This window comes from Gadus macrocephalus, chromosome 15 (genome assembly GCF_031168955.1).
Source record: "Gadus macrocephalus chromosome 15, ASM3116895v1".
Lineage (NCBI taxonomy): Eukaryota > Metazoa > Chordata > Actinopteri > Gadiformes > Gadidae > Gadus > Gadus macrocephalus.
Genome location: NC_082396.1, coordinates 16,324,271 through 16,396,359, shown reverse-complemented (window position 1 = coordinate 16,396,359; position 72,089 = coordinate 16,324,271). Strand labels below are relative to the sequence as shown.

General features: G+C 43.2%; 2 protein-coding genes and 1 long non-coding RNA gene across 6 annotated transcripts in view; all 3 read right to left on the bottom strand.

Moving 5' to 3' along the window:
- The window catches only part of ehbp1 (EH domain binding protein 1), a 143,946-nt gene extending 132,343 nt beyond the window's left edge, over positions 1-11,603 (bottom strand). The window contains 2 exon segments of the mRNA XM_060073935.1: positions 10,239-10,666; positions 11,184-11,603. Coding sequence (XP_059929918.1) covers positions 10,239-10,342 — 104 coding nt within the window. The 5' untranslated portion in view covers positions 10,343-10,666; positions 11,184-11,603.
- A 29,288-nt stretch (positions 11,604-40,891) lies between these two features.
- Positions 40,892-62,654, bottom strand: b3gnt2b (UDP-GlcNAc:betaGal beta-1,3-N-acetylglucosaminyltransferase 2b). 4 transcript variants are annotated; one of them, XM_060073997.1, is made up of 4 exons: positions 62,346-62,654; positions 49,219-49,370; positions 48,687-48,844; positions 40,892-45,026 (listed from the first exon to the last, which is right to left on the bottom strand). In XM_060073997.1, exon 4 carries the CDS (start codon positions 45,015-45,017, stop codon positions 43,824-43,826), a length of 1,194 nt encoding a protein of 397 aa, XP_059929980.1. In that variant the 5' UTR covers positions 45,018-45,026; positions 48,687-48,844; positions 49,219-49,370; positions 62,346-62,654; the 3' UTR covers positions 40,892-43,823. The 4 variants fall into 4 exon arrangements, with proteins under 4 accessions (XP_059929980.1, XP_059929979.1, XP_059929978.1 ...); XM_060073996.1 differs by lacking the exon at positions 48,687-48,844 and adding an exon at positions 54,926-55,021 and having other exon boundaries at positions 62,346-62,652; XM_060073995.1 differs by lacking the exon at positions 48,687-48,844 and having other exon boundaries at positions 62,346-62,652.
- LOC132473745 (uncharacterized) lies at positions 46,901-47,471 on the bottom strand. The gene is made up of 2 exons (XR_009529466.1): positions 47,312-47,471; positions 46,901-47,244 (listed from the first exon to the last, which is right to left on the bottom strand). It is a non-coding gene; the product is annotated as an uncharacterized LOC132473745 (long non-coding RNA).
- Positions 62,655-72,089: the final 9,435 nt, after the last annotated feature.

The following is a 72,089-nucleotide window of genomic DNA, read 5'->3' as shown; positions in this document are numbered from 1 at the left end:
GATTGCGATGTCAAATTGAATTAGATTAATCATGCAGCCCTAAATAGAATGCAGAAACAAAGACTGAGGGAGAGAGTAAACAGAGACAGATAGGGTGGATTGAGTATTGCTCTTACAGGGCTTCATTGGGACTAGGGATCGACCGATATATCGGTCGGCCGATATTATCGGCTGATATTCGCGGTTTTTACATGTATCGTATGGCCGATACGCGGCTGATTTTCGCCAATATTTTTTTATGCAATTTTTTTTTAATTATTTTTTTACTTGTTCTAACTCACCTGTTTTTAATATTTGTTAAATATTGTTCATCTACTTGTTCTTACTTGTTCTACCTCACCTGTTTTTACTATTTGTTAAATATTGTTTTTTATATTGAAGTTCAATAAATGTTCCTTTTTTTAAATTGAGACTTGTAACATTTGTTATCAGTGTTATTTTTATGATTGAGGGAGCAAAAGCAGTATCGGCTCTAAATATCGGCTCTAAATATCGGTATCGGCGTATCGGCGTATCGGCGTAGGCTGATGAAAAAATATCGGTATCATATCGGCCCTAAAAAATCCGTATCGGTCGATCCCTAAATGGGACTGTAGCCTGCGGCCATCAGACACATGTTAAGTAAACATTATCCATGTCCCTGTCCACTCTGCCAACCATCCAAACACAACTTTACAGACAGCCCTACAAACACGACTTCCATCTTACATGCACTATCAGATGCATCCTTCTGACTGAGTAGTAAACATACATTCCGGGAAACATTATCCAGGGTGCCAAAGCCACACACACACACACACACACACACACACACACACACACACACACACACACACACACACACACACACACACACACACACACACACACACACACACACACACACACACACACACACACACACACACACACACACACACACACACACACACACACACACGGCAGTAACTTCCAGATTTGGCCACAGCCTTAAGTTGTTCCAAAAACTCCAATCAGTGTTCCCCTCATGCCCTCTTTGTCTTGCCGAATCTGGTTGGAACTAAATTAATTTCTTGTAATCTTTTAACAAAGTTATTCACTTTATTGCCAATAAAACTTGTATAAAAGCTTAGTTTGCTTCCTTGGTCCCACCATTATTTTTTTACTTGGGCAGACTGGGTTGTTCCTTCTTCGTCATGAACTGAAGCTCTTTTCCACCCGCTGATTTTTTATTTCAAAACTTTGACTGGGATGGAGGCCAGACTGATATTGAGAATTTACATGAGATCAAGACTGTTTCATGACGCTAGCTTATCCGAGGAAGGTTAACAAAACACCCGGTGAGAGACTTGAATCATAACGCTGCACTGCTTGGTAACTGGGGAGTAACCAATTATCAATTTGGTGAGTCTCCCATTAAAATCGTGCTAACTATTTACATCCATTACGAAGCGAATATGCTGCATTTTTCAATAAGAATTGCGGTAATGAAATAGACTGGTTCAACCCTGAACCACATACATCCAGGAAGAGTTAGGGATGGGGATCGAAACCTGGTTCTATCAAGGACCCGGTTCCACTTCTTCAAAACCCGAAAATCATTAACGTTTGGGCTTATCGATACCACTATCGAGTCACGTCGTTCATTTATTATTATTTTTGCCCCGTAGGTCCTGTAAGGTAATGTTGTGTCCCTCGAGTTGCGTCACAGCATTTAACTGCACTGCAGCGTGTCCACCAATGTTTTAGAATGGAATTGTAAGCAACCAAGTATTACAAGTAAAACAAGTGAAGTCTGGCAGTTAACCTTGCTCGCGAGGATGGCTGAACAGGCGAAAAGGGCGAAAATAATTTATTGTAAAGGGGGGGAACACAACCTCAATGGCCAAACACATTAGCATTGTGCATCAAATAAAGGCCAAATGCAGTACCTTCGACTGTCTCCGAGTTGAAAAGACTCCTCCTTATCCTGTCGCACCACAGACGGGCCCGCCTTAATCATCCACTCAAAGCGAGCGGTAATCGCACAAAAATAGTAATCCAATTGTGAAATCTGTGTTGTAATCGGCAGCATACAAGCTAGTTATCTTAAAAAATAAATAAAGTTTCAGATGTGCTGCGTGATGATGTGTTGAGGTTGGCTCAGTAAAACGACTGTTAGGTTATGCTGCGTTCAAATGTAACAAAGAAACGGTAAATTGAGTTTTTGGTGAGAAACATGAGTAATACTGTAATACTCGTGTTTCTGTACAACTAATACAGGCGTATACTGCTCTAATCATTTTAGTATATATAATTAAAACTACTGGTGTCAATATTTATTAAGAATTACATATTTAATTTAAAATACAATTATTTATTTCCTAAAGATTTTCCTCATCGCTAAAAAACACGTCGTCTTTCCACCAATTAATAGAAAAGCATCAATAGTGGTATCGATAAAGACTCAGAACGTTAAAGGTGACATATTATGGTGTTTTCCTAACGAGTAAACATAGTGTTTGAGTTCCAGAAAACATGTTTTTTAAGCTGTTTGCTGGAAATAGCTTTTTCGTCTACCGCTATACCCCTCTGTTTCAGTCCCTTCAGAATGCGCCGTTTCTGGTGTCTAGCGTTGATTCAAATAAGCTGCTGCCCATTGACCAATGAGCTGTCAGACTGAACCACAGCATGGAGGAGAAGGGATTGTTGCAGTTTGCTGACTCCTGGAGCTCTATATCTATATAATATAACATAATAATAATATTATATACGGCCCGAGTATTTATATAATCCATCTAATATCACGGCCAAAAGCTATGTGCGCCTCTGATGATATTATGAATAATAAAGACTGTGTCTGACGTCTCTGGTACTTCCACAAGTAAAAACTCGTAGTGGGGGATATCTCGGCCGTGGTTGAGAAGAATTGGGGGGAAGGAACTTTGGCATTGATTTTCTGAAGTCCATGAACCGTGACATGGTGAAGAAAAGGATTGTACTCCGGGAGCTGAGCTGCCAGACTGCCTCCGAGCTCCCCGCTCCGGAGCTGCCGGCCGGCCACAGTCCGGCAGCTCCGGAGGTGTACTCCGGGAGCAGAACTGGCGCCGAAGCTAGGTGGCAGCTCCAGCGGACTAGCAGCTCCGGCGGACAAGCAGCTCCGGCGGACGAGCAGCTCCTGCTAGGGTAGCTCGGCGGCACTCTGGCAGCTCAGCTCCGGGAATACAATCCCTTTCTACTCCATATCTCCAAAAAAAAAAAATAATAATAAATAAATGCGGTGTCGCGCGTGCGCAGATGATGCCCCATCATAACGGACAATCTGACAGCATTAAGTTATATCATCATTAGCATGGCACCACCAAAAATTGTATTGTAAATAAAATTAGTTTATTGTTAATAACGTGTTTATTGAATCATTATCAACTTGTGATGGCTAAGCAAGTGTTTTATATGGAAATAACCAACAAATAGTCTAGCATCCCGTGAAAAATGTATAACAAATCACACTATCAGCTCTTACCACCGGGCCTAAAAAAAAATTCTAGGGGAAACACTGAAGGCCAACTGCAGAGTAGCCTACGAAAAGAATATTCTGCAATAATATGAATGCTAAAGATATTAAAACACAATTGATTAGGCCTAGGCCGACATATGCTATATCAGTCCTAATCCTCAAAGCACTGTGCGTACATTATTTCACTGCATTTTCCCCCGACATAATTCCATATTACAAAAATCTAAAATAGCTTGTGTGACAACTACATTTATCTTAATGTGCTGGTTTCTGAAACACACTTTGCACAGCAAAGAGAGCCGACTATCTGATTCCGCATAAGGTTTCATTGATTGGCGCACTCTAGTCTAGAATCTTTGGTGTAAACATTAAAAATGCAACGTTCCATTCATTCTTTATCATTCAAACGCAGAATGACAGAAGACATAGGCCTACTAGATTAATCATGCTGAGACCAGTGGGTGTTGGGTCATTTCTGCAGGCGATTGTTTGCATTGAGCACCGTAGGCACTTCGGTGAGGCTTGATGAAGTTCACTATTTTTGGACCGTGTCTAGACAGTAACGAACATCCCTGACCATAGTTAATCGTGTTTGTAGTCCACACTTAGACGTGAACTCATTATTGCGTGGGTGTCTTCATTCATAAAAGAAAATGAACATTCGAGAGCATGCAAATTATTCTAAATAAGTCTAGACTCCGTGCGCAGCCCCACCTTCTCCAGTGAACCAAGAAAGCCTGCGCCGTGACAAACGGGGGATTTTACCCACTCGCTTTTACACAGGAAACTTGAGATAAGACAGTGAAATCACGGGCCTGCCGCCAAGCTGTGACCGAACCGGCTTGGCAGTGTAAAAAGGCCTATACATTATCCTGCCCAACAATATGGGCAGGATCTAGACCAAGCTCTCCTAATCGGGTCAGCAATAGCTGTGTGTCAATGCCCAGCCACAAACACATCCAATAATATGGTTGTTCAGACGAGCCCACTGAATCACCGAAAAACAAGGAAATAGCCTAGGCTAGAAATGAATTCCTATTAAGTAGTTATAGTGCAGTTAGCAGAATACACGCATGATGACAATTTTGTGCAGACCACGATAATGACGTTGTAGCCTGCACGTTCAAGAGAGAGAAAGCAAACAATAAAAATACGTAGAATTTAAAAGAAAATAAATGTTAAGAACTACCCAAGTGTTGACTAGGGATCGACCGATATTATCGGCCGATATTCGCGGTTTTTACGTGTATCGTATCGGCCGATACGCGGCTGATTTTCGCCGATTTTTTTTTTTTTATACTTGTTCTACCTCACCTGTTTTTAATATTTGTTAAATATTGTTCATCTACTTGTTCTTACTTGTTCTACTTCACCTGTTTTTACTATTTGTTAAATATTGTTTTTTATATTGAAGTTCAATAAATGTTCCTTTAAAAAAAATAATAATGATAAATAAAAAAAAATCGTCTCAAGAAAATCGGTATCGGCGTATCGGCTAAGGCTGAGGAAAAAATATCGGTATCGTATCGGCCCTAAAAAAAAATCGGTATCGGTCGATCCCTAGTGTTGACTGATTTGTGCCAAGGTGTTTACCTAAAATGTGTTTTCAAAGTGATCCCTAAATGCCTGTCCACTCGGTTCCACACAGCCAAATTCCTTGTCATGTTGATCGCCATCATCATCATCATCATCATCATCGTCTGGCTGTGGAATGTTCCTCCGCTTGCAGAGGTTGTGTAGAATGGCACATACAGTGATTACTGTGCTTGCCCTCTCTGGGGTGAGGCGTATTTCGCCGTGGAGGACATGAAACCGACGTTTCATCTGCCCAATTCCCCTCTCTCCACAGCATTTCGTGTATGTTTGTGTGCTCTAGCATATATGGAAGAAATCAGTAAACAATAATAAATATGGATTCAACAAATAAACAACCTGCGTGTTGATGGAATGCACTTTCTTCATATTGACGAACACGTCCTCGTCTTTTGATGGCGCAATTATTTTTATGTGCGTCCCGTCAATAGCACCGACCACACCGGGCATACCTGCAATTGCCATGAAGTTGGCTTTGATCCTGTGTAATTGTTGAATGTCCAAAGGAAAGTTTATGGCACGGCTGACTGATGGTTGCGATAATTTTAAATCGCCGGCATTGCAAAGTTGCATTTCCCCTGTTGCTAAATAACGTAGTGGGGCCAAACATTTTATTTCGGGACTAATCGGATTATTCATGTTAGTCGGGGATGTTATTGCATCGCGCATTAACTCCACAACAAGTTGAATACCCTAACATTACTAGGGCTGGGATAAACGATTATTTTTTAAACGATTAATCTAGCGATTATTTTTTCGATGCATCGATTCATCTAACGATTCATTTTTTCAGTCCGATTCGATTCGATTCTCGATTATCTCCCCATTAATTGACTAATAGCAATTTATACATGTTGATTTACATATCTGAATGAAAAAAATATGAATTCCATAACATTTCAATACATGTTTATTGCCTCTAAATTCCAAAATAAAAGTGCAAATTAATGCATTCTTAGAATTCTACGGTGCTCGGTCATCTGCAGCTGCTACCGGGTGGCGCCTCTTCAGGTGCTGGTTAATTGCCATGGTGCTAGAATGGAAAGTCATCTCCATTTTGCAAAGACGACATATCACGGAATCGTTTCCTTTCACATTAAAGAATTCCCATACTTTAGAGGAACGAGTGAGTGGCGCCTTGCACTTATGAAAGTCTGAGGAGCCGCTCGCGTTGCTACTACGCTCCGGCGCCGCCCATCCTTTTTTTTTTTTTTTTTTTTTTTTTTTTTAAATCGACGCGCATTTTTCACGTCGACGTCATCGATTACGTCGACGCGTCGTCCCAGCCCTAGCGCACACGCACGGCTACGCAACCTGAGCTGGATGACGTATAGTCCATGCGACGACCACGGACATAATAAAGGCAACGAGCCTTCTTTCCCCATTAAACGGTAAACATATATCCAAATAAGCAACAGACTCAGCAAAGTGCGAACTGTGTTCTGTTTGTTGTTGTCCATTGTTGTTAGAACTCTGACTGGCGGCAGACTTTATTATGGTCCATGCAGCGGACGCTTGGTGATAACGTGTTACTTACGACGTGATGACGTATGTACAAGAGCCTACCGTGGCCAGGCCACAGTTGCGACGCCCAACGGCCACGGCCAGATGGCCTAGTGTGAGTGCAGGCCAGAGAACAATGGGGCCATTTGAGCACGGTTAGGTGTGAAAACGGCCAACGGCCACTGCCAGATGGCCTAGCGTGAGTGCACCCTAACTTTCGATGAACAGGGTGCAGTCATAAAAAAAAATGTAGGGGCCTTTATCCAGTGCTTGATTCTGCGACAAAATATGTGCCTGATTGAATACACAGCTACATTTTAGATAAATACAAATAAAGCTAATATAACATAACATCCATTTGCTCAGACGACAGTTGGCAGACAATTGCAAGATCTCAAGTCCAAGGTCAAATCACTTGCTCCTAAAGCAAACACCAATTACCTTATACTAGGGATGGGCGTGAGGAATCGATTACTCGAGTACTCCTCGTAACAAATGAACTCGGTTGGTGGACAGGCAAACTCGAGTTTGCATATACACACACAAACAAAGTTTTCTGAAGCAAATGTATTCAATTTTCTGTGCGGCGCCACTAACGCATGCCGTGGGCACAAAGCAAATGAAATATATCAAATTTCTGTGTGGTGCGTTCCGTGCCGTGTGCAGGCAGTAGGCACTCCAGAATTCAAAAAGTTAAGAGATGGCGGTTAAAGCAAAGCGCAGCGAAGAATTGAAATACTTTAAAGAAATAGGAGATCATAAAGAAATGTAAAATATTCCAAGCGAAATCGAGCTACCAGAGTACAACAAGTACTATGCGGCAACTATGCTCCTGAAACACAACGGTGAGTTCGGGAAAGCAGACCCGCAGCAACCAAGTGTGTCGGCAATTTTCACCGCCGCAAGACGCAGCTGTAATCCCGGCCGTGTAGATCACAACGCTGAGTATTTCTATAGTCCATTTGCTGCCGTTTTATTTGCAGCTTTAAATTATTTGCAATGGTTAGGCTATTTGTTTTTTTTGTTTTTTTTTTAAACAGTTACAGGCCTTGGTTCGACGTGATTTAAATTGTGAGACGCATATTTATTTTTGTAAGGAAAATGTGTTTTGAACGTTTGCAAAAATAAATAATGAATACTCTGATAACTCTGACTGTTTTGATGGAGAATAAGCATTACATGTTTGGTTGGTAATATTGCCGTTCATCATCAGGCCTATTCCTGCTGCAGATGCGTTGCATTCTAAAAATAGATTAGATTAAACGAGTACTCGATTGATCCTCGAGGAATTCCTTCGATCACTCGTGTTTGGAATTTACTACTCGTGCCCATCCCTACCTTATACACAATGCCTCATTGGGCAGGATATGGGAAAAGCATTTTGTGAGTTTTGGGGTTAAATGGTGAGATTTAGAGTTAAATGTTGAGCCTTTTCTCTTTGATAAGCGTGCGTGCCCTCACTGTTAGCAATGGCACTCGCATCGTGGACCTTATGGATTTTCGGGTTTTGAGAAATTTGGAAGAACTGGGTTTGGAGAACCGGGTCCCGATCCCCTTCCCTACATAAAATAGCTATCTTTTTGTGGTAGCTAGCAACCGACTGGCGAAGAGTCAGTATATCTCTGTTGTCGAGTAGCTGATGTCCAGTATGGTGAACGGAAGGAGCGCTCGAGACAGGCAGTTGCTGGCCTTCCTTCGCCGACCGCCTTGTGCCCTTCTGGTTACTAGGGGTGGGAATCTCTTGGCACCTCACGATTCGATTCCAATTATGAGGTCAACGATTCGATTCTAAAGTGATTATCGATGCACACATTTTTTCTATGTACATTTCCATGCGTGATTGACAAAAAATATATATCTACGTCATCTGACTTTGCTACTCAGAGGTTGCTAATCATTTCCTACTTTTGTGATGATCATTAAAGACATCAACAGATGAATTATCTTACCTAATATTTTATCAGAGAGAAAGCTTTTGTCACAAATTTTACTTTCTACGAACAATGCAAAAATCAATGCAGTTTGCATTACAACACAATATGGAAGTATGTAAAAAAAAATAGGTTTCAGTTTTATTTTATTTCTAATCTTTCTTTTCTATGTCATTAAAGAAAAAGCTGTTCTTGAATTAGAAGGAGTTCTTGTGTCTGGCTGTGAGTTTGCATGCATGCTATGCGTAGGCTGAATCGCAATCGTGTCAAGAAAAATCAGATTGGCCAATACACACTGAAGATAAGTAAAATTACTAAAATGATCCCTCTCTGGCGAACAGAATGTTGCAGCAGGCGAACAAATACATTTTTTTTTATTATTATTATTATTAATTAATCCGCATCGAGACGGAATCGTTCTAGAGAGAATCGCGATGCATCGAAGTATCAATTATTTTTCCAACCCCTACTAGTTACGCGACACTGTTGAGGCGCACGCCATCATTGCCACATATATCATATTAACTCGCTAGTGTGGTGGATATTCTGCCAAGATTTACTCTCCAAGCGGAATATATACCACACCCACACCTTATAATGGATGTTCAAAGAAATGCAAATAAAAAGGCCATTGGACAGATACACATGTTTTGACCATGTTGTCCTTTCTGTCCCTTTACTTGGTCTCAACTCAAGTATTTCAGTTTATTGTACAGCATATTGAGAATCCCCTGAAAAAAAATTATGATCTAAAAATAATATTAAATACTAGGTGAGGGCACAATCAACTTTCCACCCAATGATAATTGTTTGATCTGCTATCGATATAGATCAAAAGCTCCAGTAAGTGTAATGACATATGGTCTCACAAAATATCTAACCAATACATTTTCTGCATGAGGTATAAACCTACATTATATAACATGTCTGGCTAGCCAGTGTCAGTTTCAATTTCAGAGTATTTAATAAGTGACTTTATATTAGTATTTTGTCAGTCTATACCCATAACCCTGGGAAACAAACAAGGGAGAGGAGGTCCGACTGCTAGAAAAGATCATGCTAGGTACAATAAGCTTAGGTCAAACGAGTCATTGGCTCAGGGAAGTGTAGTACATTTGTATCATTCCATTCCCCAATATCTGCCCCAGGTTGAGGCCATGTAGGTCTGTGTTAAACATGCCTCTGGCCACCCCCTGAAAAGGCATGTCTCGGGGCAAAGTCTTCATTCCACATTCCACTACCTTGTTTATTTTTTTTTTTACAAATGTAAACAACTCATTTGGATCTAATCCACTGAAGGTGTGGTCTTCAAAAGAAACATATCGCTGCAGCTGAATACATCATAGTAAAAGTGTGCATAGCCTGATGATTAAGCATTCAGAAAGAACGCCCATAAAATACAACAACTTAAAAAGAGGTGCAACGTTTTTGTAAAGAATCTCAGTTCTACAACTCGGGATTTCTACATACTTAAAATAAATACATTAACTTGAGTACAAATTCCATAAAGATGCTGAAATGCAGCTATTTCCCCATCCCATCGACCCCTCCCAACAAGCAGACATGCCCGCACACCACGGTGTGTCAGTGTGTGAAATTATGACCCGCCGGAACAAGAGACAGCGACCAGCTCAGCATTCCAGCACAAGAAACCGAGTCAGGCGTTTATGTTTTAACAGCGTTTTTCGTTGAAAAATAAAAAAATTGATAGTGTGTAATAAGTATTGCAAACTCACCATTTCTTAGTACATTCCACCATGAGCTCCTGATACGATGCCACGAACTGGAATTTGGACGCATGCTTCCCAACACGCTGCAGTCTCTTCCAAACCGAAGCCATGTTTCTTGAAGTCCTCGTTTGTTTACCTATGTCGACCTGGCTTGTTCTTCTTGTTACACTAATTCACTTTAATGATAATGTTACACGTGTGCCATTCTAAATCCTCGGACAAATTTCCCTTAAGCACACTGAATAACACTAACACAAGCACAGGGGTTGGTTTAACCAGTCTGAACATTCCAGATGTGTTTCAACCGAGTCTGTAGCGTTGGTGGAGTTCTTGACGAACTGAACACATCATTTTAATGCGAAAATCCTTCCGTAGGTCCACGGGGCGAGATGGTTAATCCTCTGCACATAGAATCCACCGTTATGCCGATCTCCCTGAAAAAGTCGTGATCGCAATAACATGGTCAATAAAGATCTATGCCATCTTTCCAACGATACATGTCAACCTAAGTACAGCCTGTTATTACTACAGACACAGTAACGCTACATATAAGCAAATCATAAACATATGGGGAATGAGCCACACTTCAATAGATGGTGGTGCCCACACGGCGGGGGTCTGTACGCCGCAGTGGCCCGTCTGCTAGCTACTAACGTTACTGGACTCCCAGTCCTGGACTATATTCCATCATGATGACAAAAAGAGGAAGCAGAGTTTGCAATACATGCCATGCAGGGTAGTGTACATGCCATTGGGTGAGACATGTTTAAAGTGCTTGGTTAAAGTGAGACCAGAACGTGAATAAGTAATGACGGAACATTCCCAAGATGTTTTTGTTCCAAGGACTAGCCCGAGGATGGGGTAACGCCGTGCTCCGCTAGCCGGGATCAGGCTGCACTCCAGAGGGTCCACATGACATGGTATAGGCACTGCGCATATCGTGATACTTACATTACTTTGGTACCAAACACATTGTCCCACAGCTAACCTTTTCAGCTCGCGTTAATAGGAACAAAGTACCAGAGTGGTGGAAACAACCCAGCAGACAAGCCTCCCTAGCTCGCTTGCTAGCTAATTATCGCCTCCTCTGCAGCAGAGCAGTACCGTTAGCACGTTAGCTAGAAGGGGCTAGCTATCATAACATGGGAAAAGCGGAATTAACCGCTCCCCACTTATATCACATATATAAGCACCGGCCCGGTTAAAGCCATCTCGAAGATTTAAACACGAATGTGAGGCGACATGGATTCAAGCTCGCCTACAGAAAACTAAAGTTTAAGTATTCCGACTGTAGGCGTAAATTCCAACAGCCAACTAGTGTGATGAACACACCGCTACCTCCATCGTTTACTGCCTCGTAGCCAACTGGAAACCAAAGACAAGCCCCCCGGGGCAATCCAATTGGTGTGCTGGCTGTTCCATTTGCGGATTGCTTTCTTATTGGCCAGGCCTCTCTCGGTCATTGTCATCCTATTCGTCAAACCGAACATGCATCAAAGACATTTAATCCCATGAAGAAAAAAACGGAATTTTACCGTATAATCTCAGTTATGGATACTCGAATCTAGCTGCTGGACTACCGTCCTCATGAACACCTCCCCTAGAAATGTGATTTGTGTTGTGACTCATTTATTTTATGTAACCCATTACCCAATAAGTACTTAATTGAAATCACAAAATATCGAATAAGAAAGCAAAGTCGTCAAAATATATATTGCCTCAATATAAATGATTAATATGCGCATAGGGCTACATTCTGCAGTAGCAAACACAGAAATATTATCCTATTTAAAGCTTTTGGGTTTATGTTTCCATTTCTTATAACTTAAATTCCGCTCCTTTCCCCAATGCTTATAAAGGAAGACTTCATGCACTCTAGTGATGAAGTCAATGATTATTTTCCTTGATTCAGTTCGCGTCGGTCAGTTCGCCAAGAAGAGTCGCTCAGAATCGTTCGTTCGTTCGTTCGTTCAGTCGAGTTTCTGGTAGCGGTGAATCGAATCATGGAATGCACGGTTCTCAGCTGAGTCAGTCAGCTCCTCCCTCGTTCTCATTCTCAAACGATCGTGGAAGTCGGTCATCAGTCAATATTACAACTTTAGCCAAACGCAGCCGAATGGGGGGGGGGGGGGGCAGTGTGCGAATTAAGGGGGAGCAGGGGGAGCTATAGCTCCCCTAGTGGTGACATGAGCTCCCCTGGAAACATGGTTTGTGAAATTTTGGGGGGGCTCTAAAATATTTATATGATATCCAAATAAATGCTATTTTGGGCATGTCTTTCTAAAAGGTGTAAAATAAGTGAAATAAAATTATATTTTGAGTTTATGATTCATGAAAACAACGTAGCCTAATGCTCGTCATTATTGCCGCTCGAAGCGTGGGGGCGCTGTCTGCAGCCCCACTACCCAATCACACAAGCTTGTTTAGTTAACTTGCTTAAAAGACTGTCACCTGTGCGCCATTGTTGCTGACATGTCTAAAAAAAGAAAGCAACTCACCTTGGGCGATTTCTATAAAAAGACGCCCAAACAAACTGAAAAAGAGGACCAGCCGTCTGTAGCTGGTGGTAGCACATCGGACGTTGGGACTACTACAAAGCCGAGAGAAGAGGCAGCTAACGTTAGTTCTAATATTAACTTGACCACTAACGTTAACGTTACTGTGGCCCACAGTAACGTTAACGTTAAGTAACGAATTAACTTAATAAGTGACCGCCGCCGCCGTCGCCCCCCCCCCCAGCTCCCCCGGAGACCGTGGTATAATTCGCACACTGGGGGGGGGGGGGGGGGGGGGGTGTAGTTGATAATTGGATGTTTAACATATCAGCAAGATAAAAGACTTGATTTGGCAATTATGGTGGGGGACCCGGTTGGAGAACGAACCATGAAAGAACGAGACAGATTGACAAGACATTCAAATGTTTGATTAATCTGGCATGACATAGAAACTACAAAGGCCATTTCACTGATATTGAATCGTATTATCGTACGCTCGCTAACTAAGCCTCTTCCCCCTTCACCACTCACAGTCAGTGAACGAACAGCGAGTCAGCGACTAGTGGGTCTGGGACAGTGGTTGAAGTGGAAAAAAATAAGTGCCAGTGCTCCCTTATTCACATATAAGCGACGTGTGCAAATCAGTTAAAAATTCATTGTAAAATTCAGAGTTAAAAAAAAAAAGGTAAGGTAATGCTGAGCTTCAAAAACGATTTAATCAAAGGGACAACCATTTCAATTATTGGAGTACACCCGCTTTAGTTCACATATGGCACCATAGGCTCTGTGGTTAAACTTCAGGTTCTGGAGCTGCTGTTTCATCCGCATCTTACCTTGCCTTTGCAGGGAGAGGCTGAAAGGGACAATAAGTTAGCTGTGAATTTGGTAATGAATTCAGTGAGGTAATCTATAAATGGTAAATGAATAAACCATAACTTGTCAACAATTGTACTTTAGTGTAACACGTCAGCAGAGTTGACAAATACTCACAGCCAAAGACATAAGTAAACAAAAAATGTAGTTCTAACAGAAATATTGAATGACAATCTTGATTAAAAAAAGAAAAAAGATTGTGCAGAGACTAAATATTATAAGACAATTAACCTAATTAAAAAAAAAAAAAATGAGATGAGATTACTTTACTAGTTACAGCATTTGAAAAGTAACTTCACTACTTATTACTTTACTTTCCCGGTTCTTAATTTACTGTGTAGATAAATGGACAAACATCATAACTCTATCATCACCTTGCTATGATAGGCTAACGTGCCGAGGCAAGCATCCTATGCCACACGATTATACATTTTAAAAGGTTTGTGTGGCATCGGATAGGATTTCCCCTTGTTAATTTGGTTTGTGTAGAACCAGTTGCTATGGAAACGTGACGTCACACTTTAGTATATCGCCGGAGCTTGGCTGACTCCGACCGCTACGCTAGCTGGCGCTATAGCCCTTTCAACAAGTGGTAGTAGAGCCACCGGCTATTTACCCAACTCTGCAAACGCACTTAAACAGAGTAGAGTACCGGCAGCCTGTGACAAGTGCCGGTACGCTAAAGGGTAAAATTTAGAAGGGCCGGTACTGCGTATCGGTGAGTACCGGCCCACTTTGAGCACTGGTCTGGGAGGAGTCGAGTCTTAGAACGAACAAGAGAGAAGAATCACTTCGGTTCGTCCTTGTTAAAAATTCGTTCATTCAAACTGATTCGGTCGCGAACGATCCATCACTAATGCACTCCCATGGCTGTAAATGCTTACCGACAAGTACTATTGCATTCTTAATTAGATTTGTAAATTGGTTCTAAGTTTGTTTCGTTTCATAGAGTACCGATTCAGAGCTGATTCATCAAAAAAGCATGTAGGGCCTTCTAGTCGACGACGCTGACAGAGCATGTAGAGCCTTCTAGTCGACGACACTAAAAAAACATGTAGAGCCTTCTAGTCTACGACAATAACAGAGCATGTAGAGCCTTCTGGTCTACGACAATAACAGAGCATGTAGAGCCTTCTAGTCGACAACACCAAGCATGTAGAGGCTTCTAGTCTATGACAATAACCAAGCATGTAGAGCCTTCTAGTCTACGACAATAACCGAGCATGTAGAGCCTTCTAGTCGACAACACCAACAGAGCATGTACAGCCTTCTAGTCAACAACATTAACAGACTACATAGAGCCTTCTAGTCTACGACAATAGTAGACCATGTAGAGCCTTCTAGTCTACGACACTAACAGAGCATGTAAAGCCTTCTAGTCTACGACAATATGGGATGTAAAGACTACTTGAAAAGACTTGCAAACAAAGCTCGGCCCCTCAGATGTGAGCTGAGTCACTTCTCTCAACATAGCATGAATGGCCGTACGCATTACCAGAACTGGAAAGGTGTGCAAGAAATTGATTTGCCACTCTCAATGTCGGGATTAGGGTTAGGGCCTTAAAATCGAATATGGGTGCATTTTTGTGTGATCTATTTGCAAAAAGTTATATTCCTTTTGTTTCCTCATGTTCCGGAGACCAAATACTCATAAAGGCACATTTAACTACACAATGAGGCATCATCTGTGGATGAAAAGCAGAAGAATAATGTTTCACGCTGTTGTTTTAACTGCCCAAAATGCTTATTGACAATTATCAACAAAGTGTATTGTGCAATGTCCCTTTAAATCCAGACCTAAGCCTTCTTGGCTGATTGCTATCATGTTTTCCTTTTTCTTTGAGCTGTCTTCCTGTGTCTCTCCCCGAGGAAACATGAGCTCCATGCTTCTCCCTCTTAGATAAGCATCTTTTATTGTAAGCTGGGGCGTGCTGATTCATGGCACTGCCGCAGGGAGTGAAATCTTGTAGTAGATTTATTTGATGGACAGCTTCCTATGATCTCTCCTGCTATTGGTCACTGTTACAGAACCATTTTGTGATGGGTATATTTCCCATGGATGGATGGATGGATGTAAACATTTATTTTTATTCAGACTACTATCTTTTTTATGTGGGATGTGGCTGCTTGTTCTAGATATGAATGTCCCATACAAATCATTACCATTCAAGGCCATCGTAACTGCAAGTTAGAATGGCAGGCCCTGGTACATGACAAAAATGACTCCAAAATTACTTATTTACCGGTTCTCTAGTTTTACTTAAGTTAACTATTTGTCATTCTCAAATGCTGTTTCCTTGGAATTTACGTATATTTAAAGAAGGTCTCCATCCATTAGACTTTAGATATCTATGAACCCCACCTGAGCAACGGTCTGGGTCCTTTGGCTATAAAGAGGCCTGGAAGAGAGAGTTGACAGGGAGAACACCATCCGCACTGAGCTCCTTTACCAAGCTGGAAACTTCCTTCTGCCTTTTTCCATGGCTTGTTCATTTGAGACTGGTTGGCTGGCTGTATGATTAAGCCATTAAAGGTTGGGTATGGAAATACTATTTTTGGGCCATTTTTGCAAAATTACCTGAAATCCTTGTGCGTCCATGTACTTGGAATGGGTGGAGTCAGAGTCAGCGTTGAAGGAGAGGGGGTAGGACCATTCGAGTTGTGTGTTTTCAAAATCTGCTGGCGTTTCACAAATCCCATACCCAACCTTTAAGGGTTCAATGCTGGCAATCATTAATCTGTAGAAGCTCAAGAAGCACAGCTCTGGCTGAAGGAAGCGGATACTGGAGTCAATACGCCTTTGATTATCATTGTTAGCCTTTGAATTTAGATCAGGAGTGGTTCTAAAGATGGAGAACCCATGATCTACTGCCTCTGATGTAACTCCAAATGAAGACTCCAGTGTCCCCGTCCATGTCAACTTTGTAAAGACAAGACTTTATATACCAAATGAAATACAACGTTAAAAGAGTATTCTGATAGGGTCATGCATGTCGCCTCTGACACATTTCTTAGTCAACCAGAATATTACAGTGCATTCAAATTTGTGTATTGACAAAAGTGGGACTAGATGAAAATTATAAGATAAATCCATTCAAATAAGCTCTGAACTTGACATAGTCTGACTATGTTATGTTTGTTATTTCATTTTCTATTCGCCACCTGTCCACCAGATGTCCGTAGACTTTTCCCTCACTTCACAGATCCTGCCAGGCCCATCTGCATCCCCTCAGTCCCCTAAACTGAGCTTCCCTGTCAATTTTACCACCTGCACCTTCTGCATCCCCCATTAGTCTATCCCAGTTTATACCAGCATACTTGCTTTGTTCCTTTGTCGTCTCATTATATTTGTCATGTCCCTCTATCATTGTTATTCCCTTGGATTAGGCTTTTTCTTTTTCCTTTGGTTGCATTTCCTGGGTTCTTATCTGCATTTGGATCCTCTCCGTGTGGGTCCCTGCTGCGTGCCTGCACTGGTCGGGACTGAAGTTAACACATACTAGCAATATAGAAATGGAATAAGATGAGAAAGATCAAAATTCACCAATTGAATTATAACGTAGAAGGATATATACCTAGTAGCTAGCGCTTCATTAGTAGCTATCCTACCTACCTTCATAACCTCTAGCTTTTCACTGAAGCTCAAGGGAATGAATAAGAAACATATTCCTGTCAATTCTGACAGAAAAAAATAAAACTCAAACTAAGGCTAAAACCAAGAGAAACACACATCAAGAACCGTGAATTAATATAAATGAAATAATAATGATGGATTAATCACTAACAATTATATATCTCAACAGATTAAATGAAATACAAAACAGAGAATGTACAACATAGGCTAAATTATCAAACAATTGTGTTGGTGTATGTATGTGTGTGTGCGTTTGTCAGCATCTTTCCCTCCTGCTCATAGCTTGCAGGTGTAATAACAGACAGGTCCGCCGCCGTCCAGGTGAGAGGGAGGGACTCTCACGCCATGGCAGCTTTGGAACATTCCAGAAACCAGGTAACTTACAAAAATTGTTTGTTCTCTCAACCAGGCAGTACATTACAGCCTCCCACTGAAGTCCAGTAGCTCCTTATGTCAATATAATGAAGGGTGAAGGATAGTGAGTCCAGCGTTTCTGTTGGTTGAGTTATCTTTCTGTTGTTGGCCGACAAACTAATCGCAATGCATTGCGGTCCATCTTTACAGAGAAACGGCCGGAGATGTAATTTTGAGCTCATTCCGTCTCTGTCCTTTTCCTCTGTATGTTGTCTTTAGAGATGATAGACTATGACAGAAACCCCAAATTTATTTGCTTGTGTGTCTTAGCTTGTATATGTGTGCATGCATGTTATGACACAATGTCTTCTCTCATGTATGTTGTTTTGTCTTTTTGTGTTTGCGTACATGTGTGTGTGTGTGTGTGTGTGTGTGTGTGTGTGTGTGTGTGTGTGTGTGTGTGTGTGTGTGTGTGTTGTGGTAACCCCCTCCCCCAAGGTGCCAGGCTCCACGTACGAATCACACGAAAGCGATGGGTTAAGCCGAACTTGGCATTTATTTAACTCAAGTCAAAGAATGCGTTCTCGCTCTAGGGTCTCCGTGAGCCTCTAGTCCTCGGGTGGGTTACGTAATCCCGACGTGTCCCTGCTCCCGCTCCGTGGTCCCTTTTAAGCCGGTTCCGGGTCTTCCTCCTCCCAGCCGCCAGGTGTCCCCCATTTCGTTGATTGGGGGGAAAGACTCAGCTCCCTGTCGCTGGCTGGTTGGTGGCGGCGGTATGCCCCGTTCACCACTGTTCCTCGGACCCACCCGGGCCGAGGTTTCAGGGGCGGGATGCCACACTCCTCCACCGCTTGCTCAGGCCTCTGGTTTCCGGGGAACCCCCCCAGGCAGGCATCCCGGCGTGACAGGGCGTCGGCGTGCTCCCTGCCCGGTCGATGGTCCACCTTGAACCGGAAGTTCTGGAGGGCCAGGAACCACCGCGTCACCCGGGCGTTGGTGTCCTTGGCCCCAGCCATCCATTTCAGGGGGCCGTGGTCGGTGACCAAGGTGGACTCCCTCCCTAGGAGATAGTACCCGAGTTTTTCGAGGCTCCATTTGATGGCCAGGGCTTCCTTCTCCACGGTTGAACATTTTCGCTCGTTGGGAAGCTTCCTGCTGATGAAGGTTATGGGGTATTCCTCTCCGGCCCGGATCTGGGACAAGACCCCCCCCCCGAGTCCCACCTCCGAGGCGTCCGTGTGAACTGTCATGGGAAGAGTGAAATCAGGGGTTATCAGTACCGGCTCTGAACAAAGGGCCTTGCGGAGCGTCCCGAAAGCCCGGTTAGCTCCCTCAGACCAGGTGATTCGGTCCGGCAGGGCCTTTCGGGTCAGGTCATTCATGGGGCTGGCCAGCGTGGCGAACCCGGGTATGAACCGCTGGTAGTACCCTACCAGTCCCAAGAACGCCTTCACCTGTTTCTTGGTGCAGGGTTGAGGCCAGTCCCGTATGGAGGCTACCTTACTGACCTGTGGCCGCACGGTTCCCCTCCCTACCTGGTACCCCAGGTACGTCGTCTCCTCCCGCCCGAGACGACATTTGGCCGGGTTGGCGGTGAGGCCCGCATTTTGCAGCTCCCCCAGCACGGCACTTAGCTGGCTGACGTGGACATCCCAGCTCGGGCTGTAGATGATAATATCATCAATGTAGGCTGCCGCGTAGGCCTGGTGGGGCCTCAGGAGCTGGTCCATCATCCGTTGGAAGGTGGCCGGGGCGCCATGTACTCCGAAGGGGGGGACGGTGTACTGATACAGCCCCCCGGGGGTGGAGAAAGCTGTCTTCTCTCGGGCCGCTCGGGTCAACGGCACCTGCCAGTACCCACTGGTCAGGTCCAGGGTCGAGAGGTACCGCGCCGGCCCCAGGCGTTCTATCAGTTCGTCGACGCGGGGCATGGGGTACGCGTCAAACTCAGACGCCTCGTTCAGCCTCCTGAAGTCGTTGCAGAAACGATAGGTCCCGTCTGGTTTGGGCACGAGGACCACCGGGCTGCACCATGCGCTGCACGACTCCTCGATCACCCCGAGCTGCAGCATCCGGCGTACCTCGGTCTGTATGGCCTCCCTCCGGGCCTCCGGGATCCTGTAGGGTGGGACTCTCACCCTCACGGCGTCGTCCGGATGTCGTGGTGGGTGACCGTGGTCAGGGACGCGGGAAGTCAGTCCGAGTGGGGGGTGCTGAGAGAGAGTCTATATAATGACGTCATAATAAATGCTGCGCAACATCCAATGTTTACAGAGACGAGATGACGGGTGACGTCACATTTAGGGCTCCGCTCTGATAAACACTTACTGGTGTGTAAAAATACTAACTCTGCCAACTAGCCACTGTTATTCGAAAACGTTAGCAAGTAAACAATGTGGAAATTAGAGTCAACTCGGCTGATACTGTGCTGAATTGCACACACTAACAACATGCCGACAAGCTGTTGCGGTCCGGGATTATACACAGCGTTATAACAAGGATTCAGGAGGTTATTTCTAAAGGTTTACAAAGGAAAGTGACAGTAAACGAAAGCCTTCATTTTCATACAGACTTACGAGTTGTCTGATATGAGGAAGGTGACGATTTCTCCGTCAAGTGAACCGTCCGTCCGTCTTTGCTCTTTATTTGCCAACCAGATTACGTGCGGGATTCCAGAATTAAAACGATAACATTCAACGTGTCTATTAATATGGCCAGCAACATTTTACACCAGTTTTAGAATGTTTTGCACTACAACAGATGTTGAACACCAACATGCTTATGTATAATCAGCATAGTAGGCCTACCATATTGAGCTATTGACAGGTCACATACGGAAGGCAGGGAATTGGATGTCCGGCTTGTGTTTTGATCGCGAAGTTTTGCCTTCTTGGTGCCAAAAAATCGGAAAATACTTATTTTCCGCACTTGTAACAAGCTTGACTTTTCGAATTTTCCCGTCGCGCACACAGCATTGTTCTGGGTTGTGCGTCACTACGTCAGACTACACAGACAATGTCCTAAATAAAATGAAATGCTAATATGATAAATATAACAAAAAGGGTGGCTGTCAATAATTTCATGATAATCATGTTGTATGATAAAATTCTACTAAAAAAAAAAAAAAAATATTGATTCGTTCAGAAAACGTTCTCACTTGCAGTTACAGCCAGGGACCGCCAGGGGGGTGCTGCAGCACCCTAAGCACCCCCACTTTCCGCGTCCCTGACCGTGGTCCTCCCTGGCAGGTCGGAGAACACGTCCCGGTGCTGCATGACAACCTTGTTGAGGCCGTTCTTCTGGGCCGGGCTGAGGTCCTCCCCAACCGGGACCTCCGGGATCTCCCGCCGGGCCGCCAGCGCCAGGGGAGCGGGGTCGGTGGGTTTCTGCTCCCCCCCTCCACTGCTTCAAGATATTGACGTGGTAGAGTTGGGTCGGCTTTCGCCTCCCTGGTTGACGGACTCGGTAATTTACTTCCCCCACGCGTTCCACCACCTCGTAGGGTCCCTGCCACTTGGCCAGGAACCGGCACTCAGCCGTGGGAACCAGGACCAGGACCAGGTCTCCCGGCTGAAAGGTCCGCAGCTGGGCTCCTCGATTGTAGACCCTCGCCTGGGCCTGCTGCGCTCGCTGGAGGTGTCCCCGAACGATGGGCCACACCAGGGCCATGTGGTCTCTCACCTGCTCCACGGTGGTGCGGTGGGGGGACGGCTGGCTCTCCAAGGCCTCCTTCGCTATGTCCAGGATCCTGCGGGGCCATCGTCCATACAGCAACTCGAAAGGGGAGAATCCGGTGGACGCCTGGGGAACCTCCCGTACTGCAAACAGCACGTGAGGTAACAGCTGGTCCCAGTTCTTCCCGTCCACGTGCATGGCCTTCTTGAGCATTTGTTTCAGCGTTTTATTGAAGAGCTCGACCAGGCCATCCGTCTGGGGGTGGTAGACCGAGTTCCGGAGCTGCTTCACCTGCAAGAGTCTGAGTACCTCTTCCATCACCCGTGACATGAAACACGATCCCTGATCTGTGAGCACCTCCTTAAATATCCCCACCCGGCTAAAGAGAAGCATTAGCTCACGGGCGACCGCCTTGGCGGTGGCGGCGCGCAGGGGAAGAGCCTCGGGGTACCGGGTGGCGTAATCTACCAGCACCAAAATATAGCGGTGTCCCCGGCTGGTCTTGGGAAGGGGCTCCACAATGTCCATTGCTATGCAGTCGAAGGGGGTGTCTATAATCGGCATGGGAATGAGGGGGTTTCGGGCTGTGGTCCGGGGGGCTACCCGCTGGCACTCGGGGCACCCCTGACAGTGGCGCTCAACATCCCTCTTAACCCCCGGCCAATAGAACCTCGCGAGGACCCGTTCCCGGGTTTTGTCCATGCCCAGATGGGCCCCCAGGAGGTGGGTGTGGGCCATGAAGAGCACCTTGCTGACGTAGGGGCGGGGCACCACTAACTGCTCTCTCACTCCCCCCTCTCCTGTCGCTACTCGGTATAGTAGACCCCCCCTGGTGCTGAAGTGTGGGTGTGGTAGCTGACTCACAGAGTCTCGGGTCTGCCCGTCGTGGACCAGGACGTGGCTCAAGGCGTGTTTTAGGGCCTCGTCCTGGAGCTGGGCGGTAGCGAACTGGCCGGGAACTCGTAAGAAGTCCGAGAACTCGTGAGGGGGGAACTCTCCGGTCCCTCCGGGGACCGACTCACTCCGGACGGGTCCTCTCCCCGGGTGAAACGGGGACCCTGGTGGGGAAGGTCCGTTTCCCTCTGACTCCGCCGTCAGCTCTCCCGGGGACGATGGGAGCCGGGTTGCCCCGTAGGCCTGCCGAGCATCCCTCGCCCCTCTGCGGGGCGGGCCTCTCCTGTTCCGGATTTCCCGCGCCGGGTCCCACAGCGGGTGGAAAATTGGGCAGTCCCTCCCGATTAACAGCAGCACCGGTAGGTGGGGTACGTTCCCCGCCCGGGTCGTGAACACCCCGTGTGGCGTCCAGACGACCACATGGCAGGTCTCATACGTCCAGGTATCCCCGTGTACGCAGGCCACCTCCATGGGTTCCCCCGCCTTCCCACCCGCCAAGTCGGGGCGAAGGAGGGTAACCACGCTGCCGGTGTCCAGAAGGGCCTGCGTGTCTCTGGTCATCACCCGCGCCGGGATGGTCGGACTTCCGGACGTCCCCTGCGCCCAACAGGTCGCCAGCATACAGGTTCGGCCCGCCCCCTGGTCCGCGTAGGCCGATGGCATCGACACGTCCCGGTCTCCCGGGCAGTAGCGAGCGATGTGGCCGGGCTGGCCGCACTCGTAGCAGCGCCTCTCGACTCTCCGGCAATCCGCTCGGCGGGTTGAGGGCGGGAGCCAGGGCCCCGGTCGCGTGTCCCCTTGGGTCTCGGCGGGTCTCGGCGGGTCTCGACGCGTCGGGGGGTGGAGATGGGTCTGGCGCTCAGGTGCTGGGCCACCTGCCAGTTCTCGAGCTGTCGTACCAGATCATCCACGGTGTCGGGATGGTAGTCGGCCAGCATGCGTCGGGCGTCCGGCGGGAGCCGCCGAAGGGTGTTGTCGATGATTACCCTGTCGATAGGGCTGGGTCCCTCTCTCGACGCCAGCCACCGTTTCACCAGCCGGCTGTGTTGGGCGATCTGCGTCCGTACAGCTCCCCGAACATCGAACCGCCAGTCATGGACGCGTTGTGCGCGCGCCGCGAGGTTGTGTCCATAATAAGCCAGTATCGGCTGTTTGAGGTCCGGGTACTGTCGGGCGGCCTCCGCCGGCAGGTCCTGGCTCGCCTGCGGTGCCCAGTGAGGAACGGCGCTACAATATGCGCCCACTGCTCCTCCGGCCAGCTTTCCCTCTGGGTGGTCCGTTCGAAGACCTCGAGGTACGCCTCCACGTCGTCGTCAGGTCCCAGCTTGGTGAGCCGGCTGGTTGGGGCGGAGGTCGGCGCGGCGCGGACGGTGTGCTGGGTGAGCCGCAGCACGGCCTCGCGGAGCAGGGCGATGCTCTTGGAGGTCTCCTGCTGCTGTTGCTGGGCGGCCGACGCCGCGGTTCCGTCCGGATTCTGCATGGCGTGATGGTGGCGTAGTGGGATCCCTCAGAGTGCCTGCATTCTCCACCAAATGTGGTAACCCCCTCCCCCAAGGTGCCAGGTTCCACGTATGAATCACACGAAAGCGATGGTTTAGGCCGAACTTGGCATTTATTTAACTCAAGTCACAGAATGCGTTCTCGCTCTAGGGTCTCCGTGAGCCTCTAGTCCTCGGGTGGGTTGCGTAATCCCGACGTGTCCCTGCTCCCGCTCCGTGGTCCCTTTTAAGCCGGTTCCGGGTCTTCCTCCTCCCAGCCGCCAGGTGTCCCCCATCTCGCTGATTGGGGGGAAAGACAGGGTGCTCCCTGTCGCCGGCTGGTGGGTGGCGGCGGTATACCCCGTTCACCACTGTTCCTCGGACCCACCCGGGCCGAGGTTTCAGGGGCGGGATGCCACAATGTGTGTGTGCATGGGTGTGTGCGTATGAACTTACGTGTGAGCCTGCCTCCAAAAAACTACAGTCTTGAGGAGGAATGTCACAGTGATGTCTTTACTTTCATGGGATTGACAACTTCTAACCTCCCCTCAGTAGGTATAAGCAAATTGACATCAAATCAGCAGCATAATCTAAATGAAACGTATTCAATTAGAGTTACATGCATTTTGTAAACGGAGGAAATTCTCTTAGAGTACATTTTAAACATTTGGTGTTAGGTCTACATAAAGTGAAGAAGAATATCTGAATATTTGACTTTATTTTTTTGTTCATCTTTTGGAAGTAAACGTTCACTGGCAGAACATGACAGTTACTCAGATGCACCTGTAAAAATTTGTTTCCGAACCTTGAAGTCTCATGTTCTTTTCTGGGTCTCATCTTCTTCTCTCTGCATGCCAAGTAACTGGGTTCACGCACATGGCCTTTCTTATCACAGCCATGCAGATGACACACAGACTAATGCCCCTCCCTTCTGGCTGGTCTGTCTGCCTGCACCATTTAACCTCTGCAGCTCATCCAGAGTGCAGCAGCCCGGCTCGACTTCAACCTGTCCGAGTTCACCCACTCTACACAGCTTCTCAGCATCGTGCACTGGCCACTAGAGGCTGATTGAATCCCTTTCAAGTCACTTGTACCGGCCTCCCATGTTGCCATTGGCCCAGCCTTCATCTAGCACTTGGTCAAATTATTACACTACGCTCTGCGATGGCCAAACGGCCTGCTACTGCCTCACTACAAGGGGACCCACTGACACTGAACAAAATCCTGATTGTTTCCTATCCTAGCTCAGGTTGAAACCCTAAGCATCTTCTATCACAGACTAAAAACTCATCTGTTCAGAACGCATCTTGGCCCATGTAAAAATCTAAAAAAAATTTTGCATAAAACATATAGCGCTTGAAGCTGTTTGCTTATTTGAACAATTGTATGTACGAATTGTATCTCTTACCACCTTGGATGTGATGTGGTTACTGCACTATTATATGTCAGGTTAGGGCTGGGTGATATTGCAAAAAATATTATCACGTATAATACCATTGTAAACTAAAGCTAAACAAGGTCATTGGAAATTGGACAGGAACTAGTTTTCCTTTCTACCCAGCCTCATATTTGGTCATTTTAAGGGCAAGGTTTCAAATCGTTATTAATTGACACTATAAAAATACAATAAAAGAGTTTTGTTCATTTTTTGAAAATACCAGAGCATTCAAAGACAGTTGTTGAATGTTGGCTCATGCATCTTCTGAGCTCAATACAGTGAGAAAGGCAATTTAGCACCTGACCAGATGAGCTATGAGAGGGAACATTAGGTCATGTGAATAAATAATGTGTTTCCACCACTGCAGACACAGAAAGAAAATAAGAAACTGGAAGAAAAAAAAACCCAGACGAACAGGATTTCATGTTTGATTTTTGATCTTTGCTTCAATCAAATTGGGAAGAGGGGAAACAAAAGGCTTGATTTATAGAACAGCAAAACCATGAAAGAGGAGATGTAAGAGAGAAAAGGAGAGAGGGAGGAGGGAGACGGCGAGAGGAGGAGGAGTAGAGTGAAAGGAAAATGCAAGATGCAACTGTGCGCATCATGCCCTGATGCCCGTTGTGTTCACAGACACGTGGCCTATCACACAGCACTCAGTCCTGCTCAGCTCTGTCTTTATGTCTCTGTATCTCTCGGTTTTCCAACCACTTTTCAGCGGCACCCTGTGATGATATACATCACAATCACATCAATGTAAATATTAACCGAAATGATACATGAATAAATTATAATTTTATAGCTACCTATACATTATTATATATATATTTGTATAGTTAGCTAAGAGTTTATTGTTTTACATTATATTGTATATATATTGTGTTGTTTCTGTAAGCTACTGGAAATTCAATCTCCTTGAGGGAGTAATCCCAAAAGGATCAATAAAGCCAAGTCTATATTATGTATGTATGTATGTATGTATGTATGTATGTATGTATGTATGTATGTATGTATGTATGTATGTATGTATGTATGTATGTATGTATGTATGTATGTATGTATGTATGTATGTATGTATGTATGTATGTATGTATGGAGAGAGAGAGAGAGAGAGAGAAAAATAAACAGACAAAGAGAGTGAGAACATATAAGCTATATTATGATATTTATAATAATGTAATGTGTAATGATGACTAAAAATAAATATTGTCCATTTACAATTAGATATAATATAATGCTGCATTCAGTGCACAATTGCTAATGCTATGTATCAATAATAGATTATATTCACTTAGAAGGTATCAGGCTTTTCACATCACATTCATTAACCTCATTTATAGTATAAGCGTTGTTTCTTATTCCTATTTGGAATAAAACACAGCATTTCCGAGTGTCCGTTTCTACATATCCCAGCACCAGAACTCCAGTACAATTAAAAAGAAGAAAGGATGGAGAGAGAGAGACAGAGAAAAACACACAATTACATGATTGACCAGGTATCTGACTGAAAGAAAAGGCTAGGTTTTTGAACTAATGTCCCAGCCTGACCTAAAAAATAATGACTGAGAGCGAGATGAGGGATGCCGGCTTTGGCCACTTGGTCTGGGATGATTCATGAGTCATTTATTGCATTACTCTTTTTCTAGTTGTCTTCCTTCTTTCTTCATTAGGCTGATGTCATGTTCAGGGTTCAGGCTCCCAAAGTGTAATGGACCAAGAACTGGTGGTGCTTGCATTTCTTTCTAAAAATATATATTTTGTTGCCAGTTTAGCAATTGATTTGCTGTGAATCCTAAACTAAATACCGAAACTAACCTTCTCTAACCTAACACCTAAACTCACCATCTCATAACCTTACTCATCAACGCGTTAAGCCCCCACTAACCTTATATAACGATCTCTAATTTAATACCTTAATGTAACAATCTCTAACCTCACAACTAAATGAACCATCGCTAACCTAATCCCAAAACGTCCTCATCTCTAACCTAATACCTAAATGTTGCCTATAATCTAAAAACGACGAATCTGCTATCCTAGCAGTGCGGTCCAGCCTCTAGTATCGATACAAAATATTGCCAAGCACAGCGCCGCAATTCACACTCTCTCCAGTAGTCGTCGCAAATGGGCAGGTTAACTAATAATGACATTTATAGCAGAATACACAACTTAATTTTCCGCAATTGCACATGGAGCAAAATAACTGTATTTTGAATTTGGAAAGAGAAAGGTTTGTCTTGGAGGACCAATGGAATACTCATTAAGCGGACAGTCATCTTCTGCACCCATTGTAAGCACTTGTTTTCTCCAGGGGCATGTCACAAGGGTTGAGTAACAGCAGTGGAAAAACAGTTTTTTTACATTTAGGCTGCAAAATGTCCCTGTCGTGGAATGATTTCCAAATGTAGAGCCGGAGTGTAGATTTTAAAGAGAAGATATTGAAATGGCATGCAGGCCGTCATGTAGGCCTACAGGCATTTATTTTTCATCTGATCTTATTAAATATTCTGTTTCATAACACAGGAGCCAGGTATGCTGTTGGTAGAATGGGTGATGTTTTCATAATTTTAATGGTTGAATACCCAGCTGTAAGGCCACCTCTCACATTGACAGGCAGACACTCAGGCACTCAGGAAAACCAAAAATGTAATGAAAACCAAAAATGTAATCATGACAACACACAATAGATAACACACATACATGCACACACAGCATATATAGGTCACACTCATCAGATTGTTTCTTCTTTTTGCACAAGGTTTTAATGTTATAGGAAGTATGTTTTAAGATAGCATATATTTGTATAATTGTATACTGTAGGCCTATATATTGTTTAATTGTATAATTGTATATTTTATTAGAATAGGTAGCCTGATCAGGGACTGAGGTTGCAAATTAGCTATCTAGCTACAAACCTTTTATGTATTCACATCTGCAAGTTGTGTCATGGCCTTGCCATGTCATGTTTGTAATAATGTGCACTGCTTTGTCCCTGCTAAATAAACTACAAACTCACTGCTGCATTCTGGCACCAGCATTGTGGCGGAGCGGGAAGAATTCTGCGGCGACGTGGGAGGGTCAATTCACTGGTCTGAATCAAGTGACTACACCAAAGTCTGGTGATTTGGTGGCAATGGCAACCATTCATACATAATCCTTTCTCCTCCCCTGGGTGATTTGGGAGAAATGGTTCCTCTTTGGATGAGAAGGGACACGTGAACACATGACTACCAACATAGTCACATCAGTTTAAAGGAGAGCCAGACACCCTGACTCCAGGTTTTGAATGCAGGGCAGTGCTGCCAGCTGTAGGCCCACACACGCCTTTAACTCGGTTTCTATAAGCGTAGGACGGGTCCTCATATCCCCTCTGTATGAGGAGCTGTGGCAGATCGGAGCACCTTCAGCCCCAAATTAATTTCCCTCAGGTGCAAGACAGCGTGCTTCGAGCGCTCCTTTGTGCCGGCAGCCATTAAACAATGCAGTATTATACAGAATGCAGTATATCATACTGCTCTGTGCATGTATATGCGTATTTGTGTATATGTATATATATTGTGGCAGACGGCAAGGAGGAGTGAGGGGAGTGGTATATCTGGCATCCTGCTGGCTCCACCCTCAAGCCTTATATGGACTTCCTCCCTTTAACGATGCAAGCCTGGGGATCATTAGCAGGGGTGCTTGGGCTTAAAGGGCTAGCAAACTACAGACAGGAGCTGTGTGATCTTCGAGGGCTAGCACCTACAGAGTATGTGTGATCGTCTGGAAGTGCTGTACGGCCGACGAGAGAGAGATAGGGGGAGAGTGAGTGGATTGATTAAGGATTACGGATTGGACCCTAACAGAGGTGGATGACCCTTTTCCCACCCTGGAAGTTGTATTTACTCTGTAAATAAATCAACCTGACTTTGAACTGCTCTGTGTTGTGTGGTTTATTATTTAACATGTGGTTTATTATTTAACTAACTGGAAACCCCACACCCATGAGCCTGCCACAATATGTAAGTATGTATGTATGTAAGTGTATGTGTGTATGTATATATATAAATATATATATTAGGGCTGTCAGTTAAACGCGTTATTAACAACGTTAACACAATCCAATTTTAACGGCGTTCATTTTTTTATCGAGCGATTAAGGTTTTTTTCTTTTCTTTCATTTGGCTCAAAACAAAGAAGCAGTAGCCTGACTGCTATGTTCAAGGCAGTATGTTTGTATGTTCATCGTTTAATTGCACTATAGGCTTTTTTTTGTATCTTCCTGTTTTGATCAGTATATACTGATCGGCTTGCCTTGTGCAAATGTTTTTTTATTGATAACATTGGCATATTGCCAATGTTGTTATCAATAAAAAAACATTTGCACAAGGCAAGCCGATCCACTTCTCCATGTTGATAAGAGCATTAAAATTAGAACAATTAATGGGACAAAGAAATCAAGGGATATTTAGCATAGAAAAAAGATTTGCGATTAATCGTGAGTTAACTATGACAATGTGATTAATCGCGATTAAATATTTTAATCGGTTGACAGCCCTAATATATATATATATATTTTAGGGCTGTCAAGCGATTTAAAAAAAATGGAATTACAGGCTCTACGATGAATTAATCTAAATTAATCGCATACTTACATTTTTCTAAGAAAGTATTTCAAAATAATTTAATTCAAGTAAATGATGGGTGATTCAAGAATAATAGACAATAATAGACTTTAAAGTTCAATGTCTCTTTTATTTAAAACATGTCTTTCATTAACATACGGTGCATTTTAAGATCAAATTAATAACGCTTCCATCTCACTCAAGATTCAATGCATCTCAGTCGAGTGTGGCTTGACGAGGCTGGCTGCTAGCATGGAGGCTGCAAGCGCCAGCTTCATGGGCTGTGTAGGGTGACCATTTCAATAACACCAAAAAGGAGGACATTATGCGGCATATCAATAAATTACTATGGTGTACATAGGACTCTGGTATACTCTCATTTATAGTACAATTTTGAGTGGTTTAAAGATGATGTTTGTGTAGCTGAATAGGAAAAAATATTAATGAAAAGTCAAAAAGTGTTTGTTCACAGTATTTGTTATTAATAATAATAATAATAATACATTTAATTTAAAGGGCGCATTTCAAGACACCCAAAGTCACCTTACAGAGCATAAAGTTATCATAAATCACAAAACATTGTGGTGTTCAAAAAGTGACCACTGAGATTAATCTTTTAAAGTGAAGAGTGCCATAAAGCATAACATGTGGGGACTTAAATGTGAAAAACAATTAACAGGTAGCAACATAATAAAAAAAAAAATATTTTTAAAACTTTTCGATATAAATTCATGCTCTTTTGTCCATTCAGAATTAAACGAATCCGAATACTTAGTACATACTATTTCCGTTCAATGTCTACTACTTGACCGCACCACACTTGACTGTGTAGTACGGTCTACAGCTATGCGTAGAACACCTCCGAACGCTTCCGAACACCGCCGAAACTCCACCGAATGTTTGGAGATGACGTATCTCCCCTCAGATGCCGGCAAAATTACCTTGATAAGTTACCTGTTTTCCGTCTTGTCGTCGTTGCTATTAAATTAAAAATGTCTCTTTTTACTTAATTACTAAAGGCCGATTTATGCTCAGTTACGTAAGTGTAAGCGCAAGCGCAAGAGGCCCTTGCGCGACTTCTCACGTCTTGCGTGCGTCGGGCGATTTTTCTAGACTTGCGTCATTTTTTACGTAAGCTTTTACGCGAGCCGCGCAGCCTGCAAGGCTGTGATTGGTCTGCTTACTACTTCCTGTCTGGAGTATCACATTTCTCTGCCATAGTTCACTGAATGTGTAGAACATGACTGGGAGGCGGTTTATAAACAGCCGACGACGACGCCCACACACAAATACACCATATAGGCTTCACTTAGGTAGTCTTCGACCAATACCATGAAAATCTCCTGTTCATGGTTCAATTTGAGAAACGCTGCCGTAGGAGGAAGGAGGGTGGGTGGTTTGATAGAATGGAACCCGGCCGGCAGGCTCATATACAAAATCATTAACGTGAAGTGAAGTTAACTTTGCTGCCAACACATTATGTCGTTTTAAAATGTAGAGAGATATGCACATTTATACAACCCCAATGATCAACAACTTCATCACCCCTGTTCCTCTGTCTGTTGCCATCATTCACTGTGTATGGGGAGAACACGATCTGGCACAACTCCCACAGACAAAGACGTCATTCTCGAGGTCGTCTTCAACGAAAAACTTCACTCCACATATGACTCCACCTACTGTTCTGGCGGTAAATTGCTTGGCAACACGCGCAACCTAAAGGGAGCATGAATTGCTTTGAGTAAATTTTGCGCAACAACGTAACACCAACGCTGAAGCATGCAGCCGCCTTTACTTTACTTTTTTAATGACTCTTTTTTTCACCGCTTTCTACAACGTCTTTCTGGTGGTGTCGGGTCAGCCATCTCTTCTTCGTTCGTTACCAGACTCCAGTTGCATTGTGGGATAGCGTAGTGAACTCCGTTGTTTACCGTGGCGGTAGTACGCATTCGGAAACGTTTTCCGTACTACACAATGCGTACTGAGCATTCGGACGCGCTATATTTGTGGCGTACTACAAAATGCATACTATATAGCAGTCAAGTAGGAGTATTCGGATTCAGCCGAGGTCTTGCGTTTTGGCATGACGCTTTTAGAGCTGCATGCAGGCAGAATGAACACTCCTCTTTAAAAGCTCTGTTCTCACAATCTACCTTTCTCTTCAACTGCAATGAAGCTTTCTCTCTCAACTGAAGGCACTCTTTTCTTCTGTCAATTTTGCCGCGCTTGCGTGCACCAGTCGCACAGCTCGTAGGGCAGGCTATCATCTGATTGGCTACTGGCATTATAAGGTTTAAACAAAAACATAGCCTACCATAAAGTTATAGTTAATTTAATGTATTTAACGGGTTTATAAAAGTCACCCAAACATTAGTTGTTAAAATCTCTTGGTCAAAATTATATATACCCGTATTGGTCTGAATATAAGACGACCCTGATTATAAGACGACCCCCCGTTTTTCAACACAAACAGATTTGCAGACCAGATTTGCAGAACAAAGAACAGTGAATTAAACACTTGTTATATCAATGACAATAATAACAATGCCAGTAAAGGCCACGGCACTTTCAAGGCAAAATATGTACAGTATGATTCAAAATTAATATCAAGCAACATTGGGAACATTTTTAAATAACATAGAAAAATACAGGCCACATATTTAACTAAACTTAACCAAAATTCGCCAAACTTCTCCTCCGATCTCTGTCTATCGCTCACACACGTCCTCTGCCCCGCTGTGTTTGGTCTCGCTGTCATCGCTCCCCAGCTGCTCCGCTTCCACCGGCACCGCCCAAAGCGCGTTTTCTCTGACGTTTTCAAAAACTCTCCGGTCAACCTCACTGAAACGGCCACTTTGAGGACCACGGTAGGATTTGCGCTGACTGTTGACGTCTTTGAGACGTTATTTTGGTGCTCGCCATCTTCTTACGTTACACTCCGTGACCCCAAACATCTTGGCAGCTTGGCAGTTGTTACTTGACTCTGCCTTATTGACGACCATTATTTTAAAATTGGCATCATAGCTCCTCCGCTGTTGTTGATTGACCTGACCCACTTTTGAGCCACTTGTCTCTAATGGTCAGCCTGTCTTTAAACACCGGTAACGGTCTGGTTGTTAAGGACGCTGGACTACTTCTTCCCGGAACCAATTTCTGGCGCAACCTGCGGCCGCGAATGTGTATTGACATTTAAAGGGAGAGGCGAAGAAGAGAAACTGCGCTCTGAATACTAGACCCCGAATATAAGACGACCCGACTTTTTCGGACCTATTTCGATTGGAAAAAAGGCCGTCTTATATTCGGACCAATACGGTATATAAAAAAAAAATCGCATTATTAATATTATTGTTGCAATTGTGTCTCGGTCCGGAGAGGACGTCAGTTGGGTCCGGACCCGGACCGCGGTCCGCCTATTGCCGACCCCCGCCCTAGGGTTTCCGTTCCAAAATGAACACGGTATGTTAGTTACTATAGCAACATATGCTCTGAATCAAACCTGGTCGGACCAGGTTTTGTGCAGGTTAAGTTTGGAACATAACCCGGTTTTGGGGATTTAAAGCTGCGTTCACCGCAGAGTCCATGTGTTCACAATGGCATGCCCTTTTGATGAGAGCCCTGTTGATACCGGAGCGTCAATATTCGTGCAACCCACCGGGAGAGATGTATAAGACCACGGCTATATTCGGATGACTTTTTGCTGGAGAGATACAGATTCTCACGCAAATCTTAAATATAATTAAATAGCCTTCTCTCTAGTTCAGACGTTCTCACGGCGACGTAGGGTAGCAGGCGTCGTGGCGACGAACTTATCCACACGTCGAGAGTATGTTTTGTTCTTCATTTCAATAAAGAATCTTTGTTTAGCACTTGTCATTTATTATAAAGACGGAGCATCTTACATGCGACTTCACTGTATGAACTCAGTACTAAATCCCGTCTGTATTAACAGTAATCACTCATTAGTAGAACCGGTACCGACACCTTGTGGTAACATGTGGAACTACAGATATCACCACATCCCCCTTTCTCTGAAGCATGAAAAACTAAATGCATCACAAGTGTCAGTAATTACCTTACAACTTTTCCATTAAACTGCATGGACTTCTTTTCTCATTATAGGTAGTCAACAAACATCATAACTCATTCTTGGTATTTAGTTATGTAAGAAAAACACAATGGCTAATTAATTACTGTAACTAAACTCAAACATTAATGCCATAACACATAACACATTAACTCATTTCCTTTTTTTTTTTTTTTTTTTTTTTTTTTTTACAGGTCAAGTCTCTCAGGTTTCTTGATATGTCTTGCGGATCTTCTTATCAGCATTTCACCTGGAAGAGAAGTATTGGTTAGATTATCAGTGTCTGTGTCTGTGTTGCAGTGTGCATTATGTGTGGAGATTGACTCGGACTCAGCTTGGGTTTGACTGAGCTCTTGGTCTGGAACAGTCTCTGGTGTTGCTGGTGTTTTCAGGAGACTGCGCCGGTTTCGCCTGATGATCTGTCCTTCTGGTGTTTTCACAGTGTAGGACTGTGGAGCGACCTCTTGAAGAACAGTAGCTTTCGTCGTCCATCCTTCAGGACTTTCAATCCTGACTGCGTCGTCCCTGGACAGTGGTGGAAGCGGCTTTGCTGTTCTGTCATAGAAATTCTTTTGTTTCATTTTCTGATGTTTCAGCTTTTGTTCCAGCTTTGGGCGTTTCTTTTGCTTTGCAGAGGTTGGAAGTGTTGTTCGAAGCTTTCTATTCATCAGCAGCTCAGCAGGTGACAGTCCGCATTCCAGAGGTGATGCTCTGTAGCTCAGTAGAGCTAGGTAAGGATCGGAAGCACTGTCTGCAGCCTTTTTCAACAGCTGCTTCAGGATGTGAACGCCTTTCTCTGCTTTGCCATTAGACTGTGCATACAGTGGGCTAGATGTGACATGCTTGAAATCATAGACTTTTGCGAAGTCTTGCCACTCTTTGCTACTGAAGCATGGTCCATTGTCACTCATTACTGTATGCGGAATGCCATGTCTGGCGAAGATGGACTTGGCATGTGTAATGACACAGTTGGATGATGTGCTTGAGAGTAATGCCATCTCAGGGTAATTTGAGAAATAGTCAATTACTACCAAGTAATCCTTTCCTTTCAGGTGGAACAAGTCCATTCCTACTTTGTGCCAAGGTGTTGTTGTCACATCAGTTACCGTCATTGGCTCTTTTGTTTGTTTGTTTCTGTATTTCAGGCATGTCTCGCATTTGCCTGTCATGTTGTTAATGTCTTTGTTAAGTCCTGGCCAGTATACTGTGTCTCTTGCCCTTCTTTTACATTTTTCGACACCCAAGTGTCCTTCATGAATTCTCTGCAGTAGCTCTTCTCTAAGTGTGCGTGGAATGACTATTCTATTCTGTTTTGTTTTAACAACAGTCCATTGACTACACTCAGCTCACCTCTGACGTGGAAGAACTGTGGACAGGATCCTGCAGCCCATCCATTCCGCATGTTCTCCATGACGCGCTGTAGCTCTGGATCTTTCACCGTCTCGTCGATGATCTGCCGGGTCTTGGCGTCGGACACAGGAAGCGCTGCGGACACCGTGTTGACGTGCACCTGGACATCTTCTTCAGTCGTGCTCGCACAACCCTTGATAGGAGCTCTTGACAATGCATCGGCGAGAATGAGGTGCTTGCCTGGTGTGTAGATGAGTTCAATGTCATACCTCTGCATCTTCATCATCATGCGCTGTATCCGTGGTGACATTTCATTCAGGTTCTTTTTCATTATTGCAACGAGTGGACGATGGTCAGTCTCAACTGTGAAGGTGGGTAGGCCGTATATGTAGCTGTGAAACTTTTCAAGGCCAAACACTAATCCGAGACATTCTTTTTCAATTTGTGCATATCTGCACTCAGTCTCTGTCATTGACCTAGATGCATATGCTACAGGTTTCCAGTGCTCACCTTCGGCTTGTAGTAGTACTGCACCGATTCCATCTTTCGAAGCATCTGTCGACACCTTGATTCTTTTGGTTGGGTCGAAGAATGTCAGCACAGGTGTGGCAGTGAGTGCATCTTTGAGCTTTAGCCACTCGCGCTCATGGTTGGCTGTCCAGTTGAAGTTGTTTTCTTTGTGGAGGAGCTCACGCAGGTAAGTTGTTTTCGCTGAGAGATTGGGTATGAATTTCCCGATGAAGTTTACCATTCCCATGATGCGTAGGACACCTGGTTTGTCTGTGGGCTTTGGCATGTTCATTATGGCGTTGATCTTTTCTTCATCTGCCTGTATTCCCTGAGCCGAGAGCTTGTCTCCGAGGAACACGATCTCTTGAGCAGCAAACTGGCATTTGTTTTTGTTGAGCTTTAATCCATTCTTTTGTATTCGCTCTAGAACACTGGTCAGTCTCTGATTGTGCTGCTGGATTGTGGACCCCCATATAATTATGTCATCTACATAGGCTCTTACTCCATCCAGGCCTTCGATGATGTGCTCCATTGCCCTATGAAAGATTTCAGAGGCGGATATAATTCCAAAGGGGAGCCTCTGGAAACAGTATCGTCCAAAGGGTGTATTGAACGTACACATCTTGGTACTGCTCTCATCCAGCCTCAATTGCCAAAAACCTTGTGATGCATCCATTTTTGAGAAGTACCTGGCGCCTGCCATCTCGCTGGTGATCTCCTCTCGCTTGGGTATTTGGTAGTGTTCACGCTTGATATTTTCATTTAGGTCTTTTGGATCCATGCATATCCTAAGCTCTCCATTCTTTTTCTTTACGCAGACCATGGAATTAACCCACTCCGTTGGTTCTTCGATTTTTTTTATCACTCCAAGCGCCGTCATCCGCTCCAGCTCTTTCTTTAAGCTGTCTCTGAGTGCCAGTGGAACTCTTCTTGCGGCATGAACAACTGGCTGTGCGTTGTCTTTCAGCTGAATTTTGTATGTACATGGCAGCATACCAAAACCTCTGAAGACGTCGGAGAAGTTCTGCACGATCGTGTCAGCAGAGTCAGGTGAGTCAGTCATGCTGGTGTTGATCCGGTACACTCTTTTCACTAGCTCCAAGCTTTCACAGGCTTTGTCCCCTAGCAGTGAATCAAGTCCTTCAGGAACAACTGAGAAGAGCAGGTGATGCACTTTATCCTTGACTGTGACTTCCAGCTTGCATGTACCTAAACACTCAATGCTCTGTCCATTGTAGTCTTTTAGTGCGAGTGTTTTCTTCTGTATTTTTGGTTTATCTCTCATTGCCTTCACATCTGACATGCTGATCAAGTTTGCTTTTGCACCAGTATCTAGCTTCATTGTAACTACAGTCCCATTAATTTGCAGTGGTGCTATCCATTTGTCTGATTTAACAGCGTTTATCTGTGCTTTTGGTTCATCTTCACAGTTCACAGTGGAAATAAAGAATGTCTCACCTAATTCCGGATCTTCCACGACATTCACCGATCTTCCTCTCTGTTTCTCTTTTCGTTTCGAAAAACACTGTTTGGCAAAGTGATTATTGCCTTGGCAGTTGCTGCATTGCTTGCCGAAAGCAGGGCATTCTCTGGGCTTATGCTGTGTGCCGCACCGTTTGCACTGAAACTGTCCCGTTTTCTGTCCACTGGAATGTCCTCGACGTGCATTGTGGTGCTTAGAAATGGCGCCAATGTCTGCCATCTCTCGCAGGTTAGCATTGCTAGTCGCTGCTTCACTGAACGTTCGCACATGCTTTTTGCTTAGCTCGCTAGCCTGGGCTATTTTCACCGCTCCATCTAGCTTTAGTTCAGTCTCCCTTAGCAGTCTTTCCCTAACCTTCTTGTCATCAATTCCGAATAGGATCTGGTCCTTTATCATCGAATCTTTGAGGGTTCCAAAATTGCATGATTGTGCTTTTATCTTCAAGTCTGTGATGAAGCAGTCAACACTCTCCCCTGGCTGCTGCAGCCTTGAACGGAATACGTATCTCTCGTATGTCTCGTTTCTTTTTGGTGAACAATACGCTTCGAACTTGGCTAGCACAGTATTAAACTTGGATTGGTCTTCCCCATCCTCATATACGAAGGTGTTGTATACTTCAATGGCTTGTGGCCCAGCCATAGTGAGTAATAACGCTACCTTTCTTGCGTCCGGTTTGTTGTCCAGCCCCACTGCCTCGATGTAGAGCCGAATCTGTTGCTGAAATGTGCGCCAATTACTGTCGACGTTTCCCGTTAGCTTTAGGTGTCCGGGAGGTCTCATCAAGTTCTCCATCGTCGAATTTGTAGGCGACTGTCCGCTTTTCCAGAACCGAAACTCACTCACTTCATGTCTTTTACTCCTGGTACCATGTTTTGTTCTTCGATTTTTTTTAAAGAATCTTTGTTTAGCACTTGTCATTTATTATAAAGACGGAGCATCTTACATGCGACTTCACTGTATGAACTCAGTACTAAATCCCGTCTGTATTAACAGTAATCACTCATTAGTAGAACCGGTACCGACACCTTGTGGTAACATGTGGAACTACAGATATCACCACAGAGTAGACGTATATTTTGTCTGAATTTCCTTATGTACGTCGCCGTGACACCGCCGTCGGTGGGTGGATCTTCCATGCCGTCGCCGTGACGTCGCTGCTGGTCTCTCGTCTGCAGTCCCAATCAATCCCATTCAAAATTTCACACGTTCCCACGGCGACGTAGGGTAGGCTGCTCCTTCGCCTCTTCCAGGGAATCCTAAGGTTTGGCACTATCCACTCGCCATATGGCACTATGGGGGTTATGTATCTTACGTGCTTACGCGTTACGTCTAAAACAGAGCATATATCTGCCTTAAAGCCGGACGCCTGGTCACCCTAGGGCTGTGGCAGCTACCTGCGAGCTTGATGTATTGCGTTGAGGTGGTATTTAAGGGTTGATGAACTCAGGTGATAGGAAAATTCCTTACTACAGAGATTGCAGATAACGGTGTTCCTATCTACAGTTCCGTCTTGGGGTTGTTCAAACTTGAATGAACACTGGATTACGTCGCATTTCAACGTAAAATAACGTGTTACACCTACAGTATCCGCGCGTAGCGCTGTGGAGGCACCTGAAGAAAGCACAACCAACAAGGACGTTTCCTGTTTATAAAATACATTGGCCGTTTCTCAATTCCTAGCACGCGTACTACGGACTCGATGACTTGCAAGCACGTACTTGGCAAGTCCGTAGCCTACTTCAAGCACAGACTTGCGAGCACGCGAGTACGTACCTGCAATTGGAACAGCAGCGGACTCGATGACGTCACCACCTCTGCTCGTCCGTTAACTGTGCTACGGCCTCATTTAGGCATATACTACTGAACAATATAAACAAATGATATAAAACAAAATCCCAGCCTCTTTCATTGTCAAATAGTATGTAAATATTCTGAATGAATAAAAATTTAAAAGATATGCGTGTCCTGTCATGTGTATGAGCTATACACACACGACTTTATATATATTTATTTATATATTATTATTATTTTTTACATTATATAAATATATATATATAAGTTAAGAGTAACTTAAGCTACAGTTGTGCGTCTTCTCCATATTGTCCGCCATCGTACTGCTGCGAGTGCGAAATGCATCCTGGGATTTATAGCGGTTGCAAGTACACACGAGCCACCTCCGATGCATGCTCGGTGAAACCATGGGGTGAAACGGCGAGATCGAGCACGCATCAAGAACACTTCCGGGTTTTACGACAGTACTCGCTTGATGCGTGCTTCGAATTGGAACAGTGCTCGGGCAATGACTGATGACGTTTCACGAGTCCACGAGCACACGAGCACGCACAAGTACGCGAATTGAGAAACGGCCCATGCAAGCATGGTTGCAAGCACACACGAGCCACCTCCGATGCATGCTCCGTGAAACGGCGAGATCGAGCGATCGAGCACGCATCAAGAACACTTCCGGGTTTTACGACAGTACTCGCTTGATGCATTCTTCGAATTGGAACAGTTTTGATTGATGACGTTTCACGAGCACGCACAAGTACGCGAATTGAGAAACGGTTATAGTATCCGCGCGTGGTGCTGTGGAGGCGCCTGAAGAAAGCACGACCAAAAAGGACATTTCCTGGTTATAAAATACATAAATTCCTGGTTATAAAATGCATAAATTATAATTATTTGGAGACTTCCCATCACTTCCAGTTCGGCAAAGGTGACGGTGATGCGGGGTTGCAAGCTTCACGGTTTTCTCGCCAAATTGGGCTGTTTTGAAAGTCGCGTGTGTAAACCTCAAAGTGAATGTGAAGGATGTTTGGTTTGATAGTTATGAGTCATAACTATCAAAATGCACATTTCTCGCTAAAAATGTTTACATCAACACTTTTAATGGCATATTTTCCACCCAGAATAACTATTGTTATTCTGGGTGGAAAATATGATGGCGGACATACTTAAGTATGTCCGCCATTTTCACAGAACAATATCCTATTACCTCCCGCAACCTGTAGAGGCCCTCGTTCATTCGTTTTGGATACGTTCCAATGGATCGTAATCCAACCCTGTCGCCAAAAGCTGTTTCTGTGGTGGGTTTTGAAAGTACCCAAGAAAACCGAGACCTGCGTCTCTGAGGTTTACCCCCGAGACTCCGTTTTCAAAACAGCCCAATTTGGCGAGAAAACCGTGAAGCTTGCAACCCTGCATCACCGTCACCTTCGCCATACTGGCAGCGATGGGAAGTCTCCAAATAATTATAATTTATGTATTTTATAACCAGCCTCCACAGCGCTACGCGCGGATGCTGTAGGTATAACACGCTATTTTACGTTGAAATGCGATGCGTTCACGAAGACGTTCACTATCAACGCCGTATGCTTTTGGCTACTGGGTTGCTTGTCCTCACTGTAGCATTTACTTATTATACCTCTTCCTTCGCTGATGCTGTGCTATCACACAATAAGTTTACCTATGGGGGATTGATAAGGTGTTATCTAATTTTATCTAATCAGGCATGTCCAAGTCCTCAGATCAAAGCTGGTGGCCGGGTAACCATCTCAGCCACAGACCGGTTTTGCAGTATAGACAATAGCGAATGTTGGACCTGTGAGGAGTCATCAAGTGCAAATCAGTCTAGAAGTGGTGTTGGGGTTTGGTTCGCCTTAAAACGGTTGATTGAGTCTGATTTATGTTCATCAAATGACACTTATCTTCGAACTGTGATTAATGGTTCATAGAATACAACATCCTATATTCAATCAATAGGATGAAAAATAATCAGAAGGAAATATTACAAAAAAGGCAAAATACACTTTATTGAAATAATCAAGTTATTCTAGCATGTAAAGCAATAACACGTGACATAGAATATTCATATACCTAACAAACAGTCACACTTTGGTAATCATCGCTCATTAGTGCAGTGGATGTTGAAGTATTACACTAAACAACAGGCTTTAAATACAGAGTTGTGATACAGTTACAGATGCAGAGAGGAACAGGTGTGAACTAAACTATTGGGCGTTCCAAGGAGTCAAGGCCTCGGAATTCATGGCTTCTTCATGTAAAGGTTGTCCGGGAGGAACGGAATGATTCCCAAACATCCAATTTTCCAAGTTTAATTTTATAGGCATAGACAATTGGATATCCACAACTTTGAACAATTTGAAAAATTTCTGGAAACACAATGGCCCAACATAGCAATCTACACTCACACCAAGTAAACACAAAGGGAACATGAAGAACGGCACGTTCTGACTCAACACATTGGCAGAACATTTGATAGAAATAAAATAAATAAATACTGTAGGTTTTCTGTAACATTCCTTGTCATTTTTGTTCCCCAACTGCTATGGAATCTCTGTACTTGTCTATACGAACGTGTGTGCGTTTGCCTGTGTGTTTTAGAACGTGTGTGTGTGTGCGTGTGTGTTCAGAAAGAGGCAATGGATCACCAGTGGTGTCAAAAGGACCCTTAAAATGGCAACGCAAAAGCAGCCATTTAAAACCCGTAAACAATTCAAGCTGCCACCAAATGATGAGATTGCTGGGAAAACGTTGGTTCTACCAAGTGAAGAAGCATCAAGCTATTTAGAAAGACAGAACATACGTTTAAGTTGCTCATTATTTTCAGCTTTTATCACATTTTATACTATAATGTTTAGTATTTGTTCCACTCTCGTCTGTACTACATGATTGGGGTTAGGAACGTTAATATAAATTAATGAAGTGTGTGTGTTAATGATTTGAAAGTACTTTGGTGATTTGTCCATCCTTCTACACCATCCAAATACAACTTGACCAATTATATAACCCTGAGTTGGTATTTTGCTCCTGTCGGGGAAAGAACAAGACGATGGATCACTTGGTCTGAAGGCAAAGGCACCAGAGGCATGAAGAAGGCTTCAAGGTGTTAAAAATCAAGCATGCTAAAAGACCAAGTGGTACCAGCATCCCACTAGCAATAAGGCTATGGTGGTGAAGACCTGTTCACTGTGGCAGTTCACTAACCTGACCAGCAGGGTGTAGCATAACCGAGATCTATGCAGCTCGTCTTCGCCACCTTTTCATTCCTAGTCAAGTTTGAATTGTACACGTGTCAGTGAGGGGGGAAATACAACTAACAAACTAAACCAAAATGCAGAAAAACGAACCAAAAAAAACCAAAAACAAATTAAAAGACTAAAAGAATGAGGCAAACAAAGAAAACTTATAACAAAAGGAGTGGCGAAGAGGCAGAACAACAAAAAAAAAACATCCATGAGGCCCTTTAATAATATATACAGCAATAAAGCTTTGCATTGATAGTTAAAAAACAACCACTAGAATCAATACGACCATTGATAATGTACAGCAACAGTCACTGGGACCTACAGGAACCTGACGACACATTGACAGCATTTGGATTTCTTTAGCTTTCCCCAATGTCCAGACCAGCTGGATAGGTTTTTTTTTTGTTACTCAAAAAAACATCTCAACTCAGCCACTAAAGCATACAATCTGAAACCAAGAACGGGAGCTGTGGACTTTTAGACCAGAACAAATCTCTAATTTGGAAGAAAGTGCAATTTGGTGTGATGCTATACCTTTTTTGACTTATATATAATAATCGTACAACTTAATTTTATTGAAATGAAAACATCAAGTAGGAAATATTTTTTTGGGTTAAAAAAATTAAGTATAAATGTTGAAGACGTACTGTTGTACAGTTCCTCAACTACAGCAGGGGTGTGGAGGTCCAGAAGTGAGTCCTACTGGAGGTACTCGGGGGGAGGAGTGTGGACGGGAGTGCCTGACTCTACAGGGAACTCTTTACTGAGGGTGGCCGGTGGAAAAAGCAGCCAGCATGTCTTGGGCTGTTGACTCACTGCAAAAATATTCATGTTAAAAGTTACTGATTTCTGACTGATATACCAGTAGGTGGGTATTTTTTCACTTCACAAATCAGTGATTTCACCTTAAAATAAAGGAAATTGTTTTGTTTCAAAGATCACTTGCCTCTTTCAGTGGATTTTCATTATTACCAAATAAACAGCAATTTTATTTGAGTTTTGCACATTTTATAGAAAGTGAAATAATGTGACCCATTTAGATTTTTTCTCTTTGCAATGTTGGAGTGCATATATGTCATACGTTCATAACTGTGCAACCACTCGATCACCTGACATTATTATATATGCGGTAGCTGAGGAGTACTTCAGGCCAAGGGTGAGGTTTAGAGAAGCAGGTCCTGAAGGAGGGCCCTAGTTGACCAGATAGCTTCAAGCTTAGAACTTCCTATAAAACAGAATTCAGAGACAATTGAGGAGCCAGCACACATGTTAAAGCAACATAAAGTCCATGTTGTGATATAAATATGTGCACACAAAGTACAATAATGTAACTTAGCATGAATCAAGTGTAAATACTATCGTGGCTATTTCTTCAGACGGAAGCCTTTGCTACCGATACATTTCCCCGTTCACTTTGAAGAGCACAATGTATTCATCACCTGGTGACCCCCTAGTGTCCAAGACATTTATTCTGTTACGACTCAACACTGCCCATCTTCAAGACCTCATCATCAATCAATATTGGCCCAGAACCTTTAAAGAACAGCAAGTTTGCATCGGTGGCTACAGTCTTTCTTTGCAAGTCCAGCAATTGTGAGCAATCGTCCACACAAAGCAAACACAAAGCAGTTTTGACCCCGTTACGTGGAACAAACAAGGCTAATGCCTGGCCTACTGGCAGTTCAGATGAGGGTCACTCAGCCAGGCCCAGATCTTGATCATCTCCTGGGGGGTTCGGGGGTGAACCAGCATCAGGCTCTTGTAGGCACAGGGGTTGGCCCGATACTTCTCCTCGATGTCGAAGGTCCTGAAGCCTTTGTGCTTCTCCGGGGCCAGACCTAGCTTGCGGAGGCACATCCCTGTGTACACGTCGTCGATGGGATAGAGCGCCACGCGCTTCGAGACGTTGTGCAGACGGGCCGCCAGATCCCCTGAGTAGAGGTACCCCCCGCCCCCGGCGTACGGCGGGTACACCCCCACATACATGCTTTCTGGGATAAAATATTTGACTTTTTTGTCCCGGTGGGGCCCGGCGTTGGTGATCACATCCCCCACAAACAGATCCTTGGCTTTGGGAGTGGAGAGGCCGCCGAGGAACTGAAGGATGCTGTAGGTGTTCACAAAGACATCGTCATCCCCCTTGAAGATGTACTGTGCTCCGGGGCAGTGGGTCTCTATCCAGCCCAGAAACAGCACCTCTTTAACGGTCAGGTTGAAGAAAGAGTCGCGGTAGTCCCACTGGACGATGTCGTGGTGGCGGGAGCTCTCGTAGCGCAGCATGTCGGAAAGATCCGGATGATGGTCCACCTCCGATGTGTTACCCAGCAGGAAGACCGTCTTCACGGTCCGATTGGCCAGGACTCCTGACCGCCCCCAGGACTCACGGATGGCCTGGCGGCGGTCAAAATGTGGCGCTAGTGATTTGATGGCCAGAAGCAGGAATGGGGGGTCCATGCACAGGTCAGGTTGGTCCACCAGCAGGGGATAGGAGCGGCAGCGCATGTATACAAGGAAGTCCTTGAAGCGGCCAGGTAGGGAGTTGTAGTCTTTCACCTGCGTGGTGACCTTGAAATCGGCATGACACGGGTCAGAGGTCAAGGCCGTGTCATTCAGCCAATGGGGCAGGTCATCAGTGCTATAGTTAGCGGTCAGGATGGGGTTGTTCTGGAGGTCCAGAACCTGCTGCTGGAGGTTCCAGTAAGCCTGGTTCGGGACTACCTTGGACCAGAAGGGTTTTGTTGGTAGGTGGACCTTGTTTGGATCCCCCTTTTCCTGGCCATTGTTTCGGGAGATCAGAATGAAGATAAAGAGGTTCACCATTACCACCGTCACCAGAACCTTCATCCTCCTCCACAACAGTGCCATGGCCACGCCCTTGGAGAGATTCAGAAAAAGAGAGCACGACAGGGGGGGACGGAAAGAAAAGTGAGTGGCAGAACATTATTCCTATCTTCCTCTCCAATATTTCTTCAACTATTAAATTGATGTCTACACCATTACACAAATACATGTGTTCGATGTATGTATATAATGAAGTGCCCTTACATGCCAAGGGTAAACAAGCTGGGGAATCTTTCTTCTGAGAGTTTAATTATTTAAGCTAAAAGCAATGCTTCATCATCTACATCTACTACTTTTAAAATCTCATCGTCTTCAAATTCCCCCTGAAACAGTTGGTTCACTGGCACTTCAAACTGTTATGGTATTATTAAGTATTCCTATCAGTACTCTGTACCCAAATCCAAATACTTCTGTCTGAAAAAGTGGAATCAATGCGGTTCTCCGTATCAACAGTTGTGCTAGAACCGAGTCGAGAAGACTACAACCACCCCCCCTTTCCGTTTCCGGTCACCATTTCATTTACAAAATGCAGATTTACAAAATGCCAAATAAAACACGACAAACTGTATTTCGCTACGATACTTGATGAGGGACATCAACAAACACCACTATTCAAAATGTAACCACTCTATTTCATCCTAGACAAATAGCTCAATGTTCAAAATTCCGGAACTGGCCTTTAAGTATAATGTGTCTCAATTAGCCATAGCTCAGTGGTTTATGGAAGATGACACAACAAGGCCGAAACCAGCCCTATAACAGTTAAATAGTTTTAAGTAGCATCATAGTTCAACACTAGCGAGACACGACTGAAGAAAGCAAAGTCAATTTGTGATAGCCCAATACTAAACCATTCTAGTTCCTTGAAAGGAAGGTAAGAACTCAACATAAAGGAGAAAGAGTGAGAAAAACTGAGGCAGGGAGATATTAAGACGGAAAAATAGGGAGCTAGACAAAGCAGAGGACAATCTAGTTCTTCACCAGGTGTCTTTTGTAGTCTCAGGTGTCTCTTTGGCAGATTTAAGTGCAGGCTGATAACAACCCTCTCATTTAAGGTTTAGTTCCATCCACTTCTTGGCGTACTTGTTCTTTTTTCAATCATTTGTCCTTTCTTTGTCTATAGTTGTCTGTTTTGCTTCCCAAAAGAGATATATATATATTAGTGCCGTCAAGCCATTCAAATATTTAATCGCATTAATGTCATAGTTAACTCACGATTAATAAAAAAAAAAAATCGTACGACAGTGGTAGGCCTACCGTAAAACTTCAATAGCCCAGGCTTTAATTTGTTCAATCAAGTTTGAACAAAACTCTTGCTCAGCAAAGATGGGAAATACGATAACATTTATTTTTAAACCAGTATGAATATTCCTACCGTACGTAGGCCTATACACATTACCAGGCTATCGAGGCTATCGAACACCCACCCACCCACCCACCCACCCACTACTGACTACTGCGGGATAACAATATTTAGTTTATAAAAGTTCCTTACAGCGCCGTCCAGCAGCCTGAGCTGTCAACGTCGCAACCAAGTCGATTTTATCTAGAGGGGAGTTATTGAGCGGCCCCTCCCGAAGTGGTACAGCTCAGGTGGGCCGTCCTTCGCTTTAATCTTGTTTTCCCAGTTTTACCTGGCCAAACGCACAAGGCACAGGGACATTTAGTTATGATTGGGACCCTCAAACTCTGCACAAATGTAATAGTAGTACTGGGGTACTGGTGGTACCAGTACCCCATCCACATTCATACACTTTAATCATCAGGATTTGTTGAAGGATCCGAAACAAGAAGGAACCAGCTGCGTGTGTGTATGTCGAGGCGTCCATGAGAAAGGCATCTAACCAACTAGTGCTTTGAATGACTACAGGTTAAAACGTCGCTGAATAAAGGCAGCCTATTGACCATTTTCAAATATATATATTTTTTATTAAAAACATCTGCATAGTTCTTCTGAAATGTTCTGTGAACTGTATGCGCCGTGTGTTGCAAATTCATAATTAAAATTCATACAAATAAAGATTTCTCTCAGAACAAAGCTATAGAAAACCTGGTTCTAATAATGATGGCCTGAGGACTGTGAATGAGAGCTTAGGACAGGCCATGGGGCTATTGTGCTTTGTGTCCCTGCATACACATTCTCTCGTGACCGCACTCCACTCGGCCTTACGCCATTGTCCAAACATCAATCCACGGTTTGTCTTGAACTTCCTGTCCGTGATCGACTTAACCCATGAACCTCCTAAACACACTCAAATATCCCCCTCCTGGACCATTATCCCCGCCCATGGCCACTCTCCCCCATCCCCCTACCTCACACCAAACAATTATTAACCAACAGGTCACCTCCAGTCCAAAGACAAATGAGAGAGAAACACTTCTATCGCCATTGAGCACAACATTATTTCCTACATATTGTAGGACATAAAAAGTTTAACCAGAATGTCCCATTCAAACCTGATACATGCCTACAGCAAGCATCGCATCTTTTCTTCTCCCCCCTTTTTCCTGTTTCTCCCTCTAAGAATCAGGTTACCGTTGTGTTGCCTCTTAGCCGCGCCCAACCCTGCCCACACAGCCTCCAGTGCACTCCATCTCTCTGCCACTCGCTTTCTGCTGATTTAATAATGCTCTCCCACGCCCTCTCTCATCACAATCATACTCTATCTCAATCCAGATCCAACATGATTAAAATCCTGATTAACCGGATTATTTCAACAGCGTCATTCTAAAACATATCATTCTGCACGGTTGGGATGAGCACATAAACATACAATTAAACCTTCCGCTCTTCTCTAAGCAAACACAGAGGATTCTGGGAGATGTTGAAAGTAGTGGGGGAACCAGGGGAAAGAAGCAGAACCACATTTCAACAAGCCCGCTGCTCTTAAACTACTAATTAGCAAGGGGTTGACGATAAAAAACATGGCTAGATAGGCATACTGAGGTGCATGGAAGAGTGCTGTGGAAGAAACTCAAATTGTAAGCCACGCTATTACCTTCTATCTTTTGGTCAGATTGTACAACTCACAGTCGCAAGGAGCTTTTTACAAGAGCTCTCGCTGCACAAGGGCTCGGTTAGAGGTGCAGGCCCACGACATGCATCAAGTGGGGTTCATATGTAAAGCCTGATTATCAATGCCCCTCACCGGGCTCCACAAGCGCAACTCCTACAACGCCCCATAAACGTCCCGAAAGAGCAATAAAAAACATCCCAAGTAAACTTTAAAAAGAAAGAAGCCTTATGATAGGAACCAGGACATAGGCCATTAATGTTAATAATCATCTAATGACAAAATAACCTTTCCTGTACAAATATTCGGCTAATTGACATACATCTCTACTCACCATAGCCTCCTGACAGGCGTGGTAAAGTTGATTATAACAAGTATCCACAACTCTTCCTGTCTTGCAATACGCACTGGATTGTCCCTGCAGTAGAATTAGAGGATCAGAGGTAAAGCCTCAATATCTCAAACAAATGTCCTTGACTTCTGCCTTATAATCTGGTAATAGCACCAGGCCTCAGCAGTGGATGCATTGTATCATACACAGAAAACAAAAAATGTCATGCAATATTTGCTGAATCAAATCACAGGTTATGTGTCATCCTGAATGTACAGAGGGATTCAACAGTAGTTTCAACAATGCCCTTAAGCTACCAATGAAGTTACCATAGAATGGCAGCACTACCTACATTGAGTGGTACGTTTATCTAGTAAAATACTAAGTCAACACAAGCTAATCAGCAATAGCAATTCCAGTAACTGGTTCTTTATCAAACGTGGCTTTGTCCCCAAGTTTTCACTGTTTCAGTCACTCAGTATATGTTGTGATGGTTGCGGTGAAGTCTGAAAACAATGAATATGTCAGAGGAAGTCAGCCTGGTCATATAAACATTTGATACAAAAAAATATAAATAAATATGTAAGAGTGTTTTGTTCCTGATAGAAGGTCACTTCAGGGGAAGTAGCGACTCTAACAGGGTTTTTATAATTTATACTTTTATACAAGTTAAAGGATTTAACAAATACCTGTGACGGTCCGTGACGGCCTACTTTATTCACATCTACAGCTCCATTGCGTCTCCATGTGTGTTATTGTGTCGGCATGTGCGATATACTAGGATAATGGGGCAATGTTGAGCATGTGTGTTGAAAGAGGGTCTTTATTCTAGATGTGTGTGCGTGTGCGTGTAAATTTGTATGCGTGCGAGAGATCTTACCTCTGATTGAGAGACCGGGTCTCCTGAGCTTGTCTTGTTGAGGTGTGCAGTTTGCACCTCTCTTACCCCATGCTGAGCTCCACCCCCATTGGGGAAAGCAGCCAATGAGAATCAAAGAAGGGCATCAGGGCTGGGGAATGACAGAATGGATCCTAGAGGGAGGGAAGGAGAGAGGGAGAGAAGGAGAGAGGGAAAAGGGAGAGAGGACATAGGGGAAAGAGGCATGAGCAAATGAGTAAATGAGGTTAACGGACGCTAGCCAATAACTCCAATTACGAAGTATAATATATTAAAACATGAAATATTCAGTCTTTTCTGTTTGAGGTAGTAGTTGAAAACAATCCCCACACTGGGTGGGCAACTGAGACTGAAACACTTTTTAGTTTTAACTAGTGCTGTCAGTTAAACGCGTTATTAACGGCGTTATAAAAACGTTAACAAATTTTTTTATCGCACAATTAACGCAATTATTATTTTATTTTTTCTTTGGCTCAAAACAAAGAAGCAGTAGCCTGACTGCTATGTTCAAGGCAGTATGTTTGTATGTTCATCATTTAATTACACTATAGGCTTTTTTCAGTTTATGCCAATGTTATCAATAAAAAAACATTTGCACAAGGCAAACCGATGCACTTCTCCATGTTGATAAGAGCATTAAAATGAGAAAAATTAATGGGACAAAGAAATCAAGGGATATTTAGCATAGAAAAAAATTGAAGTTAACTATGACTTTAATGTGATTAATCGCGATTAAATATTTTTATCGCTTGACAGCACTAGTTTTAACATTTCAGTCAAAGACCTTCGTCAGACTGATCCACCTGAAAAGATCCATCTGATTTAGCTCTTACAATATCATATTCAGACACTACAGTTACTCGCACAGATGTGGGAATCTCCAATTTTATATTCTTCCATACATTATAACATTTTAATATTCAAACCTCCCTGCCAAACCCCATCCAGCCCTCTCATCTAGCTTTAGGTTTTTGTCAATGCCTCTCTTTTGTAGGCATTCAGGAGCCATGGGCCACAACCACCGCCAACCCAGGCAGGTGCCAGCAACACGGTTTGCAGATAGTAGCAGTAAAATGCTGGATTTGCATGTGCCGAACAAGGACAAGCAGAAGGTGAAAGAATATGGGTGATGATAGTGTAGTGGCTAGGGTGTCTTACGAACCGAAGTATAGTACAACATCCGCAGCCTCCACTCCATGCTTCACACCTCCACCTTTAAGACATGTGTCTGTATTAAGCCAGCCCAAGCCTACTTTGAGATTTACATTTAGATTGCTAAAACACAGTCCCCTCTGTATTCCTTGTATGCAATTTCGTTCTGCAAGTTCTGCATTTTTTGGTTTGAAGATTTATTTTGAGTCAAGAAAGGTGATTCATACATTGCACCATTAAGCCCTCATCGTTTCAGGGAAACAAAGATGATGTAATTTTTTAAACGATCAAAACCACTGAACGTTTAAAAGTCCATAGATAATTTGTATGAAAACTGTTTGAAGCTATGGTCCTGAAGAAGAAAAATGTAGAAGGTTTTCCTTCCTGTCACCATTCAGCTAAATCTATCCTGACGGACATTATGGGTCCAAGAGGCAAACATTTTCAGCTTGCAAAATAAGGCATGTCCACCAGTTTTCCAGATGATGAAGTTTACACACATGTAAAAAACTATTTACACCATTGGCGATGCAAATATGTGGCATATTCTTTATAATAATGGTGCCGGTTAAAAGATGGATGGAATACTCAACCTACAGCCTAGTGAAGACAAACTTATGCTCCAACCTTTCTGCCTATTATTTATTTGGCAAAAAAGAAATGTTTATTGGTTGAATTACCTCTAGCGGGCAGAATGTTTAATAAAGGCATGGCAATGCATAAGCCTGTGTAGTGTAATGGTAAATAGTAAATATTAGGCTACATTTTAGCATGAAAAAAATGCATTTAAAAATAAGGATTGAAATTCAAATGGGATTTTAGAAGAAGATTGACAGTTGCTTTCACACTACTGCTGTGACTGACAGCAAAGTTGGATTCCACTATCCCAGAAAACTGTCCTGATCAGAGAAAAAAGAGCCAGGAGAGGTCCAAGGTCATATGGTCACATAGACAGGTGAACCAAGGTCATATGGTCACAAAGACAGGTGAACCAAGGTCATATGGTCACAAAGACAGGTGAACCAAGGTCATATGGTCACAAAGACAGGTGAACCAAGGTCATATGGTCACAAAGACAGGTGAACCAAGGTCATATGGTCACAAAGACAGGTGAACCAAGGTCATATGGTCACAAAGACAGGTGAACCAAGGTCATATGGTCACAAAGACAGGTGAACCAGTTGACGGAGACCATTTCCCTCAGGAAGGGTCGTAGGCTGTGGCATTTTAATCCAAAAGATAGGACTTGCTTCAGTGCTAGAGTTCTAGCGAGAATTGAAGTGTTATCCTCGTCAACCGTAACGCAGTTTACGGTCCCTATGAGTTCTGCACTCAGATGAACAGTCCCCGGAGCGAGCAGAAAAGTACAGGAGAAGAATAACAACGAGAAGGAGAATACGTACAGAGCAATGCCCAAAACATGGAACAGAGGCAGACTCTCTCTCTTGTCTCTAAACCATGGAACTGAAAGTTCCACACTATCTCACGCAAATATCGTCATTTGGAGCACAACTTTCCTAGCGTTCCGTCTCGGGATGAGGAACAAGGTTCGTAGGACTCAAAGCATGAGTGGCTCTGAAAGCCACTGATGTCCGACAAGCAATCCAACTGGATATTATAGTTTAGCTTTTAGAATTACGAAAATAACAGACATATATTTAGCAAAAATAATCACTTTATATGGGAAAAAAAGGATTAGCTTTATTAATAAAATCGTGATTTTGAACAATTCACCACTGGCTGATTGATGCATGTAGATGTTTCTAAATAAACTATCTGAATAATCGCAAACGATTATCCCAGTTAGAAATTATGTAGAGACAATTTAGCATACAAATTACAACTCTTAAAATCATACCTATAGCACATTTTATTCCCCCACAACCTAATCTGGAAACCCCAATATGAAAGGCTATTAATTTCCCTGCTCTGAGCTCCAAATCCGCAGTAATTCTTTTTAATGAATGATCATATTAGCCATGAGAATTTCATGGTATATTTATTTTCTGTAAAATTGTATACATTTCTCAATGCAGCAGCACTGCTAACGAATCTTTAATGAGCACTGGAACACAAACATCATTACAACTGATGCTTGTGAGCATGAAATGAATGCCAGCTGCTCAGAATTATCAAGTCAATTTTAACTCTCTGCTAGTTAGCGATCTATCTCTTCTCTACATGTAGTTGTGTTGCGCGAATGTGGTTGAGGGAGGTAGCCTATTTGATTGATTCGCTGAATTGTCCAATCATGTGGTGTTCACAAAAAAGAAAAGCGATACCATTGGCCTGGGGCGCACACTGGTGAGACCCGAGGGCGAATTTTCTTGCGCCAATAAAAAGCTGTCTCTGCTGTCTCTGCTTGATAGACAGAGACTTGATAGATAGAGAGCTTGCATTGACTTAAACGTGGCCGGCGCCCCTGACTTGGAGGAGGGCTTTATTTCGAATGACCAATAACTAGCCTAGCCCCAATCATTGAGGTTCAGACGCATTTAAATGGTTGCTGACAGTGACAAGTATAACACACAATTAAACGAGGATAAACGCTATGCATCTTTGTTGATTTATTTCGTATTGATAAAAGTTGAATAGTTGGCAGATATATTCAAGTGAATATTTCACGGAGGGGCGGCGCCCTAGCGCCCTCTATTGACCCACCGCCACTGGGCTATAGGCCTTTTATATATGCTAGCGCATTGCGCTCATTACGTTTTCACGTGAACAGTTTTCTGTCAATCAAACTCGTCGGAATTGCAGCCAACTTATTCCTGTCGGGTTTTAATTAGGCTCCTGCCCATAATGCGTCAGATAATGAACACGGGGCTCATGTATAGGCTAGTGGATAGTCCACTATATGAGCCCCGTGTTCACGATCTGATTGCATTTATTGAGCCCGAAAGAATACACAGTGCTGTGTCGCCACCACACTGACTGCGCTCCTAGAGAAAATGTAGCAATAATGTAAGGGGAGACAGCCGCTTCCCTCTGCGATATTCTGTATAGCAAACAAAGTTACAATGAATCAATCGCCACAGTGACATGGACTCACCACTGGGATGCTGATGGCGTTTCCCGCCTAATTTTCTTTCTTTTGGCGGCCCACAGTCAAATTCTGGGTTCCTAAATTGGCCCTCAGCTGTCAAATCTTTGAGAACTCTCTAAATAAACCGTCCGTTCACCAACCGTTCTGGTTTCAATTTGTATCCATTTCAGCACACGTGGTGCCGCATCAGTCCTTCTAAAATATATAATTATTATTGCATTATTCTTGAAGAAAGTGGTCCAATCCTTGGACGCTTTTAACTCACTTTATTTGTTAAAGTAGGCATTTTTCGGTATGGTAACTATGAAGCTTAAGGGAGGGAATTGTATCTAACGCGTGGAGAGGAAAATACCGTGATCTACCTCAAGCCCCCGGGCTTAGGCCCGGTGGCTCTCCGCCGTCTACCTATTGATCTCTGTCCTCTCCACTTCGAATCACCCGCTACTGCCCGTCAAGTGGGCGTGGCCTATGTGAAGTGGGCCTGGCCAGGGTGACGTAATGGCTTCGGCTTCCTCACTTGTCTGAGGTGCTGCCTTCGGTGGATGGAGCAGCTATTGCAGCCTTCAGTAAGGTCCTGCTCCCCTTGTGGCTATGTATAGTATTTACGGCTTATATGTTTGGTCCTGCTCCCTAGTGGTTATGTGTGGGTAATACAGCTTGTGTGTTTGAATCTGCTTCCTAGAGGCTATGTGGCGGCAGCTTATGTTCTTAAAATACGTAACATTATAATCCATATAAATATTATTCCTGTGCATTTCAATGTTTTCGATTTTTTGTTTTATTAATGCACACCACTCACTGACGAATAAAATAATGGAAACCCCCGCAGTCGACTCAGATTCTCTGAGTCGACTGCAGGGTTTCCCGACTGATTGTGTCGAATCATCGACTTTCAGGGGACAGCCCTATAAATTATACAACAGTTAGTTCTGAACAAGTAATTTGATTAGACAAGAGGCATTCCATGAGTACTGATAGAGTTTAACAGCACTGAGACATTTACCTATACATGCATCACTCCGCTTTACAGGTGTTCTAATAACCGTTAATGTCATTAACAGTCTTTATGTAGCTTTGATTGCAACAAACTTTGCATTGCAAAGATGGACATGTTTCCAGACATAACCTATGAGTCGATATCACTTAAACATATGAATGGTACGAAAAGCAGCAAGCTAGTGTGTTGCTTGGAAACAGTTCAGATCAAGTCCAGTTTGAGGATCTATTTTTGTTGGCGGAGCCAAATAAATCATTAAATAAACAAACCAATCAATCTTTTGTTGCTTAAAAGTTAACTAATAATTGGCGCTTGTAGAACTGTTGTATAAAAGCAATATCACACTTGTGCTGTTGTATATCAACACGGCTGTGATTATATTCGGCACTCGGCCTACTGGATCACAGCCGTGCTCATGTTCAATACAACAGCACTCCCTCTCGTGTGATATTGCTGGACATTAACTGAACTGATTGTTCAGGGAGGGGGTTTACCTCAAATCAGTGGGAGAGGTTAATCATTCCTGTGCCGGGGACGCTGTGTGACACCTCCGGTAAACAGATAGGTAATCTTGTACGTTTACCCTCTACCTAAACACACAAACACGCACACACACACACACACACTTTCAGTTCTGTTTAACAGTAACATGAGAAACAAAAGGGGAAGCCTCCACTGTGCTACAGAGCACATCATTTAGGAAATGATGAGCACCACATTAAGGAAGCACAGCCCTTTCTATAGATACTCATTTTACCTGCCAAGAAGTGTTTATAATGCAACAGGACTGTGTAAACCAGGTTTATGTGGCTCATTAGTCATGGGCAGTGGGCCTAGCTCTGCAGTTCATCTGTTCTGTGTGTCTTGTAACACAGACATGTATCATTTCCACTTCGCTCAATGAACCCAGAACAAATCTGAATACCAAATATGAAGACATATGAATGTTGTTATGTATCAGTGCGATGCAGGTGTTACAATTCAAAGTGTGAATAACACCCATGGGGACAGGATAGGGCAACAATTTGAACGCTTTTTATTCTGATGAGGCCTCTATTATCAGTCAGCTAGTCAATCTTGACCCCAAAATGAACCCAGATACACCAAGGACAGAAATAGATAGGGAGCCATAGTTGACCTACAGGACAAAGACAGGTTAAGAGGGGTGAATTTCATATAGTGTCTGGAACACTTTTGTTAAAAATGATAATGGCAAGCACTGTTTAAACAACAAGGTTGAGTCAACTCTTTCTCTGGAAGGGATCACGTTAACTTATGTTGCACAAGTTTAGGCAGAGGTTGTGACATAATGGACAAAAAAGGTTTGGAAATAAGTTTGAAGCCGTGCCACCATTTGAACTGCATGCATTTGCCAACCAAGGCAACAGTACCATGCGAGATTTCCCCACTGATCAGACCATTTTTGGACCACATTGGGGATTAAAATCCACCTTGTTAAAAATCGAACGAACAGCAAGATAATGCAGAATGATAATCGACAGTAATAACCTTTCAATTAAAGCCTTAGTGAAAAAGGAAAGAGTCAGTCAATTCAAACACACAATTTGGATGCTTCTTTGCGTTCAGATGCAACCTGGTATGTTACATTTAAAGACAGCCTGAATGAGGGACTGAAATAGAGGCTAAAGTGCATGGTGTGTGATACAGGAAAGCACTTGAGGTGATTTGGTACCTGGATACCAAATATCTAAAGTACACACCACTATTCACACCAAGCCACTGAGATAATTGAACATATACAATCATGCCCGTGTGTGCAATAGCATATGCCCATAATAACCATTTAAGAGTTGAATATCCCCTTAACACATCCCAAATGGGTAAAAGCAGATTGACCCAAAACAACTGCTAAACTGGAAACATAGATCACTGATATACAGTGTTAAATACAGTAATCAAACATGTACATCACTGGTAAATGAATAGAATACCACGCCCAGGGCATTATCAACATTGTTGTTAGTATTAAAATGGTGATGGTTGGGAAGTGTGGAGGAGACGGTTGGTTTGAACACTGGCATTCTCTTTTGGAATGAAACTCGGGCACTTTTAAAAATGTTTGTGCTGATCTCTGGCTGACTATTCCGGTCCACCATGTCAATAATGGAATGGAAATAATGGTAATGGACAAGAACACGTCACTTTGAACTACTCAAGATCTCACACACACAAACACACTCTTGAATGTGCTTTTATAGTCCGATTCCATGCAAGTGAGAAAACAGAGGAACCCGACTATGTTTGAGGAATAATTAAAGTAAAGTACATGGAAATGAATCACTCAAGGGTGTTGTTTCCGGTGGCTCTTGAATAGGGCATTATTTCTAAAAGCAAGATATTAACTGGCATGTTGGCCTTTATCTCTCCAAAAAGCATTGTGGTCTGTTTGATGGAAGTTACTTGAGTGCTGATGAATCATCATCATTGAGTGATGGTGAATCATCATCATCATCCTACCAATTCATAAAAGCTAGCATGTATAGTTTCAAAAGTGATCGTACTACATTGAGAACATACATCAGAATTGTAACTGGTAATTGGTTTTGCCAATTACCAATCACCTATTGAGTACAGTACATCATATCCTAATGAGTGATTTACTGAGTGAGTGTGCATTACGTTTTGTTTTATAGATCCAAAAAGGAACTATAAAAAACTAACTAAATTAATTACCTAAAAACGAACTGAATTAAACCTTCAAAATATGGTAATAATTTAGGGCTGCATAGTACCGTTGTGTGTTATTTAAAATGAATAATGAATCAAGACACACGCAATGTTGGCTGATTCTCTCCTCCAGAATAGTGCCTTACAGGAGCGGATTAGACCCTGCCCAGTCTTTTTGATACAAAGGCCACAGCTCAGCCCAAAGACATGTTATGGCAGGCTTGACATGGCAGCTCAGGTTATTGTGAGAGTGGAATTAGCCGACCGTTTTGATGGAGAACACAGGGCCTCCGTGGCATGACAAAACACAAGAGACATCTGCTCGAAAACAGGGGTCAACCGCCAATAGGCAGACTATTAGTCTACAAGATGAAGGGACGGAAACAGGATGTTACATTCTGTTCCTGCAGTATAGTAATAGAGTAAGGAGACACAGGCATAATGTGTGTTCACTGTTTAGGCACTAGGCAGCAGATTCACAGACCCGCATGCAAGACTCAAAATGAATAAGACACACACACACACACACACACACACACACACACACACACACACACACACACACACACACACACACACACACACACACACACACACACACACACACACACACACACACACACACACACACACACACACACACACACACTTTCACTTTCACTTGGGTCATGTCATGTGTTTGCAAAATGCAGACATGTACACATGCTTGTAGCAACTACGAAAGCAGCAATTACCTTGATACACTATTAACTGCACTACTAAACCATCACGGTTTGATAACCAATTGTTACCAAACCGATTGTACAACATCCTTTCACCAAAATATCCCATTTAGAGTATTTAATTATACTGGAGTTATACTTTTTAATCCTAGTGTAAAATAGAACAGCGAATTGTTGTTCACGGCTGAGGGGGATTAGGGGGGGACGTTAATCACTCTTTTATAGAAAGTTGGTAGCTAAAACAAAACTTTGGCAATACAACTGCACACCTTCCTGTTGTAAAAAGCAACCTATGAATCACATCCTGCAGTGCAAGTACACATTTGCTTGTAATGCCGAGGTAGACTTCCAGCACCATACCATGATGGGACCTTATCATTAATCATTGTATCCCTCGTGGTTAACAATTCTGCTTTAACAAGATTAAAATGAAACAAGTAAGCAAGGGTTAGTTGTTATAATATATTCGGGGAAAGCCAATCAAAACAGTGACAAAATGTGCAATGCTAAACCAATTAAATCGTTGATACAGCCAAACATATGCAGTTCTGTCATGGTAGTGAAGAATGGCAAGTGACAAGTTGTTAGGGTAAGCTAAACAATAGGAACCATGGCTCCAAGTCTTGGCAAGGGGGGAGACGTTTGGCTGCATGTTCTCCTTGTGAATGATTTCCCTTTCTTAACACTTTGAATTTTGTCTCATTTTTTGCACTTATAAGGATAAGTACAAACTCTTCCAAATGTTTTTTTTATACTGGTTACAGGTTACTTTGATCCAAGTATTACTGCTAGATACATTTTATGACAATAATGTAATTATGTAATTAGATGTAACTATGCAGCTAAGCATATATTATGCCCTTGCAATAAGTTTGAACACACCTCCAAGATGCTTTAAAGAGTTTTCCTTTGTCAGGTAGAGGGTCCTGCAAAAATATGGATTTGCTTTTCCTGGTGTTGTTAAAGTTGCAAATGTGTAAGATTGCGTTAGCCGGAGGGATTGACTTAATAACCACTTTATAAATCCTCATTTGGTGGTTGAACCTCTAAATTATTTATCGAAGCACATCCACATAGACACCAACAGATTTACATCATGATCTGTGTGAAAGTTAGTAGCTCCTCCCCATACAGTTAATTGGTTCCATTGGCGCATTATGTTCATGTGATGTTTTTGTGGCCCTAAGCATAACTGCAGTGTGAGAGGTAAATTAGCCTGAATACTGTGTGTTCATCATCATTCATTATTAAAGCCACCAGTTAGCCTCATCACCCTTATTAGCTAATGTGTAGTAATAATACAAACCACTGCATGTTGCTCTAAAATCAGGTGTATTGATCTGACTGGAAACTTTATGTGATAAATGGAACAACAGGATATACAAGTGAACATCAATTCAGTCTGTCTCCATTAGACTTCTGACATGTGCTGATTTTTTTCCCCATACCAAAACAATAAAAGTAAATGGGTACATTATCAGATATTATATATATCAGCTGTTACATCATATGTTATGTCATGAGGCCATTTTATGCAACAAAAAAAAATAGAAGACACGTACAATAAAAAAAAAAAAAAAAGCCAGTCATATCATCGATCTATTTGTGTGTAATTTCTTGAGTTTTTCTTTTCTTTTCTTTGCAATAGCTTAGCTGGCTTTAGGTAGTTAAATGAATCCTGAGGCTGCGTAACAACAAACAGTGAATACAATTTACTAACCCTAACCCTAAACTGTGGTACAAACCATTATTATTATTATTATTATTATTATTTTTTCGTTTTGTTATAGGCCTATTTATACAAATCCAATCCACATGGGTTCTTGGAGTTGAATCCATTTTTGTATACGACAGACTACTAGGGCCCTATTTTAACGGTCTGAAACGCAAGTGGAAAGCGCAAAGCGCAAGTAGCTTTGTGGGCGGTTCTACGGCGCTATCGCTATTTTACAGGCGGATAAATGACACTTGCGTCGCGGCGCAAGTGTCAAAAGGGTTGGTCTGAAGCAGCCTAATTACCCGTAGGTGTGGTTTGGGCGTAACGTCCAACAAACCAATGAGAGTGCCAGCTCCCATCCCCTTTAAGAGCCATGAGCGCATTTGAATCGGACGAGTTGATATTTTGACAGCGCGTCTGCAGTCTCCGATGAGACAGATGCACATGAATTTCAAACTGCAAATGGCTCAGTTTATTGCCAAATAATATGGCCTAATTCACACATGGAATAAGGGGTTTTCTTCCACAACTTCAGAAATACTGAGTCCTCAAATAAATTTCGCCAAAGAAAACGTAAATAATATAACATATGATATGCGGTAACTGATCTATTTAATGAAATACGCAATACATTATAAACATTGTTTCTTATCAGTATTGTATGCTATCCTAATATGCATGTGTCTCCGCGGTAATAGACATTGCCATTGATTGTATTATGCGTTACGTGTTTAGTTTGCGTGTGTTTAAACAGAGCACACACGCGCGCCCGCATTCATTCATTCTTTTTAACACTCACTCGCGGTAAAACAATGTTTTTCACGATCAAATACTCATCAATCCTAAAAGTTATGGGCATGTAGGCCTATACGATGTCTGTGTCAAGAAAATATGTGTTTGCTGTACGGTGTTTGCAGATGCATTGATTTAAAAGTACAACTTATTACCGCTGCATCAGCTGTTCTTTCCCAAATAATTTACCAAGAATGTGCGGCTAGGTAGATGAGAGAAGCAAAGTGTATGCGCGAGGTGCACAAGCAATCCGTACGCATCGCATGCGCATGTATGCATCCGCCCTTAAAATAGCATCTGAACAACGCGCCACTGACTTTAAAACAGGTATTTCCTGGTCAGTAGCGCAATGGTATTCAGCAACGGCAAAATAGCGTTTGCGCCAGAACACGCCTCCTCCTTCCGCCGAACCGCCCCTTGGGGCGCATGATCAATCCCTAATTTACCGGCGAGTGGCGCTGGTGGGAAAAGAACGCTCTGCGCCAGTTGTAAACTAGCAACGACACATGCGCCAGTGACCAAGTCACTTGCGCCGGATGCAAGATAGGGCCCCTAATGTTTCCGGCACTGACACACAGTCCTGATTCTAAATATAGGAGAACGTTTTATCTTTTCCAGTTTTGTGCTATTGTTGTTTCTCCACGTACAACCTGGCCAATATCAGAGCTTCACATACAAACTGACCGTTGTTGTAAATTCACATACAAACAGACCAAACAGCAATGAAAATATCTCCAGGAGAAACTCCATTCATCGAACTTACACTAGTATGCATCAATTCCTACACAGATACTCACACACACTTTTGCAACGACTGCAGAACTTGACATTAAAGTTGCAATACAAAAGGATACAATCTGCCAATAATGTCAAACCAACACTGCGGTCGTTTGGATTCAAGGTCTTCCCATGAACTTCCCACTTCTGTTCGTTTCATAATTTCAAGTGGACATCACAGGAGGTTGTATTAACAGCATGATGATGGGCAACACAGCCTCATTTATTTTGTACCACTATAAAAAGAAAAATAATTTCGAAGATGTCCTAAATAGGCCTAATATGTTATTTTCCACATTCTCCACACCTGAGGTTACCGGTTTAAACTCCGGCTCTGCCCGCGTTGTACTCACTGGAGAAAGTTTGGTCTTATCACCAAAAGGCCTTATCAAAATAGTCTGCTCCGACGTCTTACTTCCACCCACTGACTACAGCCACAACCGCCCTACTCAGTGGATAGGCTTTGAGAACCAGGTTTTGAGAACCAGGCTATTAGAACCAGGCTATGAGAACCAGGCAGTGACCGCGAAATATTCTATAACACTATAGATCTAATTGCATTCATTCAATTAAATGTAAATTCATTTTTAAAAAGTTTATTCCGAGTTCCGAGTGTTCTTGAACGCAGCATCGCTGTATCGTTCAGTCCATAACTACAGTAACACCGACCATAACATAATGTTATACTAGGCCTATGTCGGAGAACACAGACCATTATCGTACGTGCTCACCAAGATATAACATGAAGTTATGGTAACCATAACTTTATGTTATATCTCGTTGAACACAAACAATAACTTTGTTATCTCGTTGAATACAGACCATGACCTCATGATACATCTCCGTGAACACAGACCATAACTTCATGGAGCCAGGCGGTGAACACAGACCATAACTTCATGTTATATCTCGGTGAACACAGACCATAACTTCATTTATATCTCGGTGAACACAGGCCATAACTTAATTTATACCTCGGTGAACACAGGCCATAACTTCATGTTATATCTCGGTGGACACAGGGTCGGTTTCCTAGTAAGAACTTAATGGTTTACTTTTTCCTTCTCAGCTCATTCTAATAATAATTTACAAAAATTAACCATTGAATGTCTACGCACAAATGTGAAACTTTATAAAAGTGATTTTACTACTTGAAGAAAAATCTAGCGTACTTCGATGTTGCCAGCAATACATACGGTTTAGTCATGAAGAACATACCTTTTGTGTCTTTTGTGAGCAGGTAGCCTGGATGCAACAAGCAGATATATTCCTGGATCTCATGCGTCTCAAGAAAACCCCGATATCGACGTAGGACTCGGACTCGATCGCCACACTTAGTTTTCTTTTAGTCTTGTAAGGAGCGCAGAGGAAAGCCTTTCGGTCTCGACCTGGTGAATTAAGACATCATACAAAATGTGAAACTGGCGAGGTAAATGTAATGTTCATTATGTTGCCCAGCCATGATTCTCGTGTGTGAGCCTGGCTATGATTGAACAGTTGCTCCTCCTGAACGGTGACGCAGCTTTGTTATTCAGAGACAGAAAACAGGGCGGGGCACTGGCGCTCCGTCTTTACACTGCTCTCTCTCTCTCTCTCTCTCTCTCTCTCTCTCTCTCTCTCTCTCTCTCTCTCTCTCTCTCTCTCTCTCTCTCTCTCTCTCTCTCTCTCTCTCTCTCTCTCTCTCTCTCTCTCTCTCTCTCTCTCTCTCTCTCTCTCTCTCTCTCTCTCTCTCTCTCTCTCTCTCTCTCTCTCTCTCTCTCTCTCTCTCTCTCTCTCTCTCTCTCTCTCTCTCTCTCTCTCTCTCTCTCTCTCCAAAGCGAACAGGTGGGAGCCTGTTCGTACCTCGAAACCTTACTGAGACTGCGTGCGAACCCTTCCAACACACACACACACACACACACACACACACACACACACACACACACACACACACACACACACACACACACACACACACACACAATTTATGGTGTTTATAATGTTAGTGTAAATACAAAGATACAATCTGGAACGCAATCCAAGATTCATGTGATGGGAACACGCAGCTCACACCTATATGAGCAATTAATGGCTTGACATGCATCCGATACAGCTGGCCCTGAACGCTGAGATCAGAATCAGTGTAGCTGAGGAGCGCTCCTCCCTGCCCACGGGCCAGGGTGACAGCAGTACTCCAGGCATGAACAGAGGGCCGAGGAGGATCGGTTTGCATGTGTCTCTGCTGTTCCGCCTGTTGGGGCCTCGCTAGCGCCACCAGGCTTCGTCAGGCTGTGTGCGTGTGACAAAATGTAGAACACACAACTTGGCTCAGAAACCGCCTGCTATGCCACCTCTCTGATCGGGTCGGGGTGTCAGGTTCATTCACATCACGTGACTTATGGGTCAAAAAAGGCTGGTTTGGAAAATAATACTGGGAACTGCTGCGCAAACATACAAAACGTATCTGGTACGCACCGAAAAGATCCACACATAATATCACCCGATAGGCCTGGCATTTAAAATGAGTAATGGAATTCAATCTACTATGGGTCTGCAAAGCAGGAGTGTGTAGGGTTTCTAGGTATGATTGAGGGCTTAATATCATCCCATTTAATTTGAACCTTTGAAGCTCTTTGAGGGGTTTTGTTCATACAAAACGTTTGCCAACTGGAAGTTGACCAGACCAGTGCAAAGTGCAGGACTAAAGTTATGACATGGCAGATAACATGAATCTCTTACGGCCCTGGCCTTGTCACGCTTTGCTAATGACCCAAGTCTTTGGAGGTCAAACCTTGCGACTGAAGCATTTCAGATCAACAATGTAGAAAAATCATTTATCTTGGGACTGCATTTTTAGAAGAACTGGAACCATATAAATCCTTTATTAAACAGGGCTGGTGCGTAGAACCAAGGAGGCTGTGGCCACCCAAAGATTGTATTACTGTCAAGATGTTCATACCATTACCAATAAACACACACACATTATCTGGTTGTAATGCATCCTTGAGAGAGAGAGAGAGAGAGAGAGAGAGAGAGAGAGAGAGAGAGAGAGAGAGAGAGAGAGAGAGAGAGAGAGAGAGAGAGAGAGAGAGAGAGAGAGAGAACTGTTAGTCAAGATGTTTTGGACCCCTGTCTTGTTGTATGTCCATTTGCAGCCTTGTGTGTGCATGTTGCCTATTCTATGGTTGTGTTTGCAGAACTGTTTGTGTACAAAACAAACCTGTTGTTGAGTAAACATGTGCTAACAAAGGAAAATGTTAAAACCTGTTTTGCACTGAACATGCTCACCGAGATTATTTCCACCACTACGATGACAGAGTAGACCTGCTAATTTCCTACCATGTGGTTCGTCAAGGAAAATGTGAAGAACCCACGGCCACACTTGCAGACATTTAGGGGTGTGATCAGTGAGGTAGTATCCACCCCTCTGGAATCTTACTGGTCCATGTCTTCCCCTTACTGTTTCCTATTGCTGGTACTGAAGGTAAACATACTCAAAGACATATCCGTGTTTCTGTTCAGCAAAACCGAAAACCCTTACATCCAAACATAAATAGATAGAAGCTGTTCTCTGCCTTCCTCAAAAACGTTACAAGACTTTCTGTGAAACAAGAATTAAGAGTAAAAAAAAGGGCATGGTTTGCAGCTCAACCACATACTGCAAAGTTCTTTGTAATTCTGTATGCACACGCATGAGCGCCACATGCATAAACACAATTTAAACTTTGAGCATAATGCTGTACATTAAGTATAAATATTGTTATTTTTATTCTCGTGTCCTCGTTTCCTCTGTGTTGGACTTCGAATGAGATGACACTCAAAAAGTTCACAGTCATCCTATTATTATCCTTAACTTAGTAGGTTCATTTTGGTTTCCTCTCGGATAACAATGCTGGCTTTGTTGCTCCTTGAGCCAATGTTGGCGTCTGTGTCATCAGATCATGTGGTCTGTACTTCCATCTGTATACTGTACAGTACACTATGTGCTGCTGAACCCTCCTTATAGCAACACATTTAGATCACAAGATTAATTTAATATAGTGAGATATTCAATTAACCATGTCATTTATGTATTTTAAGACAGATTAATATAGCATACAATAACAACCAAACCGATGTGGGTGATTAAGTCCATGGGGTTAGATCCCGTGGGGGACGGGGAGGTTGGAGAAGTTCAAGGAGACTCGTCTCCTTGACGAGTGTTGTACTAGTGGGAATTGATGCCCCCTCCATAAAATTTCCTTAAAAAAATTCCATGCACTCTGACATCCTCCATGTGGATTTCTCCATGTGCTATCACAGCATCAACAGCATCGCACACTGCATTATGTCAACACACTTTTGATCCAAAGCCAATATATATCTCCTCTGTTCATTGTATGGAATCAGAATCTTCAATGAAAGGCCCATCACCAATGACCCCCACTTTTTTGCTAGCAATGATCCACTCAAAGTGGAAGAACATCTGATGCTTGTATGTATGAGGCTATCTCACAAAGCCTTCGCATAGAATAGTTGATCATGTGCCACCCACGAAAAAAGGATTTATCCATCACTATATCTTGGTGATGATGAAAAATCTGAAGACACCAGGTTGTGAGAAACCCTAAGGGAGATGATGTACTTTCATGGAGTTGTTGATTCCATGCCACAAAACGAGACAATGGGTGAAATGTCATGCAGATCTTTATCAAGGTTACGTATCATGAACATTGTGGCATGCATAGGGATGGGAATCATTAATATTTATTGATATCAATACCATTTTCGGTACTCTTTGACGATCCAAGTCTTTATCAATACCACTATCGATACTTTTCTATTAATTGGTGGAAATACGAAGCGTTTTTAGTGATAAGGAAAATATTTAGGAAATAAGTAGGCTAATTGCATTTTAAATTAAATATGTAATTCTTAATAAATATTGTATAATATATCAGTAGTTTTAGTTATATAAACTAAAATGATTAGAGTACTATACAACTGTATTAGTAATACAGAAACATGAGTAATACAGTATTACTCATGTTTCTCACCAAAAACTAAATTTGCAGTTTCTTGTACATTTCAACGCTTCATGATAACCTAACAGTCGTTTTACTGAGCCAACCTCAACACATCATCACGCAGCACATACTTTTTAAGATAACTAGCTTGTATGCTGCTGATTACAACACCGATTTCACAATTGGATTACTATTTTTAACTGACGGGACTAGCAACAATGTCTGTGTGCGATTACCGCTCATAGTTTGAGTGGATGATTAAGACGGGCCCGTCTGTGGTGCGACAGGAGAAGGAGAAGACAGTCTTTTCAACTCGGAGTCAGTCGAAGGTACTGCATTTGGTCTTTATTTGATGCACAATGCTTGTGTGCTTGGCCATTGATGTTGTGTTCCCCCCTTTACAATAAATGATTTTCGCCCTTTTCGCCCGTTCAGCCATCCTCGCGAGCAAAGTTACCTGCCAGACTTCACTTGTTTTACTTGTAATACCTGCTTGCTTACAATTACATTCAAAAACATTGGTGGACAAGACATGCTGCAGTGATTGGATCGATTTCATTTAAATGCTGTGATGCGACTCAAGGGACACAACATTACGTTACAGGACCATCCTTAGGCATGAGCAACAATGTTTCCACTTGATTTGGTTTTAAGCCAGTGGAAGTGAAAACAAGAAGTAAGATCTGACATGTCACAAGATTGAGGATGTGGGTAGGAACTAGGAAGCCACACTACGTGAAGGTTTGGTTTCCGCCAAAATATTGTCTGGTGTAGCTGTTGTAGATTTGCTTAGTTTGTGTCTTCAGCGTTTACTCTCTATTAGCCTATAGCAATTACTTTCTTTTTTCAGATTTTGACAAGGCTGAAGTTAAAGGCCCACTATGCAAACATTTTAGCCAAAATTACGTTAATTATGCAGGTTGAGTTATTCTGATGGTTCTACAACCATTTCTGGGTCGTTTTGTGGGTGTTTCATTGCCCCTTGTAAATTCTCCAAGGAAAAAGGGAATATGCAACCTGCTCTGTTCGGACCGACACAATCCGTATGTGACGCAGCGGAAGTATCCAATCACGCCTCGAAAATGTAGTCGGATTGTAGTTTCGAAAATGCTTTACGGCACAGACACACACCCAAACACGGGCTGTTTCCCAATGTCAAGGAAGCATGCTCAACGGCCGCCCTTTTAAGGACGCTACGTCATAGAACGCCGACAAGCACTGTTCCAATGTTGAGGACACTCGAAAGCCGCGCCATTTTTGCGTCCTTTGTTTTTGAGAATTCCGCGAAGGATGCATCGCTGCATCCTAGACGAGCCAAAACTATCCACAATCCTCTGCGTTCACTGGGCGGGTTCTTGAAAATGGCAGAGCAGTAGGCCTACACGTTCAAATGAAGTGAAGTTATATTCGTTTTTCAGAAATATTTTGTGCCGTATTGCTTTTTATAGATTCATCATGTTAATGCAAATAATCAAGCCTAAAGACCTGTGCCACTTTTCAAACGTTTTTGCAACTTAATGATACGTTGCTATATTTTGCATGGACGTAGCTGGTGTTAAACACCACTGTCACCAAGGTCAATTTACTCGCTCACAAGATTACATTATTTATGTATACCTATTTATGTTTGTGTTGAATCGTTTTTTTAGACGCAGTATTAAAAAGCGGAAGCGAAAGCGCTTCCACACTACCAAGTCGTTACAAAGTCTGAACGTTACAAACGCTAGGAAGCACTCGAGCTAGCACTCTAGTCTCATCTCCATAGGACGTGACTAGCAAGGACGCGTCCTAGCAAGGCTGCAGCCTTCACTTTGGGAAACAGCCACGGCACCGGCTAGATATAAACAGCCAGTTGCGAGGCAATTGTTGCATTCCTCATGGATCAATCGACTGATATAATAATAATAATAATACATTTCATTTAGAGGCGCCTTTCAAGACACCCAAGGTCACCTATATGGGACCCAAGAGGCGACTGTCGGTGCTATCGTTATGTATTATGTTGGCCAACACTCTTACACTGATTGTTCTGTTCAACCAAAGATAAAACAATTATAATCTAGGATATAAATTCTCCCCGTCAACTATAAAAAAGGATGGATTTATGCTTATTGCAATACAAATACAACATTTAAAAAATGTATAACCTTGTCTACACTTTATTAACATCTACTTCGGACATAGCTCCACGCATTCGCCGGCTTCTTTGAAAACAAATGCACATGGCTAGCGTAGAAGTGCATGGGGAAGGGTCGTCAACGAGTTGTTACGACAGTGTTGTAAAATATCTACTACGAAGCTGTAGGGGGCGCTGTGTAGAGAAAAGTGCGTGCGCAAACCAAGAAAACAGCGAAGAAATGGCCGATCCTGCATAGTGGGCCTTTAAAGCAATCTATTTTCTGAGGTCTCCTATCCCTTCCTAAATTAAACTGTACCCCATTCTAGTGCATCTCAGCACATACTAATTAGAATAAAGCAAACACATAACCATTTTAACTTATTTGACCAATTTCAATTGCATGCAAAGCTATCAAATACAGTTTGAAACTAGCATAGCACATTTAACCTGAACTTTTGAAAATAAACTATAAAGGACTATAATGATTATAGATATACATAAGCTTCAACATGTATGTTAGCAATCTTCTGAATCAGTCAATCAAAAATCAGAGTATTTCAGAAAGCTTTAGCGAGGGTGTTTCATAAAAATTCATTTCATAAAAAACTGTTCATGCTTGTTTGCAGAGGAGTAAGTATTTTGAGGTAGGAGCAATTATTCTTGGTTTACTACTTTTCTAAAACATACCCGGATAGATTAAGACCACCTGTAATGACTTTTACAGGAAAATAAGTGTGTGTGTGTGTGTGTGTGTGTTTGTGTCTCTCAAGCCATCTCTCTGACATTTCTAGAACACTGTCTTTTGGAAGGAATAAGTACTCTTTGCTTATGAGCATATGAGGGCTGCATGTTTTTAACAGAATATAACATGAAACAATACGACAATATTATAAGAAAATCATATTTAATGAATCACACAAAATATTCAACAAATTGGATGATTCCAATCTTGTGAATTAGAAGTCAAAAGGTGATGCATATATTGCATATTGGGAATTATCTGTGCACTATACTACTGCTGTTCTATTGTGTTGAGATTGTCTTAGGTTATCGATATTTTCTTGATGAGAAATGTATGAAATCATGAGTCATCACTATATCATTGTTTGACAGTTAGGAGGTCAAAGTTAAACTTATGTCATGTCATCATTCAAATGTTAGATAAGATAGCATTTTACGACTGCTACTTTCAGTGTCAGAAACAGTTTTTTTAAGGGCTAAGTGAGGCTAACTAGGCTATTGTGAGATGATGAGGTCAGAGAGTTCAAGAGTTGTTCTCTCTTACAACGCCCTTCAACCTCCCACGTTGTGACTCACTAAAGTGACCCAATTAGTTCCTCTTTACTTTCAACAACTAACAAAAACGAGCTTAGGGGTTAAACTTTGTGAATGAGTCATCCATTTCACGCAGACAGTCTACCACTACTTCCTGAATTCCTTAATAAACAAAGTGACATCTTAACTTAATGTCACAGTTGGTTATCTGTTATTGCAAACGACCGATCAATTCAATGATCAATCGTGCTGTGATCCTTTCTACCAGTCACGCCAAAGGAAGCAAGTATTGCATTCTGTTTTTGGTTGCTCCCTCCACCATCGCTTTTGATCTCTATCTATCTTATTAATAAATCATGCACGTTATACTGAAATATGTCTGTCTCCATCAACCAATGTAGCAACAAATGAATGAGGAGCGATGGTGATAAGTCAACAGCCTTTTGCTGAAGGAGATATGACCCATAAAACCAGTGGATCTACAAAACAGCTAGAGTGGATATTACATTAGCCTGTATGTATTTGGCCTCCTTTTGCTACTGTAGCAGGATAGAGGTGCTATCCATGTTGGTCACGGTTAAGTACCACTAGTGGCCGTCATGATGTGGGCGGTATAAAAGCAGCCATCCTCCACCTGCCTCTTTCTTTTTGCGCTCCTGTCACTTGCGCGTCACTTCCGGGCCAAAAGGTAGTCTGGTCCGATAGGGCGACTATTTGTTGCTGCTTCAGGGTTTTCGTGCGAGCTATGGTGTAAACGCTGATGACGGCCGGAGTCCTCTCTCACTCCCTCCTCCTGTGTGAACGCGAGTGTGTGTGTGTGTGTGTGTATGCCAGTGTTTGGTCGTAAACAGGACCAACTGCAATCAGCTCATTGGGGTCGCTGCTGCTTTGCCAGGCTGATCTTGCCTTCCCACGCTACTCTGCTTTGCCAGGCTGATCTTGCCTTCCCACGCTACTCTGCTTTGCCAGGCTGATCTTGCCTTCCCACGCTACTCTGCATTGCTGGCTGATATTGCCTTTCCACGCTACTCCGCTTCACTGCTGCTTCCGCCGCGTTGTTTACTTCACGTGCTTTGCTCCGGCTGGCACCTCGTGCCTACTGCCGCCTGTCGCTGCGGCGCACCCCCCCCCCCCCCGAGTAGTTCTACCAAGGGTGCTCATCCAGTGTGCCTTTTAACCGGGGTTTCCCCCCATCCGTGTGTGCATGAGTGTTGATGTGTGTTCTAATTATTTGAATGATTTGTTTTCTTTTGGTTTGATTACTTATCTAGTTCTGCGTTTATCAACTATTTTGTGTGTATTGTTTTTCTTTTGGTTTGATTACTGATTTAGTTCTGCGTTTATCTCAACTATTTTGTGTGTATTGTTTGTTTTCTTTTGATTTGATTACTTATTTAGTTTTGCGTTTATCTCAACTATTTTGTGTGTATTGTTTGTTTTCGTTTGGTTGCATGGTGAAGATTTTGCATTGAAAAGGAAAGAAGTTATTTAATAAATTGTATTTTTCTATAACATTTGAACTACGTCTCATGCCTTCTAAACGAGTGGACTTACCCGTGTGCTTTGCACTTTACATAAATTCCCTGAGGTGAAATTCCCAGGGTGGCGTTGTCGGTTCCTTTTTCTTATTTCTTAGTTAGATCTTTTAGTTTATTTTCCTTTCGCCCACCACCTTGCCACACTTGGCGTTGACGGCAGGATCACTTTTTTTTCGAACGGCTGAGACGTGTGTTCCTTTGTATACATATTTGTTTGATTTTCTTTTTCTTTTCTTTTTTGTGTTGCTCGCTGTATTTGGTGCGATCTAAATTTTGTTTTTGTGCGTGCAGATTGGGGCGATCAGAGACAAAGCAGCAGTGGCCCCTCGTGGATCTTCGTGAGGGAGTTCTCCCTCACTATAGGTTTGACTTTCGTGGTGCTTTTGCATCATCGTAGCTACTAGTAGTGTAGTGAGTTTGTAGTAATCATGGAGGAGGAAACTCAGGAACTTAGAGAGCTGATTGCACAGTTAAAAGCAGATAATGAGCGGTTGCGACAGGGACAGGCTGGCTCAAGTGCTCTACCGTCTACCTCTTCAGCAGTACCTGCTGCCTCTCCTACTTCTGTTCCCTTTGTAGCAGAGAGACTAATTTTTGTGCCTAGAGATAGGAAGTGTACCATCTTTAGGGGAAGGACAGGCGTAGGATTGAGTGAGTGGGTGGAGGAGGTGCAGGCGAGTGTGAGGGCTCGACATCTGTCCCGGTCTGACCAGGCGTTTTCTTTGTTCGACCACCTAGAGGGAGAGGCCAAGGAGGAGATAAAGTATCGCTCTGCCTCTGAGAGAGAGGACCCCGCTAGAATACTTGCCATTTTAGACGAGCTGTATGGGTGCTCAGAGTCGTATGTTGCAGTGCAGCAAGCTTTCTTTTCCAGAGGTCAACAAGAAGGAGAAACGCTTCAGGAGTTCTCCCTCGCGTTGATGAGCCTCATGGGGAAAGTGAAGCGGTGCGCCCCCGCTGACATGCCACACGCCGGGGCCCTTCTGAGAGATCAGTTTGTTGAGCACATCTTGAATAGTTCCTTGCGACGCGAGTTGAAGCAGTT

Bases quoted from the DNA above. Each gene is read 5' to 3' on its own strand.
- b3gnt2b (XM_060073994.1), bottom strand. From the start codon at position 62,408: ATGAGATCCAGGAATATATCTGCTTGTTGCATCCAGGCTACCTGCTCA. The intron at 45,027-62,345 runs GTATGTTCTTCA...AATCTCTCCAAG, and splicing joins GCTCACAAAAGACACAAAAG to GGCGTGGCCATGGCACTGTT.